The sequence below is a fragment of the Marmota flaviventris genome, chromosome 4, assembly GCF_047511675.1.
Source record: "Marmota flaviventris isolate mMarFla1 chromosome 4, mMarFla1.hap1, whole genome shotgun sequence".
NCBI classification, from domain to species: Eukaryota; Metazoa; Chordata; class Mammalia; order Rodentia; family Sciuridae; genus Marmota; species Marmota flaviventris.
In genome coordinates, this window is record NC_092501.1 from 92,794,355 (window position 1) to 92,866,443 (window position 72,089).

Sequence of the window (72,089 nt, forward strand, 5' to 3'; positions counted from 1 at the left end):
TTAGGGGATCCAAAAACTCCTCCAGAAAACTTCTAGAATGAATTAATGAATTCAGCAAAGTAGCAGGATATAAAATCAATACCCATAAATTTTATTTCTATAAAAGTTTAGAGTAATGCTACTAAAATTGTGCTGGATATTTATAACAGATGTTAAACAAAAATGACATAAGATTAGTAGGTGAAATAGGTATAATGACCTTACACTTTATGATGGAGAAAAATATTCAAATTTTGACTCTGAGTATTTTATAAACAGCATTGTAAAATTTTGTTTTAGAATTTTTTAAATGTTAAATATAGTAGTTAACTGAATGAGTAATTTGGGATGCAAATTCACTTGAAAAAGCAGAATAAGAAGGTGATAATATGAAAACCAAATAAAAGGAATAGAAAACAGCTAGCAATATGGCAGAATGAAAATCATTTTGAATGTGAGCAAGCTCACCACACCATTTAAAATAGAGATCATCAACATTCAAAAACCAGTCACTGTAAGCCATCATTTTAGCATACTAAATAATGAACATTAAGAAAAAATAATTGCACAAAATTCAACATCAAATATATTTTTTTAACATTTAGGGTTTTTTTAGTTGTAGTTGTACACAATATCTTTATTTATTTATTTATTTTTATGTGGTCCTGAGGGTCAAGCCCAGGGCCTTGCATGTGCTAGGGGAGCGCCTTACCGCTGAGCCACAACCCCAGCCCTCAACATCAATTCTTGATTAAAAAAAAAATGAACATAACACTTTTCTTAGTTCTAATAAAAGCTATGTACAGTAAACTTACTCAATGGACTTAAAGCAGTCTCCCTAAGGCAAAGTTTTCATTCCTCATTAGTTTCTTTTCAAAACCACAGAGCAATTACTACATACTGCAACAAAGTGAGAAAAGAACAAAACATTCACCTGAGAGGTGAATTTATGAATTTTTTAAAAGTGTCAATATAACAGAGGACATGAGTTTAGAAATAAAAAACTATATTGCAATATATATATATGGCATATATGTATATATAGTCATTGATATATATGGCAGAAATTGCCTTAGCAAAATTGCTTTCACCTCCACTAATCAATACTGTAAGACCTAATCCTATTTTTTATAATCCTATTTTTATGTGGTGCTAAGGATTGAACCAACTGCCTCATACATGACAGCAGAGTACACTACCACTGAGCCACAACCCCATCCCCCTTAATCCTAATTTTTAAAGATCCATATCTTTAGCCTGGTATTCTCTCTCTCTCTTTTTTTTTTTTTTTTTTTGGTGGGGATTGAACTCAGGATCACTTGGCCATTGTATTTTATTTAGAGACAGGATCTCATTAAGTTGCTTGGCACCTAGCTTTTGCTGTGACTGACTTTGAACTGGTAATCCTCCTGCTTTAATTTCCCAAACTGCTGGGATTACAGGCATGTGCCACCGTGCCCAGCCCTTTAGCCTTGTATTCTAAAGAAAGCCCTTTATAATGCCCATTCTTTTCTTTAGTCTTAGGGTAAATAGCATTTTTGGGTCATCCATTAATTCAAAGCATAAGAATTAACTGACAGAAAAGTAATGTGTCTGTCTGAAAAGAAACGTAGGTGCCAGTCTCAGGAGGTAGCAGTCCTTTCCAATGTTCTGGGGAGGACGGATAAAAGACTGCCATAGAGATGTAGACACTGTTCAGGACTTTAATCTCCTGCATTGTCTCACTGTATCCCATTTTTTAACCTATAAAAGTCTTTCATCCACCTGAGTCTCATCAAGATGGAGATATGAGATGAAAAGTCCCCTCTATCTTCTACAGGACCAGCTTTGAATAAAATGATTGCTTCTACTAACTTCTGTGAACTGAATATTTGGTCAAGCAGTGGGAAGCACAAACATTTGATTCCAGGAACATGAACACATAGACTAACTGAAGTAAAATATAGAAGAATCCAGAAATAGAACCACACAGAGTTAACTGACATTTGAAAAAAATGCAAAGTTAATTCAATATAGAAGAATCCAGAAATAGAACCACACAAACAGAGTTAACTGACATTTGAAAAAATGCAAAGTTAATTCAACAGGAAAGAGATTTTCTTTTTTAAAAATGGTGCTAGAAAATAATAAATGAACCTCAATACATACTTCACAGTTTATAAAATATAAAATTTATGACAATTTATATAAAACTATTAAAACATAATTCAAATATAACCAATATAAATTCAAAGCTACAAAATTATTTCAAGAAAATATAAAATAAAATAACATGCATCATGGTTTATAACAAATTTTTAGATTCAAAACCAAGGACATGAGTTTAGAAAGTGTCAGGGTTTTTAGCGCCCCCACCCCATCCCTCCTGACCTGCAGGAGAGATTGGGGAAGCATGCCCTGACCAGGATGAGCCGAGAAAAGTAAAGTTCGACTGGCCACCAGCACCCAGCCCTCCCTTGCGGGGAAGACAATCAGACTGCCAAGGAGAACAGTCAAAGCAGGATCTCCTTTATTGAGAAAACACACACATCTAATATAATGTACAGGAGCCTATCAGGGTAAAGGTCAGCAGGGTGGGGAGAATTTACATCTACACCCATCCTACAGGCAGTAATGGGAGACATGAGCTGTCCCTGAGGGCAGAAGGGTTCTGAGCCTCCTAGAGGTGGTCCAATTCTTCATCACAACCCAGGGCAATGCCTTCTGGCTAATTGCTAGGTGCTCTCTTAGCCACATGTGGCCCCAGGACTGGGAAGCAGATAGCAGCCAGCAAGTTAAGCTTCCTCTTTTCCGATGCAACATGCCCCACTTTACATCATGCCCTACAAGAAAGAAAAAACTATATTGCCATATATATATGGCATACATATTTATGTATATATAGTAATTAATATATATATATATATATATATATATATATATATATATATATATATGGCTATATATGACTATGTATTTTTTATATATATATATATATATATTGATCAAGTACTTTCATTAACTTTGCCAAGAAATCTATCTGATAAAGTGGAGGGTCATGTCCATAATTGAACCTCCCACACATAACTCAATCAATGGCTCTGTAGAGCTTACCCAATTTCATTTTCAATCTTTACTTGAGGCAGAGAAAATGATCTGTTTGACAAACAGGACAAGAAGGGCTAACTTCCCTGAAGAAAAATCTCCATGAAAGAACTAGACTGTGAATCATAAGGTCTGTAATCAGCTAGTATGTCAGTTGAAAGCTTTTCAGACTTTTGACTCTGTCCAATGTTGATCTCCTTGAGACCATCACACATTGCAATCTCTTTCTTTCCTAAAATATCATTTATATCTTTAGGTTTGTAATACTTTTCTGGAATCCACGATGTAACTATTCTTCTTCCTCCAAACAGGATGATGTACACTGAAGGAGTGACCACAGGAGACAGGAAAATTGTTCTTAAAAAATTCCATCTCACCCTGGAAGACCCAACTTGCTGACCACCTCACTGGGTGATACCAGTGCCCCATTATTCCTGTTGTAGGTCAAGATGAGGTCCATTTAATCGCCAATACATAACGCTGGGGAAAAGTAGCTACTTACACTTAAAGAAAAGCTACCTAACTTTCTAAGGTTTGCATTTATTTTTTTATGGATTGGTTTTCCTCTGGGAAATAATCAACAATAGAAAAGACATAAGAAAATAAAAAAAAAAACCTTTACATTCATGTCTACATAGTAATATTCCATTTGAAAACTCATAGTAATTAACTAAATGTTATAAATTTTCTTAATATCTTTTTTAGGTTATAATAACAATTGAAAGGGTGGGGTTGTAGCTCAGCAGTAGAGCACTCGCCTAGCACATGTGAGGCCCTGGATTTGATCTTTAGCAACACCTAAAAATAAGTAGATAAATAAAATGAAGGTTTTGTGTCCAACTACAACTAAAAACTAAAAATTAAAAAAAGACAATTGAAAAATATTTTTAAACACGCTAAAAACCAGTAGCACATTCATTTTCCTCTAGGGAAAATCATTTATTTAAATCTGATGTGCACATGAAGCTATTGCTAAATACAAAACTTTATGTTGCTTAACCACTGAACCACATCCCCCACCCCCTGTTTTTGTAATTTTTTAATTTTATTTTGAGACAGGGTCTCACTAAGTTGCTTAGGGCATAAAACAATTCTTTTTGCATTTTAATCACTATGAATGCAGTTTCATGTGTTATTTTCTTCAATGTACTGATGATCTTGGGTGATTTAACTTCTTCTCTCTTGTATTGGTGTCCAACAGTGCCGGATTGCCTCTGTAACACTAAAAAAGATCTTCTAACCATGTAATGTACTAATAGCCCAACCAGTTTAAGATGTAGAGAGGCACTGAATATCAACAAACATACTTTCTTTTAAATTTATAACTGTCTGAGGCTATTTTTTCATTGTTAATAGGATAGATCTTTTTATCTCCAGAGTTATTCATCCTATATGAGCAGAGCTTTCAAGGTGAATTGATTTCAGCCTGTGAAAACAAATACATAGCTCCAAGACATGCTTTATTAAGCCTGCCTAGTGTGCTGCCACAGTCTTAAGAGTCTGGTCATAAATAAAATAACACATGATGAGTGAAAACACTTCTAAACCATTAAGTGGCCCCACCAGAAGTCAGATTCAAGAAATCCGAAGGCATGCAAACTTCCAAATGTGTTAGAAATGATTAAGGTTGAAATCTAATTGTGTAACCTAATGATTTACTTTCAAGCTAAATGGTGTTCCATATAACAAATAAAATGTTGCTATATGCATGCTGTTAAACAGCCAGAAGAAAAAATTAAATGATAGTACATATTTCTAAAGCAATTAAAATCAGTAAAAGAGTAGCACAAGCACAATGATTTATCAAGTGGCATACTTAGGTATAAACATTAAAATTAATGTAAATCAATGTTTTATTAACATTTAAAATTAAATATATCATCTGGTGGCATAAGAACAGCATTTATCTATCCAATGTTAACCAACAAGAATGTTTGGAGATAGAATTAAAGGGAAAGGAATTTTGAACTTATTATACCTTAGAGGGAACATAAAACTGACAATTTCAAAAATATTATCTGTGCATCTATGTTAAATTGTTCAATGCATGTGTTTTGATTCTCATTTAAAATCATTTTTCATGTGAGGTCAGGGTTGTAGCTCAATGGCAGAGCATTTGCCTAGCATATGAGGCACTGGGCTCGATTCTCAGCACCAATAAATAAATACATAAATAAATAAATATCCATTAATAACTAAAAAAATATTTTATAAAACTATTTCTCACGGATAAACATCAAATATTAAGAATGAAAAGGGGTGAAATTATTGCTTAAATCTATTAGAGATATGATAAACCTAAGACATCTGAACATTTAGATAAATGAACATTTGCTTAGAAAAATATAACTATATAAACACAAAAAGGGAATAGTTTCTGTCCTTTTGAAACTCTCCTGTATCCTTGACCTTGTCATGTAATGAAGACATATTTTGTTCTTCATAATCCGTATTTCTCTCAATTTGGAAAAATCTAGGGAATAATCAAAGTTTCCTAATTTTAGCTTTTTCCTGGTATCAAACACCAGTTCCATCTGTCTGAAACCCATATACTTTTCTGGGTTTTTTCCCCTTAAATTCATAGTTCTTGACACACAGGTGTAATGTACTAGTTAAACTTTCTGCTTTATAACCCTTAGACAATTATTTCTGAAGAAATTCTTTCATGACTTCTTCACGTTCAAGAATTTCATTGTCCTCATGTGGATTTTAAGCTAATGTTTAAGTGGCAGAATTGTATACTATTCAGAAAATGCTTATTTCTAGTTGTACACACTTCCACATTGTTAGAGTCTGTAAACAAGTCAGGATGGTGCCTGGCATTTTGCCAGAGGGAGTGGTTTGTGAAATAACACCAGCGAGCCATTAAGTGTGGAGATTCCTATTGGTTGACTGCTGTATCTAGTTTATGTTAATTAAGATAAGCTGTGTGGAATGTATATATACCCCTCCTGTCCTACAATAAACGGCTCCCACTCCTGCTGTATCAATGTGCTCCTCACCCCCCCCCCCCCCCCCGTTATTGTGCTGCAGCCGGACTGCGGCACCACCTCACTACATCTCTTTGAGATGAGTTGGCCACACAATCAACTGTACAAAAATATTCAGCCAAATGCACTGTGTATGATCTTGTAGATGTATTCTGGTGATTGAGAAACAATAGCAAGCCTTCTCAATTGTCATAAAGTCTATAAAATAATGATTTTATATATGGGAGAATTGCATGATTTTAGCGCTTTTATTAGCCTGGATACTCAGCTAATTTGAACTCAAAGATTGAACTATGTAGTAACATATGATATGAGAAAAAATAAATCTTATTGTGATAAAAACTGAAGGTTTCTTCCATAATTCTCTACTATGCGGTATCAATAATTCTCCATGATGTAGTGTCATTGACAGGATGCTTTTTAAAGAAATACTTAAAATGTGTTGTAGTGGTGCAATAGATGATGGCTAGGGGAAACATGAGTACCTTAATCTAGGAATTATTTTTTTTTTAATTTTATGCACTGGCGAAGCAGTTGGTGAAACCATCATCTACAATAATTTTGGAAGCAAATGACACACATTCTGAGCAGTTCTAGGAGAACAGATTTTTTTATCAGCTATTAGTTGGTAATGAGTGTATTTGACAAAATGTTATACATACACACACACACACACATATAAACTTTTGTCAAAAATTTGTGCTCAAAATAGAAGTATTTATAAAATTATTCTGCATACAAAAAATCTGATGTTCAATGAGCATTATAGTAGACTACTATGATTTCAAAAGTGTTTATTTACCAGTATATAATATTTCTTAGTGTAATAAATGTTTTTATAATTTTTTTAACATACCACTGTTCTTTCAAACCTTGATATAATTAAAATTTTAATAGGCTTAATCTGCATTTGGATTTACCTTGAAGTCTGGAAGTAAACTTTGAAGATTTCTTTCTTTTCTCCATACGAATTTTGTCTTTTTCTTCCAGTACAGATAGCTGTGAAGTAGTGTCATACATATAAATTAGCAGTTATTTTGCTTCTCATTTGGTGATTAATTTTAACTCAAAATTAAATTTTGAGATAAAATTAATTTTAACTTTTTTATCTGTTCTTGGAATCTAGACACTTTCGCTACAAGCTTTATTCAGGTAGTTTTGTACTCTGAAATATGCCTGTTTTAGTTTTTGTTTTGTTTTGTTTTGTTTTTGCTCTAACTGAAAGACCTGAGAAGAACAATTTTAGAGGAGGAAAGATTTATTTTGAGACTCATTTCAGAGATGTCAGGCCATAGATGGCAAACTCCATTGCTTTGGGCCCAAGGTGAGGCAGGACATCATGGCAGAAGGGTGTGGTGGAGGAAAGCAGTTCAAGACATGGAAATCAGGTAGCAGAGAGACATCCTTCAGACCAGGGACAAAATATACACTCTAAATGCACACTTCCCATCACACATCTCCTCCAGCCACATCCTTCCTGTCTACAATTACAATCTAGTTAATCCCTACCAGGGGATTAATGTACTGATTAGGTTTAGACTCTCATAGCTTAATCATTTCACCTTTAAACTTTTTGGTATTTTCTCACACATGACCTTCTAAGACACAGCTCACATCTAAATCATAACAATACTTGTACCTACCAAGACTAAATGCGTACTGTTCACATTCCTCATTATAATTATCTTTCTTTTTTTCTATGACTTTTATGTATATCCCTAGAGAGTCATCTTTTTTAAGAGGTCTCTTTTATTAAGAAATATATTTGTCTCTGTCCTGACACAAATATCTGTTAAATGGAAAAATGGGACAAATGTTAATGTAGTTTACAGTAGATACCACGTGTGTGTATAAGTCATAGATCTGGCACTGGAAACTATCTGCCTTCACTGAGTACCTAGAAAATCCATGAAAGAAGAGAATGTGTTTTTATACAATGTTTCATCTTCCATGTTTTTAATTGGAATATTCTGATCAAGTCCTTTACCTTCCTTTTAAGTAGAAGTTATGATCTCTTTTAAATTTTTATAAAAATATACTTTTTAGGTAGTCAATTCTTGCTCTGACACATTTATGCTAATATGCTCACTTAATTGCTTTTTATTTTATTACTTTCAGAGGAGGAGTTTTTCATACTGGGGATTAAACCCAGGAAAACCTTGCCACTGAGCTACATCCACAGCTCTTAAATTTTAGACAGATTCTCACTAAGATGCTAGGTCCTTGTTAAATTGCAGAGGCTGGCCTTGAAATCACCAGCCTCCTGCAAGTAGCTGAGATTACAGATATGTACCACCATGCTCATTGGCAATGTTTAGTTTCTATGAATTCAATTCTAAAGCTCCATTTCACTGTGATCAAGTTATATATTGTAAGCTAAACAAGATTTTCTCTTTCTGAATAACAATAAGATCAGCATTTATTTTCTTTAAAAATGTTTTTAATTTTGAATATTTTATGTTTTTAAAGTCAATTTTGTACTTAGAACTGTGAAATTATCTAATATCTAGTATCCTGAAGAAAAAAAAAAATCTTAGAAAAAGACACCAAAAATTCTAAGAACGCAACTTCTGACTTAAGAGAGAGAATTCAAGTAACCAACTCACTCACAGTGCTCCTGGTCAAAACTATTTAAAAAACAAACAAAAACAAACAAACAAACAAACAAAAAACCCAGTCTTTAAAAGTTCTGGAAATGTCCTCAAGGGGAGAAGAATAACCAAACCAACAATAACAAACAAAATCCTCTACACAAAAAAATCTAAAAATCCCATAAATGTGAGGTTTGTGGTATTCGTTTGCCAAGTAAAGTCTTTGTAATTGCCTAAGATGGGCTCTAAAATATTGCACAGAAGATTTCTGGAACTGGACTTCTCAGTTGGCAGAAAGTTTTAACAAAAACAGGTGTTGAACATTATTAAACATTTTTTTCTTCTTTTATAAAATCATGGTTGAATGCATTTATTTGCTTAATGTAAAATCAACCTTGAATTCATAAAAGAATCCTCATTTTTTAAATGTTTTACTTTGACTTTTTTGCACCTATATCCTTGAAAAATATAGGCCTTTTAACTGTCTAGTCAAGTTTCAATACCATTCAAATTGTGATAACATTAAATAAGGTGTGTCTACATTCTATTCTTTAGAAAACATTCATAATATAGGAATTACACTTTTCAATTGTATAGGATGACACAAGAGTTAAAAAAAAAAAACCAGGAATATAATTTTTTATTTAAAAAGGTTTTGAATTTCTCTCTCTCTCTCTCTCTCTCTCTCTCTCTCTCTCCCCTCTCTCTTTAATAAAAAAAAAGGTTTTGAATTATGTATTCAAGCAATTAAATAAGTGCATAACCATGTAGATTTTTATACCAGAGATTGAACACAGAGGCACTTAACTATTGAGCCACATCCCTAGACCAATAATGTTTTTAATTTAAATTATTTATTTTATTATATTTACTTTATTTTTTAAAATTTTGAGACAGGGTCTCACTAGGTTGCTTAGGGCCTCGCTAAATTTCCGAGATTGGCTTTCAACTTGTGATCCTCCTGCCTTAGCTTCCTAAGCTGCAAGATCTACAGGTGTTTTTTCTCTATCTTATTTTTCATATATGGATTGTTTTTCTTCAAGGAGTTTAACAATTTTGCCTAAATTTAAAAAAAGTAAGTTTTATAAAGTTGTTCAAAATACCATGCTTTTCATTTAATGATTATAGGATCTGTCATTCACTTTCCAATTTTGGTATTTTTAACTTGAGTCTTTTCTCTCCTTTTTTTAAAATTAATCTTGTTCACTAAAGGTTTATCAATTTTATTAACCTTTTCCAACAAAAGTGATGTTGGCTTTATGGAGTTTTCCTACTTTGTACAAGTCTGAATTTTATTGATGTATATTCTTGCTTTTACTCTCCTACCATTTTTTGGTTATTTTTTCCTTTACATTTTCTGGCTTCATGATTTGGAAACAGAGAGAAATTATTTTATTTTTTGTTTAACATATACACGTAAAACTGTAAATTATCCTTTCAAATAATGCACTAGCTGATTCCATGCTTGTACATATTGAGTTATTATTAAATCTAAAGACTCTTTCTCTATTTCCATCTCTGCTTTCTGACTGTGTGATAAGCTGAGCAGCTTCCCTCTGCCATTCCCTTCCACCATGGTGTTTCTTCCTTAGAGCTATCCTCCTATGGACCGAATCTTCTAAAACCATATACCAAAATAAATTTTCACTCCTCTAAATTTTACTTGTCAGGTATTTTGATCACGGCCATAAAAAGCTAATGCAGTGGTGAACATAATTTGAGACATTTGAAATTGGAGACTTGTTTTATGGACCACAGTATAATCGATATCACAAAACCTTTGAAAATGGATTAAAGACCTCAATGTAAAGCAAAATAATAAAGGGAAAATATTCTAGACATTGATCTAGTTGAGAAAATAACATAAAAGATAGATATATACAAAAAAGTAGACAAATGGGATTACACCAAATTAAATAACAACTATACAGCTGAAGAAATATTTGAGTGAAGAAGCAACCTACACAATAAGAGAACATATTTGCAAATAATTTATATAACAAGTAATTAATATTCAGAATATATAAGGAACTAAAAAATCGATAGCAAGACAAAAAAATAATCAATTAAAAATGGGCAAATGATCTGAATACGTATTTCTTAAAAGAAGATATACAGATGAACAGCAAGAATTAAAAAATGCTCGACATTACTAATCATCAGGGAAATAAAAATCAAAACCACAATGAGATTTCTTGTCAACCTGCTTAGAACAGCTGTAATCAAAAACACAAAAAGTACCAAACACTGGTAAATATGCAGAGAAAGGGGAACTTTTAAACACTGTGACAGTGGGAATTAAAATTAGTACAGCCACTCACTACAGGAAACAAAATGGAGCTGCCTCGAGAATTTAAAAATAGGGCTACCTATGTTTTCACTATCCCACTCCTAGATATATAAGTAAAATAAGTAAAATCAGATTGTCAAAGAGATACCTGCACTCATATGTCTATTGCAACACTATTCACAACAGCCAACGTATGGTATCAACCATGCACAATATGGAGTACTGTACTTCCATAAACAGAAGAGAATCCTACCATTTGTAGCAACATGGGTAGACTTGTCCAGTAAATTTTAAAATTAAAAAACTGTGTAGTCTATAATTTATAAGTATTATTTTATTTGTGAAATAGTTTACAATGGTGAGTTACATCAGATCTCTCATGTACAGTGTGATATTTTATATGCTAACATTTTATAATGTTTCTGAAATTATGTTCACTATTGATTTGTATAATTTGGAAACATGCTATTGAAGGGAAATAAAATTTAATTATTGATACTTCTCATATCATTATTAAATATTCCATATTTATCCATAGCTTTCAAATTTCCTGTCCATAAAATTTGTTCATTTACACAAATTTGCATTTCTAAAGTTATAGCATTATGAATGAATTTTTCTATAATCCACTTCAAATAAGTAATCTTTGCCCAAAACTCTAAAGTAAATTTAAATCTGTACATATATTTTGAGTAAACTATATCCTCATTCCCAATAAAATGATAATTAAAGTAGTTCCACCTCTTAGATTGTCTTTGAAAGTTACTTCAAATGTTTAAAGAAAATTAAACTTCATTTTCAAAGTACAGAAGATAATGTTTGTAGTCAACATGTTTTTATTTTCCTAACATTTACAGTGTATGGTTTTTATTTCATACTTGTCCTTGATTTGTGGCTTTCATTGTCAAAATCATTGTGAAGATAACAAACAATATTAAACATATGAATTTCTAAAGTATTTAGTTCCAAATTATTTTCTTGCATTTTGCTTTTCTTTCCTCAAAACATTTCCTATTAATTTCCTACTGATCTGGTCCTTCAGGCCTTACCTAGCTTTGAGCTGTTCTCACTTGTGTTACATCTTTAACTCTGAGAATGACTCCTTGTTGGATTTTTATAGTTTCTCTCTAATAAAATGAATGCTCTGCATTTTCTATTTACCCATTCAACTTTTGATCAAATCTCACAGATAGCATCTCAAAATATTCTTTCTTTTTTTTCTTTGTGACAAGTCTTGTTTTATCACCCAGGCTAAATGCTAACTCAAAATCCTCTAGGCTTCAGCCTGAGCCTCCCTCATAATTTGGCCAAAATACACTTCTGAGGCACATTTAGAATTGGTTATTTTGAGAAACTGTAAATCCAGATGTAGCTCTGAAAAGCTGCCCATAGGTAAAGAAAACCTACATTAGTAAACATAACTGTATCAGGAAGAAGTTTACTTATTCCCAGACAACTCTCATTACCTGATTGGTAGGATTTTTATCTACCTAAGAGGACAACATTTATTAACCATACATGTCTACCCCTCAAATGCCTATAAGTTTCCTTTACCCCTTTTTCTCACTGAAGTCCCTAGTTCACATTTCTTTCTTAAGATTTGGACGTATTTTTTAATGTACACAAAGCAACAGTGTGGAGTCTGTCTGTCTATCTATCCATCTATCTATACACACACACACATATATATATAGATACAAAAATCTATCTAATGAATAACTTGAAGAATAAATGAGGTCAATAAAAATTATATATATATATAATATATATTATATATATATATAATATATAATATATATTATATATATAATATATATTATATATAATACATTATATACATATATATATAAATACATTTTATATATATATATGTGTGTGTGTGTGTGTGTGTATATATATATATATATATATATATATTTTTTTTTTTTTTTTGGTCCTGGGGATTGAACTTAGGAGTACTTTACCATCAATATTAAGTGGCATCTCTAACCCTTTTCTTTTTTTAAATTTCAAGACAGGGTCTCACTAATTTGTTTAGAGCCTCATTAAATTGCTAAAGGTGCCCTCAAACTTGCAAATTTCCTATCACAGCTTCCTGCTACACCAGGATTACAGTCATATGCCACTATGCCTATCTCTTTATATATATATATACATATACATATACATATATATATATGTATATAGATAGATAGATAGATATAGATATTGATATAAAATCTATATATCTAATAAATCACTTGAAGAGTAAATTAATAGTGAATAAAATAGGATTACTCTGAGAGTAGGTTTGGAAAATTGGGTAGAGATACAGAACTAGAAAAAAGACAATCTATGTGTATAACTTTTTGTGTGAATTTGAATTGAAATCCTGTAAGTTGTTTTCATATTTGACTACAAAAATTAAGTAGAAAATAAGCAATCATTGAAATTTAAGCTGAGGCAAATGATACTAACTCTATTTCAAATGGTTTTATAACATTGAATTTTGACTACAAATCGAAGGTGATACACATTTAAAACTTTCTGAGATCTTCAGGAAGTGACTTGACAGATTTTCGGTGGAAAACATATACTTGAACTTGAAACATCCTGTGTAAAGAGTCAAAACTGTAAATGAAAATAAATAAATAATTAATGCTAATTTTATATTAAATCTAATGGTTTGAAATATAACATAATAAAGATTTATGAATCTGCATAGATGCTACAAAAGAAGAAAGAAAAGTGTCAAACCTAATTTTTTTTTCAATATTACAATAGTTTCTACACAGACTTTTTAACCTAGGATGACCTGAGAAGAATTCTACTAGATTGTAATCAAACAGTCCAGACAATAAGAGAAAGGTATTTCAGTTAATAAATGTAGAAAAATTGATATTATTTAAATTTAGCTTCACTAACTTTTATTTAAAACTAAAGGAAAATTAAAAACAAAACAAAAATTATATTGTGACATTATGTATGAAAACTCTGCACTTTCAAATTACTTTTTCACTTACATCAACTTTGTAATGCAGAAATTATTGATAAATATGCTTATTGTCTAGTTTTTTAATCATTTATCTATGGCAAAAAAATGGATTTAGTCTGGTATAAAGATGTAAGTCAAAACAAAGAAAAAGCACCACTTGACTCACAGGGTTAAGCAAATGTTATTAGAACCTACATGTTGTTTAATAAACTCACAGAGAATGAAGGATTAAAATTAGTGGGATTGTGTATACCATAATAGTATGGCTGAACATTAGAGTAGATATTTGCCAGATTGCCACATCAAAATTGAAAGGATACATGTTGATTAGTAATCACTATATTTAACTAGTTAGCTGTGCTAGCTAGAAGGCACACTCCACATTCAAATTAATGGGTGCTCATTCATAATTTCATTTAAACTTCAGCTAATTAGAAGATTAGAAATATATAACCTGAATATATGTATAACATTTTGTAAAAGTTAAGCAAAGCCAAAAATAATTTTTTATGATACTTTGAAAAATCCTCTATCTAAGAGGGCAACAAGATAAAAGTTTAAATCTTCCTAAAAGTGCTCAGATTAGGATGAATGCCATAAAAGATAAATGGGGTGTTTATGCCTTTTCTTAGATAAGAAAATATGTCTAGAGAGAGTAGAAATTGCTTTATAATGAGAGAATATTGGTTTAATGCAATTATATTTGGGATGTTTTTATGATGGAATTTATGTTCAAGATGATCATAAATAAATTTCTTAATGCATAAAATGACCCAATTTTAATTTTTACATTACTATTAACTAATTATGACTGTAATTCATAATAAAATATCCTTTTGTTTACATCGAATCCTTATGTAACATCAATTCTACCTGTTTATAAATTACTATTACTTAAAAATCTTATTATGCTGATAACAAAAGTATGGTTGAAATTTCCTATAAAGTTTTATGTAGACTTCTGTGTCAAAAATTAAGCAATATCTAAAAGATATATACTCCCCAAATACATAGAAATGGAATTCAACTAAAAGGCATGGTAAAGTAATACCATGTAATAATGGATTTTTAAAATAAAATGATAGAAACTATTTAATTTTATATACTTCCATTTAGTTATAGTAGTTATACACTGATTCAGAATGAATTTAGTGAAAAATTATTTTCTTTAGTAAATATTTTAAAATAAGATAAACTATCAGCTTTATTTACAAAAATAAATGACAAAGCCTTGTATGAAATTTCATAATGAAACCAAATCTTCAAAAGCATTTGCTGCAAAATTTCTCTCATGACTTCACCAGCTGCCTCATAAGGGATTTCTAATCATTTTAGGCATTCAGTCTATCTGCTTTTCATGTTAGAGCCATTGAAGGTAGCAATACAAAGCCCAAACATGCATTTCATAGGATTTGTATAAAGACAAAAGGAAATAAATAAAAGGACTTATGTTCATATTCTTGCTTATTTAGGAGAACCAAGTCTTCTCTGAAAATAGCAAATCATTTTTACAATTATATTACCTTCTATGTTGACTTTTTTTTTTTTTTTTTTTGTGGTTGTTTTCGTTGATTTGGTAGCCAAGAATTTTTTTTTTTAATTTTTGTTGTTGGTTGTTCAAAACATTACATAGTTCTTGATATATCATATTTCACACTTTGATTCAAGTGGGTTATGAACTCCAATTTCTACCCCGTATACAGATTGCAGAATCACATCAGTTACACATCCATTGATTTACATATTGCCATACTAGTGTCTGTTGTATTCTGCTGCCTTTCCTATCCTCTACTATCGCCCCTCCTCTCCCCTTCCCTTCCCTCTTCTCTCTCTACCCCCTCTACTGTCATTCATTTCTCCCCCTTGTATTTTTTTTCCCTTTTCCCTCACTTCCTCTTGTATGTAATTTTGTATAACCCTGAGGGTCTCCTTGCATTTCCATGCAATTTCCCTTCTCTCTCCCTTTCCCTCACACCTCTCATCCCTGTTTAATGTTAATCTTCTTCTCATGCTCTTCGTCCCTACTCTGTTCTTAGTTACTCTCCTTATATCAAAGAAGACATTTGGCATTTGTTTTTTAGGGATTGGCTAGCTTCACTTAGCATAATCTGCTCTAATGCCATCCATTTCCCTGCAAATTCTATGATTTTGTCATTTTTTAATGCAGAGTAATACTCCATTGTGTATAAATGTCATATTTTTTTATCCATTCGTCTATTGAAGGGCATCTAGGTTGGTTCCACAGTATTGCTATTGTGAATTGTGCTGCTATGAACATCTATGTAGCAGTGTCCCTGTAGCATGCTCTTCTTAGGTCTCTAGGGAATAGACCGAGAAGGGGAATAGCTGGGTCAAATGGTGGTTCCATTCCCAGCTTTCCAAGAAATCTCCATACTGCTTACCAAATTGGTTGCACCAATTTGCAGTCCCCCCAGCAATGTACAAGTGTACACTTTTCCCCACATCCTCGCCAGCACTTGTTGTTGTTTGACTTCATAATGGCTGCCAATCTTACTGGAGTGAGATGGTAACTTCGGGTGGTTTTGATTTGCATTTCTCTGACTGCTACAGATGGTTAGCATTTTTTCATGTACTTGTTGATTGATTGTATGTCCTCCTCTGAGAAGTGTCTGTTCAGGTCCTTGGCCCGTTTGTTGATTGGGTTATTTGTTATCTTATTGTCTAATTTTTTGAGTTCTTTGTATACTCTGGATATTAGGGCTCTATCTGAAGTGTGAGGAGTAAAGATTTGTTCCCAGGATGTAGGCTCCCTATTTACCTCTCTTATTGTTTCTTTTGCTGAGAAAAAACTTTTTAGTTTGAGTAAGTCCCATTTGTTGATTCTAGTTATTAACTCTTGTGCTATGGGTGTCCTATTGAGGAATTTGGAGCCCGACCCCACAGTATGTACGTCGTAGCCAACTTTTTCTTCTATCAGACGCCGTGTCTCTGATTTGATATCAAGCTCCTTGATCCATTTTGAGTTAACTTTTGTGCATGGCAAGAGAAAGGGATTCAGTTTCATTTTGTTGCATATGGATTTCCAGTTTTCCCAGCACCATTTGTTGAAGATGCTATCCTTCCTCCATTGCATGCTTTTAGCCCCTTTATCAAATATAAGATAGCTGTAGTTTTGTGGATTGGTTTCTGTGTCCTCTATTCTGTATCATTTGTCCACCCACCTGTTGTGGCACCAGTACCACACTGTTTTTGTTACTATTGCTCTGTAGTATAGTTTGAAATCTGGTATTGCTATACCGCCTGATTCACACTTCCTGCTTAGCATTGTTTTTGCTATTTCACGATTGCTTTCTCTATTTCTACAAGAAATGCTGTTGGGATTTTGATTGGCATTGCATTAAACCTATAGAGAACTTTTGGTAATATCACCATTTTGATGATGTTAGTTCTGCCTATCCATGAACAGGGTATATTTTTCCATCTTCTAAGATGTTCTTCTATTTCTCTCTTTAGGGTTCTGTAGTTTTCATTGTATAAGCCTTTCACCTCTTTTGTTAGGTTGATTCCCAAGTATTTTATTTTTTTTGAAGATATTGTGAATGGAGTGGTTGTCCTCATTTCCATTTCAGAGGATTTGTCGCTGATATACAGGAATGCCTTTGATTTATGCGTGTTGATTTTATATCCTGCCACTTTGCTGAATTCATTTATTAGCTCTAATAGTTTCTTTGTAGACCCTTTTGGGTCTGCTAGGTATAGAATCATGTCATGTGCAAATAGTGATAATTTAAGTTCTTCTTTTCCTATTTTTGTGCCTTTAATTTCTTTCATCAGTCTAATTGCTCTGGCCAGTGTTTCGAGAACTATGTTGAACAGAAGTGGTGAGAGGGCATCCCTGTCTTCTTCCAGATTTTAGAGGGAATGCCTTCAATTTTTCTCCATTCAGAATGATGCTAGCCTGAGGCTTAGCATAGATTGCTTTTACAATATTGAGGTATGTTCCTGTTATCCCTAGTTTTTCTAGAGTTTTGAACATAAAGGGATGCTTTACTTTGTCGAATGCTTTTTCTGCATCTATCGAGATGATCATATGGTTCTTATTTTTAAGTCTATTGATGTGGTGAATAAAATTTATTGATTCTGTATATTGAACCAGCCTTGCATCCCAGGGATGAATCCTACTTGATCATGGTGCACAATATTTTTGATATGTTTTTGTATCTGATTCGCCAAAATTTTATTGAGGATTTTTGCATCTAGGTTCATTAGGGATATTGGTCTGTAGTTTTCTTTCTTTGAAGTGTCTTTGTCTGGTTTAGGAGTCAGGGTAATTTTGGCCTTGTAGAATGAATTTGGAAGTTCTCCCTCTTTTTCTATTTCCTGAACTAGCTTGAAAAGTATTGGTCTTATTTCCTCTTTAAAGGTTTTGTTAAACTCTCCTGTATACCCATCCGGTCCTGGGTTTTTCTTAGTTGGTAGTCTTTTGATGGTTTCTTCTGTTTCCTCAATTGACATTGGTCTGTTTAGGTTGTCTATATCCTCCTGACTCAATCTGGGCATATCATATAACTTAAGAAATTTATCGATGCCTTCACTATCTTCTATTTTATTGGAGTATAAGGATTCAAAATAATTCCTGATTATCTTCTGTATTTCTGAATTGTCTGTTGTGATATTGCCTTTTTCATCCCGTATGCTAGTAATTTGAGTTCTCTCTCTTCTTCTCTTCATTAGCATGGCTAAGGGTCTGTCAATTTTATTTATTTTTTCAAAGAACCAACTTTTAGTTTTGTCAATTTTTTCAATTGTTTCTTTTGTTTCGATTTCATTAATTTCAGCTCTGATTTTAATTATTTCTTGCCTTCTACTTCTTTTGCTATTGTTTTGCTCTTCTTTTTCTAGGATTTTGAGATGAAGTATGAGATCATTTATTTGTTGGTTTTTCTTTTTTTAAGGAATGAACTCCAAGCAATGAATTTTCCTCTTAGAACTGCTTTCAATGTGTCCCATAGATTCCAATATGTTTTGTCTGTGTTTTCATTTATCTCTAAGAATTTTTTAATTTCCTCCTTGATGTCTTCTATAACCCATTGATCATTCAGTAAGCTATGGTTCATTCTCCAAGTGATGCATGATTTTTCCTTCTTTCTTTTATCGTTGATTTTCAGTTTCATTCCATTATGATCAGATAAGATGCATGGTATTATCTCTACTCCTTTATATTGTCTAAGAGTTGCCCTGTGACATAATACATGATCTATTTTTGATAAGGATCCATATGCTGCTGAGAAAAAAGTGTAACTGCTTGATGTTGGGTGGTATACTCTATATATGTTAATTAAGTCTAGGATATTAATTGTGTTATTGAGTTCTATAGTTTCCTTATTCAACTTTTGTTTGGAAGATCTGTCTAGTGGTGAGAGAGGTGTGTTGAAGTCTCCCATGATTATTGTATGGTGGTCTATTAGACTCTTGAACTTGAGAAGAGTTTGTTTCATGAACATAGCTGCACCATTGTTTGGGGCATATATATGTATGATTGTTATGTCTTGTTGGTGTATGGTTCACTTGAGAAGTATGTAGTGTCCCTCTTTATCCCTTTTGATTAACTTTGGCTTGAAATCTATTTTATTTGATATGAGTATGGACACTCCTGCTTGTTTCCGAAGTCCATATGAGTGATATGATTTTTCCCAACCTTTCACCTTCAGTCTATGTATGTCTTTTCCTATCAAATGCATCTCCTGTAGGCAGCATATTGTTGGGTCTTGTTTTGTGATCCATTCTACTAGCCTGTGTCTCTTAATTGGTGAGTTTAAGCCATTAGCATTTAGGGTTATTATTGAGATATGGGTTGTTCTTCCAGCCATATTTGTTTATTTATGTTACTAAACATGGTTTGTTTTCCTCTTTGATTATTTTCCCCCCTTTACTGTCTTACCTCCCACTGTTGGTTTTCATTGATATTTTCCATTTCCTCTTCCTGTAATGTTTTGCAGAGGATGTTTTGAAGAGATGGTTTTCTAGCTGCAAATTCTTTTAACTTTTGTTTATCGTGGAAGGTTTTAATTTTATCTTCCATCCTGAAGTTTAATTTCGCTGGATACACAATTCTTGGTTGGAACCCATTTTCTTTCAGTGTTTGAAATATGTTATTCCAGGATCTTCTAGCTTTCAGAGTCTGTGTTGAAAGATCAGCTGTTATCCTGATTGGTTTACCCCAAATGTAATCTGCTTCCTTTCTCTTGTAGCTTTTAAAATTCTCTCCTTATTCTGTATGTTGGGCATCTTCATTATAATGTGTCTAGGTGTGGATTTCTTATGATTTTGCACATTCGACATCCTGTAGGCTTCTAGGATTTGGGATTCTGTCTCATTCTTCAAGTCTGGGAAGTTTTCTCATATTATTTCATTGAATAGTTGCTCACTCCTTTGGTTTGGACCTCTATACCTTCCTGTATCCCAATGACTCTTAAGTTTGGTCTCTTGATGTTATCCCATATTTCTTGGATGTTCTGCTCATGGTTTCTTAACAGTCTTGCTGAGCTGTCTATGTTCTTTTCAAGTTGAAATATTTTGTATTCATTGTCTGATGTTCTATCTTCTAAGTGTTCTACTCTGCTGATAGTATTCTCCATTGAGTTTTTAAGTTGTTTTATTGCTTCCTGCATTTCTAGGATTTCTGTTTGTTTGTTTTTTATAACCTCTATCTCGCTGTATAGTTGATCTTTTGCTTCTTGGATTTGTTTATGTAATTCATTGTCGAAGTGATCTTTCATTGTCTGATTTTGCTGTCTAATGTCTTCCTTGAGACTCCAGATCATCTGAAGCATGTATATCCTGAATTCTTTATCTGACATTCCATCTGCTGCAGCTATTACCTCTTCTAAAGTTGAGTTGACCTGCATTGCTTGTAGTCCTTTCTTTCCTTGTCTTTTCATACTGCTCGTGTTTCTTTCTGCTTGGTGAAACTGTTGTGTTATTGAAATTTTCCCCCTATATATTTATATTGCTCTTGTATAGTTGAAAAGTCTCCCTTGCAGGGGCGGGCGGCGGCTGTGCTCCTTCTCCAGTTGGGGTGATCTGTCTACCACGCTAACGGGCCGCTGGGCCTGTTCTCCCGATCAGTCGCAGGTCTGCCTACCTTGCAGGCGCGGGCGGCGGCTCTGCTCTGCCCTTACTCCAATTGGGGTGACGTGTCTACCACGCCGGCGGGTCACTGGGCCTGTTCTGGGTGCGGGAGGCGGCTCTGCTCTGCCCCTACTCCAATTGGGGTGACGTGACTACCACGCCATTGGGTCGGTGGACCTGTTCCGGGTGCGGGTGGCGGCTCTACTCGGCCCCTACTCCAATTGGGGTGACGTGTCTGCCATGCCGGCAGGCCGCTGGGCTTGTTCCTCCGGTCGGTCGCAGGTCTGCCTACCTTGCGGGCGCGGGTGGCAGCTCTGCTCTGCCCCTACTGCAATTGGGGTGACGTGACTACCACGCCAGTGGGCCGCTGGGCCTGTTCCGGGTGTGGGCGAAGGCTCTGCTCTGCCCCTACTGCAATTGGGGTGACATGACTACCACGCCAGCGGGTCGCTGGGACTGTTCCGGGCACGGGTGGCGGTTCTGCTCTGCCCCTACTCCAATTGGGGTGATGTGACTACCACGCCAGCGGGTCGCTGGGCCTGTTCCGGGCGCGGGTGGCGGCTCTGCTCTGCCCCTACTCCAATTGGGGTGACGTGACTACCACACCTGCGGGTCTCTGATAGCCAAGAATTGTTTCACAACATCACATAATCCTTTTTAACCAAGTATTCAAAATTCTAGTTTTGACATTTTGCCTTCCCAAAATACTTGTTGGTATTGTCCAAAAGAAAAATAAACTTTTTAAAATCTTCATGACTGGAAACATTTCACAATGGAGAAAGATTCCTACCTCAGGTAGGCTCCTGCCCTACTACAGAGCCTGGGATATAGAATCTCTATCTTCCTTGATGATTATATTCAAAAGGACTTTAAAAAAACAGTCCTGGGTTGTAAACTGTAAAAAGACTTTAAGTAAGGTTTTTTTTTTTTTTTTTTTTTTTTCCTCAAGGGTGGGTATAGTGCTCAATAGTAGAGTATTTGCCTAGCAAGTTCCAAGCCCTGTGTTTGAATCCTATGACTATGAGGGGAAAATATACATGTTTTTAAAAGTATACACTTTTTTGTGTATATACACACACACACACTCACACATATATACACATACACATACACACATGCATGTATATATAGGCATGGAAGAGAAGTACATCTATAGTTAGGCCATTTGGATTTAGGAGTAAAGACAAGACATACCAGAGGCCTAGAAGCAAGATAAAGCCTAACATTGAATCAAGCATAGGGAATTAACAAAGCTCTATTCTGGGTGGAATCTCAAAGACTCTTATGTAATGCACTGTTATCTTAAGGTATTAGAAGCTATTAATTATACCTGCACTCACCATTAATAGTTTTGGTTTGTTTAACCTCTAGCATTAGAGATTTAATTTTCTGGTAGTGACATCTCTAGAAAAATCATCTTGAAACCCTTTTAATGGCCCTATTCTCATCCCCTGGATTAGTACTTAACACTGCTGCCAGACTCCAGGAGCAGAATCCTGGATTTATGTCTCTCAGCATTAAAAGTATGAAAGCTACTCTAAGTAAGAATACACTCCAATTACACACCTTAAGCTGAAGATCACTCGTGGTCTACCAAGCAAATTGTTCCATGATATGGACAAGTTTATCAAGAGGTTCAGATCTGTTCAGCTGTGTATTTCTTCTCTGTCCCCACAATATTATCTTTGCTATCTACATAACTCTCCTCAATAACACAGAAGCTATCCATAATGAGACTGACTTGTTGCACCTTTTATTATTTATCCTACAAATCTTATATATTCTGTTCTGTATATTTTCATTGTTTTTTTCCTTTGCATTTCAGTTTTGAAAGTTTCTATTTACATTTATTCAAGCTTCTTGATTTTTTTCCTCAGAAGTTGTGTCCAGTGGATTGCTAATCCTACTAAAGACATTCTTCATTTTTGTTTTGATGTTTGATTTCTACAAGTTATTTGCTTTTCTTAGAGTTTCTGGTTCCCTGAAAATATTGACTATTTAGTCTTCTATGTCAATGACTTTTTCCATTACATATTCTAACTTATTAATCAATTTTTTTGAGCTTGATGGTATGTGAATTTAGATGATATATGAAATTAGATATGAGGCTTGCTCTGCTTTTTTAAAGTTTTAAAATTTTTTCAAATTTCTTTTTTTCATTTATTCTTATTAGTTATACTTGATAGTAGAAGTTTTTGACATATTGTACATATATGGAGAATAACTTCTCATTCTTCTGGTTGTACATGATATAGAATTACATTGTTTATGTAATCAAACATGCACATAAGATAGTAATATCCAAATCATTCTCCTATATTTGCTATTTCCATTCCCCACAATTCTCTTGGTTCCCCTTTGTCTACTCCAAAGTACTTCTCTTCTTCCCTAACCTACCCTCTTATTGTGAATTAATATCCTCATATAAGACAAAACATTCTGTCTTCAGGTTGGGAGGATTGTCTTATTTTGCTTAGCATAATATTGCCCAGTTCCATCCATTTACTGGCAAACACCATCATTTCATTCTTTTTTTATGGGTGAGTAATATTACATTTGGTGTATAAACCACATTTTCTTTATCCATTCATCTGTCAAAGGGCACCTAGGTTGGTTCCATAGTTTAGCTATGGTGAATTGTAAACACTGATATGGCTATGTCATTGTAGTATGCTGCTTTTAAGTCCATTCGGTATAAATCAAGGAATGGGATAACTGGATCAAATGGTGGTTCCATTCCAAGTTTTCTGAGAAATCTCCATACTTCTTTCCATAGTGGTTGTATAAATTTGAAGTCTAATCAGTAATCTATGAATGTGTATTTTTCCCCACATCCTTGCCAACATATTTATTGTTGCTTTCATTCTTGATAAATGTAATTCTGGCTTAGGGTGAGATGAAATATCTGCGTAGTTTTAATAAGTATTTCTCTAATTGCTAGAGATGTTGGACATTTTCTCACATATTTATTGACTGACCATATTTCTTCTTCTGTGAAATGTATGTACAGTTCCTTAGCTTATTAATTAGTTGGGTTTAAAGAAAACACTGTGCTGATAAGTACCAAATCTTAAAATTGTAGAAATAAATTATCTAGTTGAATTATCTTTTAAATATTCTGTTTTATTGATGAATATCCATCATAGTTTTGTTTTGTTAACACATTTTTTTTCCTCTCAGTTTAATAAACTTTCACTGAGCATTTATACATTCAGATCAATGTTCAGGTGCCTGATGTTACAGTTTATGTTCTTATATTTTATTTTTAAAACTTATTTTTATTTTTTTCCAAGCATAAAATTAACACATACTAATTTCAAATAATTGTCATTATTAAAATATGGAACAGAAATAACACAGATAACTTATAGTGATAGTTTGGAGTATATAGCTCTAAATTTTCCCCATACACGCCAGTACAATTAAGCAATACAGGTAAAGTTGGATGGGAGGAATAACTTCTAAAGTTGTATGGTACAATAGGATAACTGTGAATGGCAACAATTAATTATACATTTCAAAATAGCTAATTGAAAGGATTTTGAATGTTCCCAACATGAAGAAATGATAAATATCTGAGGTGATAGGAATGCTGATTATCCTGATCTGATTGTATACATGTGTCAAAATGTCACAATGCAACTCATAACTATATACAATTATTAGGTGTTGATTAAAATTAAAAAAAAAAATAAAAGACAAGCAAATGTGGAAAAAATATTTGGGTTATTTATTTTTTTGGTGTTAAGTTTTTTGAGTTCTTTTTTATGTCCTGGAAATTAACGCTGTATCTGAGGTCCAGGTGGCAAAGATGTTCTCCTGTTCTATAAACACTTTCTTCATGTTCTTGATTATTTTCTTTGCTGTGAAGAAGCTTTTTAGTTTGATGCCATCTCTTTTATTGATTCTTGATTTTACTTCTCGCATGTTAGGAGTCTTGTTAAGGAAGTGAGTTCCTCAGTCAATACAATGTAGGGTCTACATTTTCTTCTATTAGGCACAGGATCTCTGTTCTAATGCCTAAGTTCTTGATTCACTTTGAGTTCAGTTTTATGCACAGTGAAAGACAGGGGTCAAATTTCATTTTATTATATATGGATTTCCAGTTTTCCCAGCACCATTTGTTGAATAGGCTATCTTTTCTCCAATGTGAGTTTTTGGCACCTTTGTCTAGTATGGGATAACTCTATTTATGTGGGTTCATCTCTGCATCTTTTATTCTGTACCCTTGGTCTACATGTCTGCCTATTGCCATACCAGGTCTTTTTTGTTACTATAGCTCTGTAGTGTAATTGAACATCTGACATTGTGATACTTCCTGCTTCACTTTTTTTTGCTAAGGATTGCTTTGGCTATTATGGGCCTCTTCTTTTTCCAAATGTATTTTATGACTGCTCTTTTTATTTCTGTGAAGAATGTCATTGGAATTTTAATAGAAATTGAATTAAATTTGTACAGTGCTTTTGGTATGGTCATTTTTGACAATGTTAACTCTTTCTATCCAAGAAGATGGGAGATCTTTCCACATTCTGAGATCTTCTTCAATTTCTTTATTTAGTGTTCTGTAGTTCTCATTGTAGAGGTCTTTCACCTCTTTTGTTAGAGTGATTTCCAAATGTTTTATTGTTTTAGAGTCTATTGTAACTGGCGTAGTTTTCCTAATTTCTCTTTCAGTAGATTCATCATTGAAAGGAATGCATTTGATTTATGGTTGTTAATTTTATGTGCTGATACTTTCCTAAACTCATTTATGAGTTCTAGAAGTTTTCTGATGGAACTTTTTTTGGGTATTCTAAATATAGAATTATGTTATCAGCAAATAGGGATAGTTTGAGTTCTTCTTTTTTTCATTTGTATCCCTTTAATTTCTTTCTTCTGACCAATTGCTCTGGCTAGAGGATCAAGAACCATGTTGAATAAAAGTGTCAAAAGAAGGCATTGTGTTTTGCTCCTGTTTTTAGAGGGAATGCTTTCAAAATCTCTCAATTTAGAATGATTTTGGCCTTGGGTTTAGCATAGATTGCTTTTACAATGATGAAGTATGTTCCTATTATCCCTAGTTTTTCTACTGAACATTAAGGGATGCAGTATTTTGTCAAATGTTTTTTTTTTCTATGTCCATTGAGATGATCTTATGATTCTTGTCTTTAAGTCTATTGGTGTAATAAATTACATTTATTGATTTCCATATGTTGAAACAAACTTGCATCCCTGGGATGAACCCCACTTGATTGTGGTTCATTATCTTTTGAATATGTTTTTGTATGTGATTTACCAGAATTTAATTGAGAGGTATTGCTTTTATGTTCATGAGGATTATATGGGCTCTCCTTGATGTGTCTTTGTCTGGTTTTGCTATCAGGGAGTTAGTAGCTTCATAGCTAATTATTCTATTTCATAGAATAATTTGAGAAGTATTGGTGTTGATTCTTCTTTGAAGGTCTTGTAGAACTCAGCTAAGAATCTGGTTCTGTGATTTTCTTAGTTGATAGACTTTTGATGCCCTCTTCTATTTCATTGCATGAAATTGATCTGTTTAAATTGTGTATGTCCTCCTGATTTAGTTTGGGTAGGTCATATGTCTCCATAAATTGGTCAACATCCTCAAGGTTGTCTCTTTTATTAGATTATAAATTTTCCAAATAGTTCTGGATCACCATCTGTATTTCGGTAGTGTGCATCTTATTATTTCCTTTTTCTTCACATTTATTTTTTGTAATTTGAGTTTTCTCTTTCTCTTTGTTAGTGTGCCTAAGTTTTTATTAATTTTATTTATTTTTTCAAAGAGCCAAATTTTTGTTTTGTCAATTTTTTGAATTGTTTCTTTTGTTTCAATTTCAGTGATTTTACCTCTGATTTTAATTATTTCTTGTCTTCTGCTTTTGGTATTGATTTGTTCTTCTTTTGTGATGTAATGTTAGGGTATTTACTTGGCTATTTTCTATTCTTTTAATAAATTAGGGTCAATGCAATACATTTTCCTCTTAGAACTGCCTTCATAGTGTCCCATAGATTTTGATATAACGTGTCACAATTCTCATTTACTTCTAAGATTTTTTTTTTTAATTTCATCCCTGATTTCTTCTGCTATCCATTGGTTGTTCAATACAGTATAATTTAGTCTCCAGTATTATAGTAGCTTTTATTTTATTATTTTATTGTGAAATTTATAATTTCATTCCATTATGATCTAATAGAATGCAAGGTGTTGGCTGTATTTTGTGTGTGTTTGTGTGTGTGTGCGTGTGTGTGTGCGTGTGTGTTTGCTAAGAGTTGCTTTATGGCATAAGATATGGTCTATTTTAGAGAGGGATCCATGTGTTTTTAAGGAGAAATTTACTTCCTTTTGGTGGATGAAATATTTTATATGTCTCTTAAGTCTAAATTATTGATTGTATTATTTAGTTCTATAGTTTATCTGCTTAGTTTTTGTTTGGAGGACCTATCCATTAGTGAGAGAGTTGTGTTAAAGTCACCCAGTATTATTGTGTTGTGGTCTTTTTGATTCTTGAAATTGAGAAGGGTTTGCTTGTTGTACATAAATGCTCCATTGTCTGTGGCATAAATATTTTTGATTGTTATGTCTTGTTGATGTGTAATTCCTTTAAGCAGTATGAGATGTTCTTTGTTGTCACTTCTGATTAACTTTGTATTGAAGTCCACTTATCTGATATGAGGATGGAAACCCCTGCTTGTTGCTTGTTTGCATGATCTATGTGAGTGAGATACATACATGTGTATATGTATCTATGTGTGTGTGTGTATATATATATTCCCCCCATTCTTTCACCTTCAGTCTGTGGATGTCTTCACCTATGGGGTAAGTTCCTTGGAGACAGAATTTTGTTCTGTCTTGTTTTTAAATGCAATCTGCCAGTCTTATGTTTAAGGTTATTATTGAGGTATGATTTTTATTTCCAGTCATTTGGTTTATTTTTTTCTTTTTAATTTGTGTTAGTTTCTTTTTTTGTTTGACAGTTCCTTTTGTAGTAGTTCTTCTCTTTGCTGATTTTCACTCTTTTAATTTTTTCCATTTGATCTTCATGGAATATTTTGCCAAGAATGTTCTGTAATGCAGGCTTTCTAGTTGTGAATTCTTTTAAAGATTTTGGAAGTCATTCTGTAAATACAATCTAAAAGAGCTCAATGAACTGAAAAATGACCAACTGTTCTTGGATCCACTAGAGGACTGAGGTTACTTGTCAAACTGCCCACCCCCAAATCAAAGAGAAGATAGAATGATAATATGAGAATAACTCCCTCTGAAAAATACTTGGAGACAACCTCACAATGGTTCTTATTCCAACCTTAGTAGTGTTTAAGACCAGATTTTATTTATCTTTCACAAGAGGGATAATTGACCAGATTCTAAAAATTACCTCTTTATTATCCTATGCTTTTTCTTGACTGAACTTAAGTCAGGTTTCTTTTTCTAATATTCTGCCTGCCTCCAAATCTGAGTGAACACTAAACAGTGGAGCATGTCTCTTTTATCAAATGATCCTGAGAATTGACTGATCACAGAAAGACACTTCCTATTATATTTAACTATTTATTTCAACTTGCTTGTTCAGGTTTCTCTTAAAGGTTTAGCTGAAATATTTGCTTACCTTCCCACACTAAAAAAAGAAAGTTCTGTCTAATTATAAGATTCTCTCAGATTTCTGAGATCAATCTATGCTGCAATAGTCTTTGTAATTAAGAAATATTTGTACTTGGTTATTTTTTTGTATTTTGGACATAGTTGCAGTCTAATTTTGTTTTTTAAAACTGATCATTAATAAAAAATGTTTTGAGGAATAAAAGATTTTTTCATATCTATTCTGCTAAAAGATAGTCTTTATGAAGTTGACAAATCTTTGAAAAACAGACAAAATGATCTGAAGACATTTTAGCAACATCAAACACACCTTTTTATTTTTCCCTAGTAATTTAAAGATACTCTGTTAGACATAAATGTATTTCATTATGTGTTCTACCTCTCCACCCTAAAACCTGGACCTCATTTTGCCTCGGCACCAAGGCATAGGGATATATATGACTAACCTTCCACAATAGACCTCAGACAAATGATACCTCTATCATGAATATATAACACTGAGAAATAGATGTTATTTCTCTTTAAAGTATAAGCAGTGTAGAGGCCCAAGAATAACCAGATCTTGTAGTCCTTTTGTGCTACATCATGGGCTCTGAATAGTGGTGATAGAGGCACTTTGGCTGGAGAAATGTTTTCCTTGGTTTGCTAAGAGAACATTCTTGACTGTTAAGCTTAAAACCATTTGTCCTGGGAAGTTCATGAAGTAACATATTTTAATAAAATTATTTTCTGTTAAAACCAGGAAAAAGATAGCTTTATAGTGGCAATTTGGCATGCTAAGCAGATAGAGTTAAAGGTCTATTGCACATTGATGGGGAGAAAAAATGACATGATGGTTAAAAAACAAAACAAAAAACAATTTCATGAGGAAGTTTTTTTTTTCCTTAAAATGTCATCATACTAAGGGTATATTTCTTGTGACAATATAGGACATTACATTAATGAGATTATTGATGGCTTAAGTAAACACACTATTTCACAATGAAAAAGTACTGACACAAAAGAATAATACATATAGAGTAATAGAAAATGAATATCAATATGTCCACTCCCAATGACTCTGTAGCCTCTTTAAGCTCTTTTCCCACTACCTTGTCTACCATCCATGCACACAGGTATCTAATATAAATATTATAGTTTTTCCCATATTTTCTTTTTAATTTTCCCACAAACCTATTCCCTATTCTTAAACCATTGATTTTTCTGTTTTTAATTTTTTGTAACTTGATATGAGTCAAACTGTGTGTGTGTGTGTGTGTGTGTGTGTGTGTGTGTGTATATATATATATATATATATATTCCTGTAATTTGCTTCTTAAAATTATTCTGGCCTGTGAGATTTATATATATTATAGATATTGTAATTCAGTTGCATAATGTATGATAACTTTTATTTATATTTTTTAAAATTTATTTGTTTTGTTGTTTTTAGATATACATGACAGTAGGGTATATTTTGACAAATTATATATACATGGGGTGCAACCCATTACAGTTTTGATGCCATTCTTGTATTTGTACATGATATGAAGTTACACTGGTTGTGTATTTGTATATGAGCATAGGAAAGTCATGTCTAATTCATTCTACAGTCTTTCCCGTTTCTATCTCCCCTCCCTTCCCTTCTATCCCCTTTGTCTGATCCAATGAACTTTCCTCCACCTCCACCATCCCTCCCTTGTTATGGGTTAGCATCTACATGTAAGAGAGAGCATATTTGACCTTTGATTTTTTGGAACTGGCTTATTTCACTTTTCATGATATTCTCCAGTTATTTGTCTTTCTAAATGTTGATAGACTTTAAAGTTAAAGAAGTTGAGTGTTAATAATTGAGGCAGAATTAAAGTTTCAAAGTAGAAAACTTGAAAAGAAGAAAAATCAAAGATATATTCCTATGTCAGAGGATTAAGGAGGTGGTCATCAATCAGCACAATGGGCAAATTAAGTGCTATAAATTGAAAAAAAAAAAAAAGAACAATGGAAAATATTCCTTTTTAGAAAAGAGTGCACAAAGGAATGAAGGGAATGAGTAGGAAAGTTTTGTGGTGGTGGTACTGTTGAAGCCAGATTTACAGATAGGTAGTTAGTGTAGTTAAGTAAATTGGGTCTAATAATGAGTAAGATAAAGCAAATGGAGGCCATTTTTGAGAATGGAGTCCAGGAAACCAGAGCAGTACTTGGGAAAATTGAAATGTTAATGTCTCCAAGGCCTGAACCCATCCTAAGGAAATGTTAATGAAACAGCTCCCAGAAAACAGGGAGGTGCTAATCAAAAACTGCCCCAGGCTCTTCAGGCCCAGATTATCCCTTCAGCCCACCTATCTCCCACATTTTGGCCTTCCCACCTGCATTCTATCACTGCAAGATAAAGGGAAACAAAGGACATGAATGTGGGAAAAATAAAAGAAAAATTTAGCTATAAAAAAGGGAAGAACTCCCCCTTCCAAGGATTCTGACTTTTGGGTCCCCTTCTTCCTCTGGGGAGAAGGCTTTTCTGCTGTCCTTTAATAAAGCCTTCCACTTTCCTCTCTACACTTGCCTCACTGTGCTTCTCTGATGTTATACTTCAGCATTCTGGGAAGCAAGGACTCCTCTCTGGTAAATGGTGGTAACACAGTCTCAGATTGGCCAGTATGTTACTGCTTTCTGCTTTCTGATCCCATTTAAGTCTCCTTTGCTTATGGCATTAACAGTGTTATGTAGATAATTAAAAATATTGAAAATGATGTGATCACTTTTCTTTGAAAAATAACTCAAAGTGGTTCAGAAGCTGTGGTATAAATGAATGTAACCTCATTTAAATGTATTAGTACATTATGTGGAGTAAGGACAAGCTGTGTCAGAAGAAAAGAAAAATAGAAAAATAGAAAATTATTCTACTACTATGTATGAGCCTAATGGCATTATTCCACTGCCTTTCCCTTTATCCTTCTTTCTTGACTTATTTTATGTACAAACACTCCCTTAGGCTATTTATGCTAATCTTAAGAGCACTATTTATTCAGAATTCTTATCTGACAAATGCACATTCACATAACATTTGTCTTTAAGCTTAGAAACATTTTAATGGTGATAAATAGAAATACTTCCAAGAGTAATTGACTGCCATTTTCTAATTATGTTTTATTCTATTACTTTGCTGAAAAGATTTTACTGATGCATGAAAAATATTCCAAAGGCAAGAGTCAAGTTTTAATTATTTTATTGTCTTCTGTTAAAGGTTTGGTTTTTACTTCAAGTCAGTACACTTGAATATTTTGGAGCCAGTTTCTTCCTAGTTGTAGAGGTGTTAAATATGTATTTTTAAAATATACACAGAGAATGATGGTATTATGAAACATATTTAAAATGGTTACTAAATTTCTATACTATTATCTACACAGATGTTTTATGATGCTAATTTTTCATGAAAAAAGTGACTTTTAAAAAAATTTAAATAATGCAAATTTAATATCAGGTATTTGAAAACATGACTTCCTTAAAATATTCACTAAAGTAAGTTGAAAGATGACATATTTTTTTCATATAGTGGTATTTGTGGACTTTGAAATACAATGAAATTTTACTTTGTATATATTATATATTTTTATGATAATAAGTTGAATTTATCTGGAAAAATTCCCCCACTGATATTCACTTTGAGTTTGAATCAAATTTAAAGTTAGTGAATAGGTTACACAGATATTTGCTTACTGAATGCACACACACACAAAAATAATTTACCTTCAATAACATTGTTTATTCTAAGTTAAGATAGTATCACTGAAATTGCAGATAATTTATGACATAAATAAGAAGCATATCTACTTACAAAATAAAAAAAAATTGTTCATTTTATATTAAGCACTTATAACTAATATAAATCTTTTAGAAACCTTGAGTATTATTTATACTGAAATTCCCAGTTGAATATAAAACATCACCCTTTAATTTTCTTCCTTGTGTTAGAGATTGAACTCAGGGGTGTTCTACCACTAAGCTATATCCCTATCCCTTTTTAATTTTTTGTGACAAGGACTTGCTAAATTGTTGGGGCTGGCTTCAAACTTGTAATCCCCCTACCTCAGCCTCTTTGAGTAGCCAGGAACACAGATGAGTATCACCACACCTGGCTCACCTTTCTTTTATACATTATGTCAATATATAAAAATGCTTGTTTAGTACCAGATGTGTTTCAGGCAATAAGAATATTATGGAGAACAAGAAAGTCCAAGGTTCTACTTTCAAGTAGTTTATTTTATAATGAAGAGAAATACACCTATATGTAAATAAATAAGACAAAGTATTACCTCAGTTAATGATACATTCTACAAAGAGAACAGAAGTGGAATACACCAATAGGAAATATACATTATGCCTCAAAAATCTTGATAAGTTATTTGAGCTAATACTGAATGAAGTCATATTTGGATTAAGTAAAAGGGCTGCAAATGCATGAAATATTAAATGTAAATGACCTTAGGAAAAATCTCAAGATACCACAGAAAATGTAAAGACAATAAGGTGACCCAAATGTTGATGATTTTTCACTCAGAATTCTTTATAAGCACTTCATTACTAAGCCAGCATAAAGATCAGAGGTCAGGTAATATAACACATCCTAAAAAGCATGACAGTCTCATTGACTATGGGAAGGTTAGAATTTGGATCCCAAATTTACAAAATTGATTGACTTGAGAGTATAAAATCCTAGAGAAAAGAGCTACAAGAATCTGAGCCAAATATTATACCCACAAGTTTTCCTTAAAGTATGCATCCCTTTCTATACTATGTTTTATATGAAGAAATTCAGCAGTAAGCAACTTCTAAGAAGTTTGAAGCTACATGAGAGATTCCAGAAGGTACACAAGGCAAGCATACAAATGTGAGAATTTATAGTTCTGTGAGAAATCTGGATTCTAGGGAATAACTCAGATTATAGTTGAGAGCTCTGAATGGGTGCACACTAAAAGGAAGATGAGAATTAAAGACTCAAGTCCAATCCAGTTTGATCATGGAATATTTTGAAAATGAATCTAGACTGGTCAAATTATCTTCCTATATTTAGCTCAGAAAATTAAATCTTGTTTTAATAAAAAATTTAATCAGATTAGCCATTGTTTCTCAAATATAATGTTTAATATCAAGAAAATGTCCCAAGATACTCAGATACAGGATGAAATGTTAAAACATTCAGAAAAAAAATTAACCAATATGAAACCAGAGATATGAAAAAAAAAAACTTTATGGTAACTAGGTAATATTTGAAATAAAAATTTTCTTTTACAAATGAACTAGTTTGAAATTTAAATAAAAACCACAGAAAGAAAAATGTTAATTAAATATTAATAATGTGTTTCATAGATGGGTCAAGAGAACCACAAACTTGAATATAAGAAAAAATGTGATACTAAATACTATATATATTAGTATATTATTTAAAATACTACAGTTAAATTAGCATTTACTGACATAAAATGAGTACACATATAAACAAATGAAAGCAAATAGGAAGATCAGAAATAACCCACTAGTTCAAACTGCTCTTCTATTGCAAACCTGAGTTTGAAATATAATGCTGTACATTCATTCAATTGAATATCTAATGTGGAAAACAAACCTAAAGCTCTGCCTCACATCATGTTCAGAAATCTCCTTGCAATTATACAACTTAGACAAAACTATGAAGAGTGTACTACATCATTTCTAAAATATACAAGAATATCCTTAAGATACTGTAATGGAATACGTCATTTTAAGCAATATACAAAATATCTTCAACAGTGAACAACACTTCAGTAAATCATACATTTCTGTTCACAACCAAAATAATACCCAAAAATACAATTAAAAGAATGAAAAGAAAAACCTCTGTGTTACAGGTTTGATACCAAGAAGTATATCTGAAAAGCATCTGCTTTCAAAGTATATGGAGCACTGTTACTATTATAATCAATCAATAAATAAAGATAATCTAAATAAAAAAATACAAACTAACTTGGACAGGAAATTTTTTAAAAATCAAATAAAGATGCAAAATTAGTATTCCATTGAGAAGTACAAATATTATCCACAATGAGAGAGACTTTCTTTCACAATTTGGAGACATTTTGACCTACACAAAATGTTCTCCCTCGTTTACAATCACCTTGAAATCTTAAGTAGCTTTTCTTGAATCCCTCAGAAAACTGAAGTAACAGGTCATACATTTATTTTTCTTTACTAATTGCAGTCTGACACTGGTACAGTTTTTGTCACAAAAAGAAATTAATACTAGTCACATTATCAGAGAAATGTTTGGAATTTCTATATACCATCCACAGTATTCTGTTATGTTTTATCTGTTGGAAAGCTTTACTAAAAAGTTAGCAAAAATAATTTGTGATTTTTTTTCAATTTTTTATTGAGTCATTATAATTACACATACTTGTATGATTCATTATAATATATTCATGCATGCACAAACCTAATTTGTCAATTTAGTTCCTCCATATCTCCCCTTTCCCATAAGACTTGCTTTCCCTGATTTCATTCCTCTATTCTATTAGTCTCCTTCTATTTCTATGAGATAGTCCACTTTTTCCCCTTACCTTTTACATGAGAGAAAAACATACAATCCCTGACTGAGTCTGGCTTATTTTGCTTAAAATAATGTTCTCCAGTTTCATCCATTTTATGGCAAATTAAATGTTTCCATCTGCTTTTTGTCATTGTGACCAAAAGACCTGACAAGAACAACATTAAAGGAAGAAAAAATTATTCTGACTCCCAGTTTCAGAGGTTCAGCCCATGGTTGTTATGGATTAGATATTAGGTGTCCTCCAAAAATGCATATGCAAGAAAATGTAAGAAAGTTTGGAGGTAAAATGATTTATGAGATTCTTAACCTGGTCTGTACATTAATACCCTGATTTGGATTAAATTGGTGTTAATGTAGGCAGGTAAGGTGTGGCTGAATGATGTGGGTGTTTGGGGGTGTGCCTTTATAGTATATATTTTGTTCCTAAATAGAGAATATTTCTCTGCGTCTTGGTGCCATGTTTCTTGTTGTTTTATTCTATTGTACATTCTGTCATGATGTTCTGCCTCACTTTATTACCTGAAGAATGGAGTTGGCTCTCTTTAGGTAAGACATCTAAAACCATGAGCCCCAAATAAACTTTTTCTCCTAAAATTTTTCTCATCAGGTCTTTGATCTAAAACAATGGTTGACCAACTCTATAGCTCTGGGTACAAGGTGAGACAGAATATAATGGAAGAAGGGTGTGTTGGAGGAAATCATCTCAGAACATGGCAACAAGAAAGCAAAAAAAAGCTCTGCTTACTGGAACAAAATATAAACCTCAAATTTATACTCCCCAGTGACCTACTTCCTCCTGCCATACCTGACTACAGTTAATCCATCAGTGTATTAACCCAGTGATTAGTTCATACCTCTCACAATGTGAAAATCTCACATTGTTTCACACATTAACTTTTAAGCAACATTTCATATCTAAACAGAAACATTCTGAGCCCAGTCCCCTAAAGCTTACACCTACGTCAAAAGGCAAAATACTGATTGACCATTTTCAAGAACCCCCAAAGTTTGAACAGTTTCATCATTGCCCCAAAGTCCAAAACTGAAATGTTATTTAAGACTCAAGACAAACTCTTAACTTTGAGAATAAAGATCAAAAACAAATCATATATTACCAATATATAATACACAGAGAAACTTTTCTACTTTATAAGGAAGAAATAAGGGCACAGAAAGAAGGGATGGAACCAAAGCAAGACTAAAACATAGTTGGGAAAACAGTCTTGTATCTCAATGTCTACTATCTGGGACACATGGCATTGTACTCTCCAAAGTGCTTGTCTAGCTCTGGGCCCTATGGCTTTGTTGGTTGTAGCCCACATGGCTCCTCTATTGCTTGTTTCTGCTTGATTCCTGCAGATAAGGAGATAGTCCAAGTCACTAGTTCTCTATTTAGCTCTATGATCTCTACATCATCTTTGTCTTCCTTTTCACATCTTTGTACATCACCGTCTCAATGGCATTCTCAGGGACTCTGACTGTGCTACACTTCTTCTGGCCTCCCAGGCCTCCCTTTGAAATTGTAGAGGAAGTTTTGAACATAAAGGGATGCTGTACTTTGTCAAATGCTTTTTCCGCATCTATCGAGATGATCATATGGTTCTTATTTTTAAGTCTATTGATGTGGTGAATAACATTTATTGATTTACGTATATTGAACCAGCCTTGCATCCCAGGGATGAATCCTACTTGATCATGGTGCACAATTTTTTTGATATGATTTCAGGAACATACCTCAATATTGTAAAAGCAATCTATGCTAAGCCTCAGGCTAGCATCATTCTGAATGGAGAAAAATTGAAGGCATTCCCTCTAAAATCTGGAACAAGACAGGGATGCCCTCTCTCATCACTTCTGTTCAACATAGTTCTCGAAACACTGGCCAGAGCAATTAGACAGACGAAAGAAATTAAAGGCATAAAAATAGGAAAAGAAGAACTTAAATTATCACTATTTGCACATGACATGATTCTATACCTAGCAGACCCAAAAGGGTCTACAAAGAAACTATTAGAGCTAACAAATGAATTCAGCAAAGTGGCAGGATATAAAATCAACACGCATAAATCAAAGGCATTCCTGTATATCAGCGACAAATCCTCTGAAATGGAAATGAGGACAACCACTCCATTCACAATATCTTCAAAAAAAATAAAATGCTTGGGAATCAACCTAACAAAAGAGGTGAAAGGCTTATACAATGAAAACTACAGAACCCTAAAGAGAGAAATAGAAGAAGATCTTAGAAGATGGAAAAATATACCCTGTTCATGGATAGGCAGAACTAACATCATCAAAATGGCGATATTACCAAAAGTTCTCTATAGGTTTAATGCAATGCCAATCAAAATCCCAACAGCATTTCTTGTAGAAATAGAGAAAACAATCGTGAAATTCATATGGAAAAATAAAAGACCCAGAATAGCAAAAACAATGCTAAGCAGGAAGTGTGAATCAGGTGGTATAGCGATACCAGACTTCAAACTATACTACAGAGCAATAGTAACAAAAACAGCATGGTACTGGTACCAAAACAGGTGGGTGGACCAATGGTGCAGAATAGAGGACACAGAAACCAATCCACAAAATTACAACTATCTTATATTTGATAAAGGGTCTAAAAGCATGCAATGGAGGAAGGATAGCATCTTCAACAAATGGTGCTGGGAAAACTGGAAATCCATATGCAACAAAATGAAACTGAATCCCTTTCTCTTGCCATGCACAAAAGTTAACTCAAAATGGATCAAGGAGCTTGATATCAGAGACACACCATCTGATAGAAGAAAAAGTTGGCTACGACATACATACTGTGGGGTCGGGCTCCAAATTCCTCAATAGGACACCCATAGCACAAGAGTTAATAACTAGAATCAACAAATGGGACTTACTCAAACTAAAAAGTTTTTTTCTCAGCAAAAGAAACAATAAGAGAAGTAAATAGGGAGCCTACATCCTGGGAACAAATCTTTACTCCTCACACTTCAGATAGAGCCCTAATATCCAGAGTATACAAAGAACTCAAAAAATTAGACAATAAGATAACAAATAACCCAATCAACAAATGGGCCAAGGACCTGAACAGAAACTTCTCAGAGGAGGACATACAATCAATCAACAAGTACATGAAAAAAATGCTCACCATCTCTAGCAGTCAGAGAAATGCAAATCAAAACCACCCTAAGATACCATCTCACTTCAGTAAGATTGGCAGCCAATATGAAGTCAAACAACAACAAGTGCTGGCGAGGATGTGGGGAAAAGGGTACACTTGTACATTGCTGGTGGGACTGCAAATTGGTGCAGCCAATTTGGAAAGCAGTATGGAGATTTCTTGGAAAGCTGGGAATGGGACCACCATTTGACCCAGCTATTCCCCTTCTCGGTCTATTCCCTAAAGACCTAAAAAGAGCATGCTACAGGGACACTGCTACAATCGATGTTCATAGCAGCACAATTCACAATAGCAAGACTGTGGAACCACCCTAGATGCCCTTCAATAGACGAATGGATAAAAAAAATGTGGCATTCATACACAATGGAGTATTACTCTGCATTAAAAAATGACAAAATCATAGAATTTGCAGGGAAATGGATGGCATTAGAGCAGATTATGCTAAGTGAAGCTAGCCAATCCCTAAAAAACAAATGCCAAATGTCTTCTTTGATATAAGGAGAGTAACTAAGAACAGAGTAGGGACGAAGAGCATGAGAAGAAGATTAACATTAAACAGGGATGAGAGGAGTGAGGGAAAGGGAGAGAGAAGGGAAATTGCATGGAAATGCAAGGAGACCCTCAGGGTTATACAAAATTACATACAAGAGGAAGTGAGGGGAAAGGGAAAAATAATACAAGAGGGAGAAATTAATTACAGTAGAGGGGGTAGAGAGAGAAGAGGGGAGGGGAGGGGATGGGAGGGGGGATAGTAGAGGATAGGAAAGGCAGCAGAATACAACAGACACTAGTATGGCAATATGTAAATCAATGGATGTGTAACTGATGTGATTCTGCAATCTGTATACGGGGTAAAAATGGGAGTTCATAACCCACTTGAATCAAAGTGTGAAATATGATATGTCAAGAACTATGTAATGTTTTGAACAACCAACAATAAAAATTAAAAAAAAAAAAAGAAATTGCAGAGGAAGCATCAGCTGATTGATGCCAGTATATATGCCACCATTTCCAGCAGGAGCCACACCTCCTGAGACCCCGACTGCAGCGCAGCTGAGTGCTTAAGTATCTGAGGAGGAAGAAACAACTTCCTAGGGTCCCCCCTGTGCAAGTAGGATGACTCTATGGTTTCTTCTCAATGGAATTTTTGCTTTTATACCCTTGAGCCTAAGATGAGAGTGATCATACGATTTCTGAGATGGCCTCAAGTCATATTTCTTACTGTTTCTGGATAAAGTACATAGCAATTATTTAGTGGCAGTAATCTCTTTAGTGACCACAACTTCCTTAACCTCAGTTTTATTCTCATATTTCTAACCAAGCTTTATTTTTTTTCAAATCTTTACATTCTGCTTTATCCTCTTGATTATCACAGTAAATTTGGCTGAAAGCTACCAACAATATCCATGCCAATGCCTGAATATTGTGCTAACTTGAAAACACTTCTACCAGATTAATTAGAATATTACCTTTAAATTTATATTCACAAGAACTCTCAGGAAATGGGCAAAATGTAGGCTTATATTTTCATAGTTTTCATCCATGGTTGTCTAACTCCATAGCTCTGGGGCTAAGGTGAGGCAGAATGTCATGGCAGAAGGGAATTGCAGCTCAGAAAATTGCAACAAGGTAGCAGAGCAGAATTTCTGATTCTATCTTTCTTACCTTCCTTCTCTGGATATTTTGTAGTGTACAGTAAATATGTATATCTCAAGATAATGAAGATAATGATTATTTTCTCATGGACCTCTTGATAAATGGTAGAAGTGGTATGATTTATAAACTTATTTTGTGACTTCAGGCCTGTATTTACTGTTTAGAGTCATGATGGTTTTAAATTTCTCATGAAATACACCTATCAACACTTTTAGATTTTTTTGACTTTCATTACTTGTTTACCTGTAAGAAATTCACTTTAGTCACAATGAAATATTATTATGGAGAAGAAAATACACTTTGAGTTGCATTTTGTGTGGCAAAAAAAGGTCTGAGAAAGTGTTAATGAATTTTTCTTCACCTGGATTAAAGCATTGGATAAAAGGAAAAACTACTTTAGAAACTTAAGAATAAAATCATAATGTAGTTTATGTTATATCCTCATGGATTATGGAATTTATTTACGTCTGAAATTGTAAAGATATGAATGAGGCAAAAAATGGATATTTGTGTTACCCTGTAGTTGGAGTCTTATTTGTAGTAGCCTTAATTAAAGGCTGCATGAGAAAAATATAATGGAATTGGTCCAGATCAAAATAATCAGTTGTTAATGGAATAATTACTCAAGAAAAATACAGTAAAACTCATATAATGTAGAAATTAAGAGTAAATTTAGTTTAGCAATGAAGTCTTGGTTATTCTATGAAAATCACAGGCAGTAAAAGCAAAACTAGACAAATGGTAGTACATTGAATTAAGGAGCTTCTGTCTAGAAGCAGAAACAATCAACAGAATTAAAAGACAACCAAATGGAAGAAAATACTTACAAACTATAGTTTGCACACAAACATATACATATGGTCAAAATGTTCAACTTCATCACTCATAAGGCAAACACAGTGACTTTTAATCTCACAGCTGTAAAGATAGCTATTACATAATGATTGGTATGTAGGTAGATGATGATGATAGATCAATAGATGATAAACTGATAAAGTGCGACAAGAATTTGGATAAATTTGAATCTTTCTACACTGTTAGTGGAAATGTAAAATGGTGCAAACAATGTGGAAAACAAGATAGTGTCTCCTCAAATTTTTAAAAATATAATTCTCATATGATTCAGTAGTATTGTTTCTGAATATATATTCAAAATCATTGAAATTAAAATGCTGCAGTCTCATGTTTATTGCAACATTATCACAATGGCCAATATTTAGATCAACCTAAATGTCCATTGACAGAAAACTATATAAAGCAAATGTGGCTTAGACTTAAATGAATTATTATTCATGCTCTTAGAATAAACAAATCCTGTCATGTAGAGAGATGAATAAATCTGGAGACTATCATGCAAATGGAAATAATTTGGCCACAGAAAAATAAATATTAAAATATTCCACTTACTATATATATATAGCTACACACACACACACACTCACACACACATAAATTCACAGAAGCAGAGCAGAATGGCAGCCAAGGGTAAGAGAGAGAGGAAAGAGGGAGAGTACAAAGTTTACACAATTCAAGATGAGTAAATCCTAGAGATCTGCGTTCAATATTGTACCTATAATATTGTGCAATTAAAATACTGTTTTGTGCATTGAAATATCTAGAGGTAGATCTTAAAGTTTTATCATAAAAGTTTTAAAAATAAGAATTGAGTATGAACACTCTTGAGAGACTAGTCACTTTACCTCTCACATGTTTCTGTACTCCTATCTGCAGAGACATAGGAAAGATATCTGTGTGTTCTGAGGTATCTTGTCAAGGATAACTGCATAAGAAATAACTTTGGAATATAGATATAGGAATATAGGCTTGCTCACTTAAAAATATTTCTGGGTTCAATGTCATTCATACTTTTTACTATAGATTAATGCAGTATCTGCTTGGATTTTCTTGTGTTGGGGAGTGCTATTTATTGAGTTGTGTCCCACACCTCAACTTCATAATTTGAAGTCCTAATATCTATTTCCTAAAATGTGACTATAATTAAAGGTTTGTCTTTATACTGATCACCAAGTTAAAGTGAGAGCATTAGGGTAGGTCCTACCTAATCCACTATGATTGCTCTCTGTATAATAGAGGAAATTTAGGCCAGAATAGATACTGTGTAAAAAATAAAATAATGTGAATAGACATAATACAAACATGGACATACCCAAGCCAGTGAGAAAGGACTGAGGCAGATCTTTACCTCACAGCACTCAGAAAGAACCAACCCTGCTGATACTTTGATTTAGGATATCTGGTCTCCAGAATTACAAGACAATGAATTTCTTAATTGTTTAAGCCATCTAGACTTGGTACATTGTTAAGTCCTAATAAAAACTCAAATACCTGAAAGGTGACCTGTAATGGGCAACAAAGGTAGTTTCCTTTCTTTCTGTAATTTTTCATTGTCTTCCCCTCAGATATCCTGATACCTTTGTGTCCATGAAACTGTGGCAGACAATTTTATAAGATTTCCAGGAGGTAAAATCTTAGGCCCACAAGTTATTTTTAACACAAGTAGGTAAAACGTGAAATGAATAAAAGCATAGATGACCTAAAAGATGCTAAAGAGCAATTTCACTTAATGGACATTTATAGATTTTCTCATCCAACAACAGAATAATGCACATTATTCTCAAAGGAATATGGATTAATTACCAAGAAATACTATATTCTAAGCCATGAAGCAAGACTTCATGTATTTAAAACAAAAGAATAATACAAAATGTGTTCTGCAACTATATTGGAATAATCGACAAGTTTGCAATAGAAATAAATGTGTTGTATTTAGTTTTATGGGTTATGTGATAAAAATATCATAACCAATAATAATGGCATGAGATATCAATTAAATATTGTTTTCTACAGAAAATATTAGTACTTTCAAATGAAAACATCATTATTGTCAGAAATTTCAAGTACATTTTAAGGATCATATATATATATATATATATATATATATATATATATATATATATATATACTCATTTACAAAAATAAAATATTTCTGGTTAGATTCATGTTTAACAACTTGTATTCATTTTGATAAATTCATTCATGCATTATTATTTTTAAAAATATCAATACATTTAACACATTTTTATATACTAATATTTAATTTATGATATTCAAATCACAAGTCTATTCTTTATCATGCCCTACGTCACCTATTTATAAAATAAAATAACTAATCAAAATGGATAAAATAATAAAGAACTATGATTAAATTAATCTTTTAAAACCTTGTATATTGTTTTAGAGACTTTTTCAAAGTATTTGGTCATCTTAAAAGTTGGAACATCTATTAGAAATGGTGTAATTTAGCTATTAAAATAATTTTTACAAATTTATCAATACACTACCCTCTGTCACTTTCAAAATTGCCTGTGAGCCTTATAGTTTAAAGAAAGCATTGGGCACTTTGAGTTATTAAATTAAATATAAATACAAAATTGAATAGAAAATAAATTTAACAATCTCAGAATTTTATTAATGGTGATAAATTTAAAATATAAATATAGAGAGGCCAAAATGCTCACATGGCCTCCCATTCTGTTGTGTTAAAACTGGAGTCCTAAGGTGGCCAAAATCTCTCTACCTTCCATGAACATGCTTCCTTTGTCCTTTTTGTTCTCATCTCCAACGAATATATTCCTTCTTCCCTTACCTCATGCTAATTGACCACCTCATGCTTCCCGAATATGGAAGGCACACATGCTTTTGCCTCAGGACTTTCTATTAGACATTTAGTTCCTTCTGATGCCAGTATTCTTCCCCTAGAATATTAGATGGCTGGCCTGCATGCCTTATTCAAGTTTTGTCAACTATTCTTCTAAATGAGGCCTAATCTAAACACACTAACCACTCCTATCCTGTCATACTTCCTGTTTCTTTCTCTGACTGAGGTAGGAAAAATATTAGAGTTTGTTGAGCATACAGAGAACAGAGAACTAGGAAACTCCAACAGAATATGGTAAGAAGCCCCACTCACAGCTGTTACAGCACAGTTTTTAAAGTCATAAAAGAGGAATTTTTTTGTGATTAGCTATTATATATTACCATTCTTTTTAAGGTAAGCAGAGCTTGTTAAACTGATCTGTCTATAGCTAATTAGTTTAATTTCACTGAATCATACTGACAAGGATATAGAATTTGTGGTTATAACTTTATTTACAATTTCAGGGAAACCTGGATGACTTATATTTGGGCCACATGACTATATATAGCTGCTCTTAGGCTATATCTAAATGTGGTCTCCATTTTTATTTTCTCTAACAAATTATGATCTTTTGAAATCAGAAAATTCTGTTCTTTATTCACTGTTGTGCATCCATAAGCAGAAGAAGACTGGGGAACAGAAGTATTCAATAAATATTAGTTAAATAAGTATATTTCTGATTTTAGGTTTTGACAAGGTACACTAAGTTACACTATATGAACTTCTCAGAATGGTTCTCCTTTGGCAACAAATTTAATAAAAGGGGAGGAAATGTTAAAATAGCCTTCAGTTGCAGCTAACAGCCACGAGCATTTAGATTTTCCTCACAGTGTGATTACATTAGGCAGAAGATGATTGGCTTGTGGATATTCTCTTACTTAAGTATAATTCATGGACATGACCCACTTGTGTGCATTCCAAAAAGAAACTGAGCTACTGGACATCGACTTGATGTTTGTCACCAGCCAGTTATCACCAGCTCCTGTGACTGAGGTAGCCAAAATAGCTTCGCAACTAATTGACCACACCAGCGACAGAAAACGTATGCAAGACAAAAGATGAGAAACCCAAGCCAGCCAATTATGCTGGACTTAGTGACTAAGTCTACATTTACCTATATGAACAATTGTTGGAAAGATTATTAAAATAGATTTTCCAAGAGATTACTGACAGACCTAATTAACTCCTTAAATGTGAGAGTTAAGAGAAAAAATGATAAATACCCTGTAGCCTGTAAGAATACAACTTATTGTATCATTAATTATTGCCAGCTAATATTTCAGAACTATAATATGCTGAAGTTAATATTCAGGCTTTAAAAAGGTGTATGTCAATTAACCAGACCTAGGCAAACTGCTGGTCTCATAATCCCTGAAGTGACTACTTTAAATATTATTCCTTGCTTATTCAATTGCAGCCTTTGTGGCTATGTCTTAAAACTTACAATGTATGGATTTTCTTAATGTTTGATTTAAATTATTTCCAAAATCCTTCATGGTCAGATAAGTGCTGATGGAAGGATAAGAACTAAGTAATGATGTTCTAGAAGACAATGTAATAAATAATGTGAGTGAGCCCTTTGCTCTATGGTTTATGGAGAGGCAAATATATGTGAGTGAACCCTTTGCTCTGTGGTTTATGGAGAAGCCTAAATGCCATCCATGGCAATGAAAATGTCTATGTTACTATGAACAAATGCAATGCCTCCCAATAAAATTGGGAAAAGATTAAAAATCTTCTGATGAGTGTTTGGCAAAGTAATAATAATCTGGATTATTGTGTTGATTGTATTATGAAGATGATATGTCTTCTACTTATACTTTTTGTGTTTCAATAGCAGATTGTGATGACCTTGGACCAAGAGTCAAGTGACTGAAAGATAGAATTTCCCAGTTACATTATATATATATATATATATATATATATATATATATATATATATATATATATATTAAGAAAGGGGGAATATGTGGGAGACCAACCTTGCACGTGACTGAGTCACACTCCCTGGCTGGGTGCTGAGGCGCTCAGTCACAGAAATGTGGCAGAGCTTTCCCCACCCTTCTTGGGTTCCAGGGTTGGTGTCTTGTGCAAGGATGTGTCTTGCTACAGCCCCATGGGTGAAGCTATGCTCACCTGTTTCTTTGTAGTATAATCCCTTGCCCTGTTTAGGATAGAATATTCCATGGAAGTGCCTTGTGTGTGTCCCCTTCTCTTTGTGCCCTTGGGTATGGCCTACCCAGGTGTCAGTCAACCTGCTGACAGTGGACATTATAAAGGTAGACTCAGCTCCATGAAACCTGACCCCTTGCCTCATTTGAATAGCTTCTCCTCAATAAAAGAGGTCAGTGCGTGCTCTCCCTCTCTCTCTTCCTGAGGACCCTTAAGGTCAGAGGAGCCGTCACAGTGACCCCAAACAAAAAGGTATTTGTGTCTCTTGTTTGGTTATTTTGCGCAGCTCAGTTAGCCCAGTTCAACTAGAGTGACCCTTGAGCCTTTAAGTCGCGAGAACAGAAACCCGGCATTAATGTATGGAGGAAGGACCAAGATCTTTCTGCACAGATGAAAATATATATTGAATATAACTCAACAATGATTCTTATATAATTCTAACTCTATAGTAAAATAGAAATGGGCTATTATCTCTTACTATGATAGTCAGTTTGTTTTATTTTGTTTCACAAAGTGGAACTTACAATTTTCCAAGTTGAATAAAAAATTAATATGTTGAATGTATATAGTAGTTTATCATAATAAAGAGAGTAGAGATCAAGACTTGAATTCAAAATAGTAACCATTAGAAGAGAATAGGAAACTCAATCAATGTAGTTCAGAGTGATCTCACACCATATTCACATTATTTTTGTAATGAACAATGAGATTCAGCATCTTAAGAAAGATGGGGAGCTCATTTGAGTTCCAGGAATGGGTATCTCACTTGGAAAGAGAAAATTAGAGTATTATGATCATAATTCTTTTCTCAAGTGAAAATCTTGATAGACTAAGAAGATTAAAGCAAAAAAGTCTAAACTAAAAATGTTTTCTATACTCCACTTTAGTTCCTTTCATCATTTGTATGTACAAACATATACATGCACACACCATTTGCTTATTAATTTTGATATTTTCTCCAATATGAGCAAGCTCTCCTATGAAAAGCTCTAAACATATTCACCAATACCAAAAGAAAGACATGCAATAGCATCTCTAACATCAGACAAGCTATAATTCAGTATCATGATGCACAAATTTGGCTCTGAAGACAATTATATTTTTAAGTTTGATATATTGCCACATATAATATAAGTCCTTTAGAAGATCTCTAAGATTCTAAAACTACACCTGGTTTTCCTTGCACATGTTTTCAGAAGTGGCCCTATGTTCCCTTAATTGTCAAGACCAGTTGCCAGAGTAACACAGTGACTTATCATTGTCTGTTCATTCAGTTACAGAAGAAATCATTCCACTTTAAATTCCAGTGGGCAGCTAAACCTTTTAATTAAGCAGAATGCAGAATCATATGGAAGAGAACATACCTTTCTAAATGTTGCCAGTTTATTATGAGAAATAATACTTGAAATATTACATTTTGATCTTCAGATTACTCACTGTAAGAGATTCATAGACAATCCTGTTCAAAAATCCTTGATCTAATTAGATCTAATAAAACTTATGATGAATTTGAACCCAATACTTTAAGATCTATCACTATGTGACAGTTAAATGATAACAAGGAATAGGTTAGTTATTGTATAAGCATTACTGTTCAATAATTTTAATTTAATGAATGTTCCCTTAATGTGTACATATTCTTGTGAGGAAACTATGTCTCATGCTTTATATTAATATACATATATATAAACACACACACATATATATGCAATATACATACATGTTTAAAATTATTTTTATATATATATATATATATATATATATATATATATATATATATATATATATTATATATATATTTAGAAGAGGTTCAAATTTCTATGGGGAGGGAGGGAGGGAGGGAGAGAGAGAGACAGAGAGAGAGAGAGAGAGAGAGAGAGAGAGAGAGAAGAGAATGATTTTAAATATAGAAATGGAGACAGGTCTGAATATTTCTGTGGGATGATACAGACAGTCCCTAATGCGTTAAAGAAGAATAAAAAGATGTTATCTCTCACTGTGATGATTTTGATTGTTAAAGTTACTTTCATATAATCATTAAGAATCATATAAGAAGTAAGGCCCAGATAATAATCATGCATGTCAATTTTGTTTTTGTTTGATTTTGACAGAGAGGCTCAAATCATGAAAAGGATTGAGTAAAGTCTGCTGAGAGTCTTGGTTAGAATATATTGTGCTTGCCAGAATTTTATGCTCCTTGGAGTATATAAAAATGACCTTGAATAGACAAACACCCCCAAAATTTGCAAGACAGTGTCTAATAGTCATAAATTTGCCCTCAACAGTGCATTTCATCTTATCTGAAGAACAACTTCATTTCATAATACAGTATAAAAGTAGATGAGAAAATTTTTAATATTATCCCATTTCTTATGATTTACATTGTGATATGAGGCATTAAAAGCAAGGTTAGAATACTGTGATTATGTATCAGACAGTAATTTTGTGGAGACTAGCACTAGATAAGATCTTATACACAGTGCAAGAAAATGAAAATCCTCATATTTCAGCAAGAATAATTATTGCTTCAATTATTCTGGAATCAAAAACACCATCCTGCCTCCAATTGACTGGTATGTTCATTTGAGAAAAATGAGACATACTGAAGACACATGGTATGTTTGTTTTCATAAATTTATCATCAAATATATATTTTTTTAATTTTTAAAAAACACTTATGAAATTTGGTCTCTAAGATATTCATAGTGGAGACTTTCACATAATCATTATGATCCTTCTCATACCCATTATCTAGCAAGACTTTTTTTCCCCCAAGATAATTAATAATAATTGCCTCAAGTTTGTACTCTACTATTATTTGAATGTTTTCCCCAGAAATTCATGTGCTAGAAATTTAATTTCTTAAATTTATATGTTGATGGTATCATCAATTATTTAAACATTCAGCTGAACTTTGGTGAGGTCAAATCTTCATCATTCATCAGGTAGACCCTACATCTCTACAATAGGGGCTACAGTTTTAGAAGATAAAATTAGAAAATTCTCAGTGGTATATTATTGATTCCTCCTGGGTTGATCACAGTCCTTTGTGATTATTCAGTTTAGCTTTTTAGGTGTTGGCATTATAATGAGTATTCAAAGAATAGGATGTGGGTACTGAATTTTATACCCCTGTTGAAATTTTCTGTTAAAATATAAAATGAATTCTCAGTTAAACTTTAATTTTAGATAAGTAATGAATTTTGGATGAGTTTTTATTTTATTAAAAGTAATTTATTGTTTTTCAACTATTCAGATTTATCTTGTTGTCCTGATTTGTATTTGCTAATTCTAAGAACTGTACCTGCGTTAGTCTGCTTTCTGCTACTAAAGCAAAGTACTCATGATTATTAACTTAAAAAGAAGAAAAGTTTAATTTTGCTCACAATTTTGGAGATTTTATTTTATTTGTCCAACCTCCTAGGGATTCCCTTCTCTCAATAGTGCCATAGGCTAGGAACATGTCTTCAATGTTTGGGCCTTCAGGGGATCCAAACTACACCATTACTCTAGATATTCTGTAGTATAATTAAATTTGTCATCTAAATACATATTTGTTCACCCAATTATCTAATAATGTCTATTTTGTTTCCTTCTAAATAGAAAACATTTTTATCCAATATTTTTATTTTTCTGATTTTAATATAGTTACATTTTTTCTTCATTTTTCTTGACATAGTTTGTTTATCAATTTATATTCAAACTTCCATTCTCATTTTGATTCTATAGAATCATACCATTGGATTTCTTTATTTATCTTGAAAAGTTTAATTTGACCTTTGACTTTGCCTCCTTATTATAACTCTGATTATCTCTGTTGTATTTAATAGAATACACACATGAATAAGCTGGTAACCTTAAGTTCAAAGGAATTCAATACTATTATAGCACCTGGTTCAAAGATTGACATAGATACAATAAAATGGTAAATGATACTTTATTATCCTGAAACTAGTAACAAGAGACTACTGTAACCACCCATGCCTTAAAAGCAAGAAGTAGTATGAGGAGCACCACATGACAGGACAGCAGGACCAAAACTGTCTGAACATGGGAACACTGCAAGAAATTACTCAGAACAATAATTACACCAACCTCATAATTTCCCTGCTAGTAGTTTCCATTAGTCTATACAAGAGACCCTAGGATGTCAATTAAGCATTCTGCCTGGGAACAAGATGAAAGATGGAGAAAGTTAGAGAGCAAACCAACATTTGGAGGAGCAAATTGTATTATTTAAAAAAATATATTTATCCTTATGCTTGGTATTTCCTCTGTTTTTCTACCATTTTGATATTTATCACTCTCCTAGCTGTTTCTGCATTAGTCATAGTGAGTTCCACTTTTTCTTCCTAGAAATTTATTTCAATTTATATTTGTTAAATAGTCATTACTTTTAAATGCTTTTTTTTTTCAAAAAATATCACCCTTAGATTTTAATGAACAATTTTATTCACAATGCCCTTCTAAAATCTCAAGAAACGCTGAAGAGTAGAGAAATTAATGCTCTTGAAATTTAACTCCATGAGTTTTAAATTATACATTTACATAGACCATCTTGAAGTAGACTTTCTTTACAAGACCTTTTACCCTTTTTTTAAAAAAAAAAATATAAGTAATTTGCTCTAGTTGAGGATGAGACAATGAAATAATCTGAAATACTTTGTAGGAAAACAAAACTAAGGGGAAAAAAAGAACACAAACAAACAAAAACTGTGAAGCTAAGAAAACAATGAGAACAATATAGAGAGAAATAAATCACAGATAAAATTTCTATGACCAAAATAAATTGTGCAAATAGATATGTCAAATCATCACATTGAATTTTTATTTGGACTTATTTTTCAGATCCCTTGCACTTTCACTCATTTTTGGAATAACAGTAAGATACTCAATTCAAAACTGCATATAATTTTATAATTTCAAAAATTACTAATTTGATATTTTAACACAGTCCTTACAAATCAGGCTGACATTGTATTCACTTCAAACAAAAAAAAATGTTTTTTGAGATTGTTGTAGTCACCTTGTTTGTTTAAAAATACATAGATGTTAGTCATGGTGGCACACATCTGTAATCCCAGCAGCTCAGGAGACTGAGTTGAGGATCTTGAGTTCAAACCAGCCTCAGAAATGGCAAGGCACTAAGTAACTCAGTGAAACCCTGTCTCTCAATAAAATACACGATAGGGCTGGAAATGTGGCTCAGTGGTTGAGTGCTTCTGAGTTCAGTCCCCTGCCAAAAAATTACATGGATGATTGGGAGTCAGGGGGCCAAAATAGTTGGGGTCTGGGACAGCTTTCTTTTTGGTTAACAGATGGCTGATATCTCATGTTCTCACAAAGGGAAGAGGAAATGAAAAGAGAAAGAAAGAATAAACCCTGATTTGTATTCATATATATATATATATATATATATATATATATATATATATATATATATATATTTGTATTCATATATATATATATATATATATATTTGTATTCATATATATATATATATATATATATATATATATATATATATATATATTGCGACTAATCCCAGACTAGGGTCTCACTTTTATGACTATATCTAGAGTTAATTGGCACTCAAAGCGCTTATCTCCAAATAGTCTTCTTTATGTGTTCAACTTGTCATAAATATATCTGCATATTGCATCCTACTGAGGATCTGCATTTCAACATAAATTTTGGGACAACACAAATATTCAGTCCATAACAGATATTGTGTGTCATTCACATTATAGACTTTGAAGTCTTGCTTGCTGCACTCATGAAAACATAGTTTTGCATTTTGTGGGTTCCAGTTCACTTTTTACAGGATTATTTTTCATGAGGTAATCTTGTTAGCAAGTGGAATACCTAGGAAAATTGTGAAATGATATTCATTAGTAGTATTTGGGTCTACACATGCTCAATAGTAGGATGCCTTGTAACAATGATATTTCAATATTTCTATTTTTAAGCAGAAATTCCTTATTCTTCCTAATATGTCTGTGAGTTTGAGAAAATAACAATTAATTTGGATAAAACTAATTTCTTATGAAATATTCTATTAAACAAATCCACATACCTCATGAGCATTTCTTGTGACCTATCTGATTTCTGGTTCAAAAGAAGGAAAGAAAAAGGAAGGAAGGAAGGAAGGAAGGAAGGAAGGAAGGAAGGAAGGAAGGAAGGAAGGAAGGAAATCAGAGAGAGTGATGGGGAAGCAGGGGGTATTAGATGAATATGATTAAAACTGTAAATAAATATCTTTCATTGATGATGCATTACTTTTAAGCAAAATGTGCTCCAAGAGGGTAAAGTGAAATGGTATTGCCAAGTTTGCTCTGTAGACAGCTAAAATACACAGAGTAAAATTTTATAGAGTTCTAAAGTAATTAAGTAAAGAGGTAAAATATTCATCTAGTGGCAACTTGTCATAAATATATCTTCATGTTGCAATGAAAAATGTACAATTAAATTAAAACCATACATATATACTTTCCTGAAGTATTCTGGTAAAATCTAATAGAATAAAAATGGGAAAGATAATATTAGGAATAGTAATATTATTCCTAATGTCATTATGTTTGATTTATAAAATGTTGTTCTAACTGAAATTATGTATAGCAAAATAAGTTATATCATCTAAGAAACTTCAAGTGTTCTGTGTACAGGCATTACATTGAAAGATGTGTTATATTGAGTGACTCCCACATTCTATTCTGGTATACACTCTAAATGTAAAACAAAAACAAAAAAGATCCAAGTACAATCTTATTTCCACTTAATTGTTTTTTTACACAATGTGTTTTCTTCTATTTCCCAGTAAACATAACTGGGACATATTTTCATAAGAACTTTTAGAATCAAAGCAACCACTGAAATCTAGTTATTGAAGGACAGAAATAATAGGGATATTTCTTTTTAGAAAAAAATTGCACACCAGCAAGAGAGATTTTCAAAGACTCTAGACTTAAAAAGATAAGATATTGCAAAGTTTTCCTTTATAACAAAAAAATCGCTGTACTAAATAGAACCTAATACATACATGAAATAATCAATTCCTCTTAAACAACTAAATTGAACTGAGAGGAGTACAAGTATCATTACACATTACTCATCTTCTTTGTAAAGAGACTCTTAAGGGGGAAAATCAATTTCTATTGTATTCTTGGGAATTTTAAAATTATTAACCTAATAGTAATGACCCACTTAGAGAAGCAAGAAAATAATGTTAATGTTCACATAAAATTAAGCTAATTTTATATCATAGATTATTACACTTTTCTTCCTAGACTTGGGAGGTCTGAAATACTGCCTACTTTTAATAAAACTGAGAGCATTTCACTCTCACTATTGACACTTTCATTTTTTCATCACATTTTCTGGGCAATTCAGTCTTTACAAGTTGCTCAGCATACTGGAGAAAAAAATAAGAAAGGGTCAGGGAACATAAGCAGAAATTATTTCTAAAATTTAGTTATCTAACATTTGGTCCTTAAACTAAAATTGCTAATATTTTTTATATATCACCTTCTTAAATTAAGGAAAAATGAATTAACAAGTTCATTGAAGATATCCATCATATTTTGGCTTGAATCATTTTTACAAGACTGCAATAAATACTGAACACATAGTCTTTAATACAGATGTCTTTGATACAGATGCTCATATTGCACTTAACTAGATAATTTTAAATTCTGTTGCAATAAACTACTTTTTTAACTGGTGTAATCCATTCAGATTAATTTAGTTAGTTTCTTTCACTGCAATTCCTTCACTCTTTAACTTATTTATTTAAGTGTTTAATATTAGTCCATGATGGTGTCGTTTCAATGCATGTTTTGATTTTAAATAGGATAAGTACAGTAGAGGCAATTACAAAAGCCCCAAATCACAGAAATGGTTTTCATGTCTAGGCATGCTGTATTCTGTTTTTCTTTGCAGTACCAGGGATTGAACCTAGGGATTTGAGCATGCTAGGGAAACACACCTCTATGGAACTATATCCCCAGTCTGCATTTTGCATTTAATGTACACTTTAATCTTGATAATAAAATGTGTGACTATTTTGGTACATTTTCGATAAGTGGTATTTTAGTCAGCTTTTTCACCACGGTGACTAAAAGACCCAACCACAACTTTAGAGGAGGAAAAGTATATTCGAGAGCTCACGAGTTTCAGAGGTCTTAATCCATAGACAGCTGGCTTCTTTCCTCTGGCCTCAAATTGAGGCAGAACATCATGGTGGAAGATTGTGGCAGAAAGAAGCAGCTCACATGGTGATCAGAGAGAAGAGAAAGAGATTCCACTCTTCAGATACAAAATATATAGCCCATAGCCACGCCCCCAATAAACACTTCCTCCAGCCTCCCCCCACTTGCCTCTAGTCACCATGCAATTAATCCCATCAGGGATTAATTCAGTGATTATGTTAAGGCTGTAACCCAATCATATCTCCTCCAAACTATGTCTTGTATTATCTCACATGTGAGCTTTTGGGGAACAGCTTACATCAAACCATAACAGACTGCATATGATAATTTAACTGATTTTAAAATAAACAGCTCAATGTCTTTACAAAGAAATTGGAAGTTTTTGATTTATGTGGTACATTGGTATCAATGGCAGTGGTGACCTGGATAGTTTATAGCACTCTGCTCTGTTCTACAAAGCAAATATGCGCTGTAAGAAGTGAAATAACCCCATAGTGAATTTCACCATCATGTCCATCTCTAAAAGATTGAGATCCTAATTAGAATAAGATATATTCTGTTTGTATAATTATATTAAAAAGGATTCTATGATCATGTATAATGAAAAAGAACCAATAAAATTTTTTAAAAAGTAAAATAATCTAACATTCTTTGATATATAATTTTTCTACAAAAATATTTCCAATAAACATTACCTTGTAAAAGCCTATTTCTCTCTTGTTGCATGTATTGAGATGTAAACTATCTGGATTCTCACACAATTTTAACTGTGTTTTCTAATGAAATAAGAACAGAAGCAATTGCTCTGACATCTATGCAATTTCAGATGCTCTTGTGATTGTTTTTTGTTTTTCTTCAAACACACTCTTCTCTCTCCCTTAGTATATTTTAAAATAGAGATTAAAATGATAGCACAAAATGACATTTAAGCATTAAACACAAACTACACACATGTTGCTTTCTCCTCATGATCAGAGAATTTAGCTGGCAAGAAAGAGAAAACAGAAAATATCATTCATGATAAATTTGAAAAACTGTCAATGAATATAATATATGGACAGCAGGTGTTAATGAGAAAATTATTTGTGTTTGCAAGTCAATGAAAAGAATAAGTTAGAAAATAATGATTAACTGATTGCAGTCCACAGTAGGAGTTTTCCCAGCATTTAATAATTATACTTTGGTCTGCATAGTAAGTGCATTTCATTAACTCTGAAATAGCACACTATTTAAAAGTAGTTTTAATGCTCTAAATTCAATGATGATTTCCTTCCAAAATTTTTATGGCCCTTTGAAAGAGAATATTTTGATTCACTCACATTATAAAATTGTGAAAAAGAACCTGGAATATGTTACTATAAAATCTTGATGAATGGTATAATATCTTGATGAGTGTGACAATATCCATTTAAAATTTTAATTAGTTACACTTTTATATATTTGTTTACCAAAGACAAATAAAGATTCTTAACTTAGTGGGCCAATAGAAAATTTGAGATATTTGGACATCATTACCACTTATGTTGTCTTTGTTTATTGCAAGATAGTATGATGGAGTTTCATTTAAAAATCATTTTTATTTTTGTGAATTTGAGGATAAGAAAATATTGGGGTATACTCTCTATATCGTATCACATATTCAATCCTCCATTATAGATCTTCTTTTTAAAATTGTTTTGGTGCTGTGAAGTTTACATGCATTTAAAAATTTTTAAATCAACATGTTAATTTCTGCCAAAAATACACTTTTTATTATTTTTATTGTTGAAAATATACAGGTTAATTTGGGAAAGAATTGACACATTAGCAATATGAAAACTTTTTATAATGAACAATATATATTTGATTTTACTTATGTCTCAGTCTTTTTCAGAAATATTTTATAATTTTCAGAGTAATTATCAGCAAATTTTTATAGTTTTCAGAGTAAAATACTTGCATGTCTTTTGTTATATTTATATCTTTCAGTATTACATTTTTGCTATAATGTCAAATGGATTTTTAAAATTCTAATATTTTATTCTTTGCTGATACTTTGTAGAAATAAATTTGATTTTTACATATTGAATGTTTTCATTAATATGCTGGACTCATTTTTTGAAGATTCCTTGAGATTTTCTGTAAAAATGGTTTTGTCATCTGACAGACTTTCACTTTATCAGTTAGAGTTTCTATGCCTTGATTTATTTATTTATTTTTGACTGATCATACTACTACATAATAACTTGAGTAAAATTATGAATAAAGATGAAGTAAGATGATAGATTCCCTTAACCTTGTTGCTGAAATTAGGAAGAAATAACTGAGGCTTTCATCTTTTGGTGTGGTATTGCTGACAGATTTTTATAGATGCTTATAATTTTGAAGTAGACTCCTTTTATTCCTACTTATTAAAGATTTCATTTATTTATTTATGTATTTTTTGTCTTTGTGTGCATTCATGGTTCTGGGATTGAATAGTGGTCTCACATATGCTAATCTAGTACTCTTACCATTGAGTTACACACAAGCCGTAAAGAATTTTTATAAGGAATTTATAGTTGTTCGCTAGGAGGCACAACAATTGGAATCATCAAATATTACTGGTAGGGCTTTCAAATGGTAAAGCTCTTCTAGAAAATGCTGTGAATTTCTAAGTTAAAAATAGACTTGGCATATGACTAAGAGATTCCATTCCCATGTATGTCTCCAAGAAAAATGAAACATAAAACCACATAAATTGGCATAACAATGTTTATATTCTCATTATTTACAATAGACAAAATGCAAAACAGCTAAATATGCTTATTAACTGGTAGGCAGAGAAACAAAATGTGGCATAGCTGTACAGTGGGATAGCATTTGACAATAGAAATAATGCAGAACTGGAACATGTAACAACATGAAAGAACATCAAAATAATTTTGCTCAGTGAAAGAAACAAGACACACAGCACATAGAGCATTATTCTGTTCATACACAAAAATATCTGCACAAGTCAATTTTGTAGAAACAGAAAATAAATTAATGATTTACTAGGTGGAGATAGAAATGGAGAGTGAGATTCAATAGGGACTCCTAGGATTATGGAAAGTTCCTGGAATTCTACTGTGGTGATGTTTGTATATCTCTATGATTATAGTAAAATTCATTGTGGTATACAAACAGGAGAGGTGTTTTTTCTGTTATGTAAATTGTTTCTAAATAATTGATAAATAATGCAGAACTGCAAATTTCAATCAGGCAATTTGAAAATGAAGAAGACATGAAGACAAGGAAAGTATGAGTTTTTTTCCTTATGGTTCACAATCTATTATACAGTGAAAGACATACAAACAAAAGACAATGTATTTAAATGCTATGTATTCTAATGAGCCAATATAAAATCAACTAGATGATGAAAAAAAGTGGTTGTTTCTATATTTAGTAATGGATATTATGAATTGTACTTGCTCTTTTTTATTAATTATGAATATTTATTTTAATCTGTCTTTCTCAATGATAAATGTACAAGGAAAAAATTTAGAAGGCAAAGATTGGAAGGGAAGATTGCACTTAGATATTGCAAAGTGGATACTTGACAAAATTTTAAAATTTATTTTTCTATTGTTATTTTCTAGATATTTAAGTCCCCACAAAATTCATGTATTAAAACCTAGTCCCCAATTTAATAAAAATAATAAGCATGGCCTTTTGAAGGTGATTATGTCATAAGGTGATTATGTCATCAGGTTAAAATTTAAATAGTAGCTAACATATTATCTTAATAAAACATCCTCATTATTGGGATGAATGCCCTTCTAAAGGGCTAGAGAATCCAGATTTCTACCATTAAATTATGTGATGACAAAGCAGAAAGTTACCATTATGAACCAGAAAGTGATAGCTCTCCACTGAATCTGCTGGTACTTTTATTGTGGACTTTCTACTTTTTCTTAGCTTCAGAACTAGAATAAATTAATTTGTTATTTATAAGCAAACTAGTGTATAGCATTTTTTGTTATGCAGCCCAAATTGAGTAAAATATCCATGTTGCTCAGTCACATTGGGTGAGAACTGAGGACAGTTCAGTCTTGTCACATAAACTGTTTCAAATAGAATATTAGATTTTTTGGGTGCATTGAAATAAGAACTCATAAACAGCCCTTTGTGAAGGAATTGATTACTAATTGTGTGATAGAATTTCTTTAAAGATGTGACTTCATTAGTGTTTTGCAGTCTGAATGAATTATTAATTAACTATGAATGAAAATTCAGCATAGTAGTTGTTTCCTGTGTCTGTATGCTGAATTTTCTGATCATAGGTGGCATCTTTTTCTTTAATAGCACATGATTCAGTGGTACAATTCTGATTTCTTTGGCCTCTAAATCACCTCACAATGTTGTCTTTAAAAATGATCCACTTAATATTAATGTTATGTTACCTCCTATAAAACAGGTTGAAATTTAAATAGTAGCTAACATATTATCTTAATAAAACAACATCATTATTTTAAGTGATTTTATCTAAATTTATATATCAATATATTGAAAAAACAATTTCTAATTAATACTAGGTGAGGGTTTTAATCCCCTCATTTTGATTAGCATGTGATAATACCTAGGTTTTTCTTTTTTATAATATCTATTAATTATGTATTATTTTCATAAAATCTATGTGTAGGCAGGGAAAGAAAAAGAAAAAGAAGAAATTTCTTTCACAAAGAACTTAACAATAGTTCTCTTCCAACGCCTTCTAGTGAAAAAGCTCCCATGAACTCCCACTGAGATCAGAGTAAAGTGTAAAACTACTAGTTATGTGGTGGGGATCATTTTCTACTGTTACTCCCCCTTGCTCTCATATTTACAGACACACTGATCAACTAGATAACTCTCAAAAAATATACATGCTCAGAAATTTTGTAACCATAGATCTCTCTGAGCAAAACCCCATATGGCCTATGATGGACTTTCCTAAAATATTTTCATGTATTAATTAACATAGATTCAACCTTCCTCTTCTTCCTCTTAACCCAATTTGAATGAGTGTTAGTTTGTTTATTTGTTTGTTTGCATCTCAATGCAAAATATAAAATGAATACTTTACAAACTGCATTGGTAAGAGTTTGTAAGACAAAACTTTGTTGTTGAATTATTACAGATGGTTTAGTCAACAGACTTAAGATGTAATCAGTCTTTCAAAGCCTTGTCCCTAGGAAACATTTCAGACAAGAATCAAATTCAAGTGTGTCCATGTCATATATAACACAACAAAGTAAAATGTTATAAGAATTCTCTGACAGATTATTTTTCTAACCAAATGGAACTATTTTCTGGATGATATATTTTCTTGGAAATATTTTTGTTGTTAGTTACCAATCTATGCAAACCATCTTGAATTTGTGTTGTGCAGAGCAATTGTCATATAAAACATAGTTCTATTGTTTAGCCCCAAACAGTTTATAGATAATATCCATTTATAGTTGGTAAGAAAATTCCCCTGCTCCATTTATTTAGTTTGATTCAAAACTATGTGTTTTAACAGGGACTGTTTTATTCATCTGCATAAGCATGAATGATATGCTTTGATAACCAAAAAAAAAAAAAAAAAGGAATAGAAGCTGTGCATGGTGGTGCACTCCTATAATCCTAGTGGCTTGGGAGGCTGAGGCAGGAGGATAATGGGTTCAAAGTCAGCCTCAGCTTTGCAAGGTACTAAGCAACTCAGTGATATCCTGTCTCAAAATAAAATACAAAACAGGACTGAGGATGTGGCTCACCAGTTGAGTGCCTCTGAGTTCAATTCCTAGTACCAAAAAACAAACAAACAAACAAACAAAAAGGAGAATAGAAGCAAATCCCTAAAATCATATTAATTTTTAATAATATTTAGGCAGACTATTTTGTTTTTTGTTTGTTTTGTACATCTAGCTAGCTTATGACTCAAAGACTGAGGCCCCAGTCTGTACAGCCTATTGATGTAACTTTAGAGCAATCTGAAGTTTTATTATAATGGTTTAAAATACTTATCTGGTTTTAAAGTAACAAGGCATTTAGTTGATTAAAACATAGAATCTTGCTTGAGCTGCTAACACAAAGTAAAGGACTATTTGACTTTATGTGGTTATTTTCTATCAGACTTTCAATTTCACTAAAAGGACCTCATAGTGCCTGTAGTGGAATGAAGGCAATTGTTTTATGGTCTTAGAAGTAAATTGGAGTGCTTTGTCCAATTTGTTTGATCAGTATTCTCATGGTCTTTTAAAGCCAAGTTTCTGCTGGCTATGCTCAGTCACTTTTTTTTTTTTGTTTTTATTCTAGAAGAACTTTCTCTATATTATATTATAAATACAACTTGTGTAATTTCATATATTATTTCATGGCTCCTGCTGAGATTTTTTCTAATAAATACATATTTTTTCTCATTTTCAAGATACATTAAAAGTCCTATTGCCATAATATCAATACAATCTGGTCTTTTATACATTGGGAGAGAGAAAAGTTGAAAAATTTTGAGAAAATCTCCTTTCTGGTGTGATTTTACTGGTGCTGCATATTTAAGGAGTGTAGCAACTCCACTAGTGGTACACAGTCACGTGTGTAAAGTAAAATGTAGAAGGACAGTATTTCCAACAAATTTCACACTTCACATGTGCTGAAATATTCTATACTTGCTTTATTCCAGTATTTTCTTCTCCAGAAGTATCTATCTCTGCACATACAAATAGGGCTTCAGCCTGAAGTCTCAATATCCCACTTGTCCATGGGCACTGTTAAGTGAAATTGTTTTATTCAATCTCAGCATGTTTGGGAAACTCAAGTCAGACGAGACCCAAAAGGATGGATTGGACAGTGCATGATGGAAGACATGACTTGACTCAAATGGGATGACCATGAGCTCTCATCCAATAACTGGATTGATTAAGAAACTATCTGTAGACTACATAGTTTTGCAGTGTTGTGCCAGACTATTTTTCTAGAGATGTGAATATAATTAGAGAAACTATGAACTCTTAGATTTCTTTAAATTTAGGCAAGATCAGGCACATTCAGAGTGGTATGGCTGTAGACAATTTCTTTAAATTCAATATGTATTATTTTAATTGGACTTTCATTTTTTTAACTATTTTGAAAATATTAACTGTAAAAAAGGCTTAAACCCAATTTGTTTCAGTTTAGATTCTTCTATTACATTAGAGAAAGTCTGCAGAACTGTGGGGGGAATAATTCTCATTATCATAGGTTTCCATACTGACATATTATATATTGTATTCAAATGGAAAAATAAAGGGCAATATGTATTTGCTATTGAGACATTGACTAGGATGACACTTTGGGCATTGTTCTGTAAATGTGATGACTAAACAGTAATTTCCTATTGAAAAATCTCACTCCACAGTAGCCAATATTGTATTTTACCAAGGCACTGGGATTGTTTGCATGTAAAGCTATTTAACTATAATCTTTTGATAAAGAAATGGATTATTCAAATGTCTTATAATTCAAAGCAAGTGATTAACCAAAGTATGACACTAAGGACAATAAAACAAAGAGAGGTATTTTTAAATTACTTCAGGTCAGAACATTTTTTTTTCAGCCAGACACCAACAATTCCAATAATCACAATTCACACTGAATATCACTACTTATTCAGCAATTAGTTTAGTTAAAGAGTTCTAGTTAATTCCACATGACATGAAAGAATGTGGCTTTCTCATGAACCAAAATGAATTTCCTTATGATCAAATTTTAATTCTTCACTCAGTGGTAAAGGAGTCTTAGAATCCAATGGCCAATTTGGTAGGGGAAAAAATATGCAGTTGATTTAGGAATAGGTAAGGACAAAGGATTTCTTTCAAGTTGGGTATTCTTAAGAGGAGATAGCATTATCCTCTACATGAGGCAATTTTGAGGATCCTTCTAGAAATACTCAACACATATATTTGGGTTACAGCATTATAATATCTACTTGACACCCTAAATTAACAGTTCTATTTCTAGAGTGAAGTTTTCCTTTTTACTGAAATTTCCAAATTTGATCTTTAAGAACCACATGTAATCACACAGAGGGTAGACTATAAAGTTTGAGAGGGCTATTTGGGGGATTTATAAGTCAAGATGGCTCTGTGTTTTTGAGTTATTGTTGATTATTTTCAATCTTTTCCTGTCCTCTAAGGTTAGACTTCTGTAAATAAATCTGAAAATATTTTTATTTTCTGGGGTAAGAAAATTAATAGATGTTATAAAGCTTATTTAAAAATAATTTTAAAAATAAAATAGATCCATATATTTGTATTTGACATGCTTTATTACTAATAAACTTATTTTATATTTAAACTAACAAATATCAAAAAATAACAGTTAAACCTAGATAAATTAATAAATCAGGTTATTATAGTTTAATTACACCTTTTAAAAATCACATTTTTGCTTATTATTTTTAATATAAAAGGACTAATTCATTTCTATTATAATTCACACCCAATGGAAAACAGAAAAATAAACTTTAGTTCTTTCCATTAAAAAATTTTATTTAACTATGATTAACTTTACAATAAAATGTCAGTGGAATACCTGCTGTGTTTATGTGCATACTCACTGTTTTAATAAACCAAAACTAAGATGTTAGTATGAACAGAAATGCTTAGGTGATTAACAAGATTTTATTGTTAAACCATCTTTTCAAAAATACTATGAACCCAACAGAATTTGTCACATTAAAGCCAGAATATATCTGTTAGATCTGACAGAAGGAATTGGGAGTAGTATATGCATAAATCTTTTAGTACAAAAACCTATATATAATTTTACTGACAAACTCTTTTTTTATAGGTTGTTCAAAACATTACAAAGCTCTTCACATATCATATTTCATACATTAGATTCAAGTGGGTTATGAACTCCCATTTTTACTCCAGATACAGATTGCAGAATCACATCGGTTACACATCCACATTTTTACATAATGCCATATTAGTAACTGTTGTATTCTGCTATCTTTCCTATCCTCTACTATCCCTGCTCCCCTCCCCTCCCATCTTCTCTCTCTACCCCATCTACTGTAATTCATTTCTCTCCTTGTTTTTTCCCATTCCCCTCACAATCTCTTATATGTAATTTTGTGTAACAATGATGGTCTCCTTCCATTTCCATGCAATTTCCCTTTTCTCTCCCTTTCCCTCCCACCTCATGTCTCTGTTTAATGTTAATCTTTTCTTCCTGCTCTTCCTCCCTGCTCTGTTCTTAGTTGCTCTCATTATATCAAAGAAGACATTTGGCATTTGATTTTTAGGGATTGGCTAGCTTCACTTAGCATAATCTGCTCTAATGCCATCCATTTTCCTGCAAATTCCATGATTTTGTCATTTTTTAGTGCTGCGTAATACTCCATTGTGTATAAATGCCACATTTTTTTATCCATGCATCTATTGAAGGGCATCTGGGTTGGTTCCACAGTCTAGTTATTGTGAATTGTGCTGCTATGAACATCGATGTGGCAGTATCCCTGTAGTACGCTCTTTTAAGGTCTTTAGGGAATAGTCCAAGAAGGGCAATAGCTGGGTCAAATGGTGGTTCCATTCCCAGCTTTCCCAGGAATCTCATTACTGCTTTCCAAATTGGCCGCACCAATTTGCAGTCCCACCAGCAATGTACAAGTGTACCCTTTTCCCCACATCCTCTCCAGCACTTGTTGTTGTTTGACTTCATAATGGCTGCCAATCTTACTGGAGTGAGATGGTATCTTAGGGTGGTTTTGATTTGTATTTCTCTGACTGCTAGAGATGGTGAGCATTTTTTCATGTACTTGTTGATTGATTGTATGTCCTCCTCTGAGAAGTGTCTGTTCAGGTCGTTGGTCCATTTGTTGATTGGGTTATTTGTTATCTTATTGTTTAATTTTTTGAGTTCTTTGTATACTCTGGATATTAGGGCTCTATCTGAAGTGTGAGGAGTAAAGATTTGTTCCCATGATGTAGGCTCCCTATTTACCTCTCTTATTGTTTCTCTTGCTGAGAAAAAAAAAAAAAAAAAAAAACTTTTAAGTTTAAGTAAGTCCCATTTGTTGATTCTTGTTATTAACTCTTGTGCTATGGGTGTCCTATTAAGGAATTTGGAGCCTGACCCCACAATATGTAAATCGGAGCCAACTTTTTCTTCTATCACAAGCAGAGTCTCTTATTTGATATCAAGCTCCTTGATCCATTTTGAGTTAACTTTTGTGCATGGTGAGAGAAGGGGATTCAGTTTCATTTTGTTGCATATGGATTTCCAGTTTTCCCAGCACCATTTGTTGAAGATGCTATCCTTCCTCCATTGCAAGCTTTTAGCCCCTTTATCAAATATAAGATAGTTGTAACTTTGTGGATTAGTCTCTGTGTCCTCTATTCTGTACCATTCGTCTACCCACCTGTTTTGGTACCAGTACCATGCTGTTTTTGTTACTATTGCTCTGTAGTATAGTTTGAAATCTGGTTTTGCTATGCCGCCTGATTCACACTTCCTGCTTAGAGTTGCTTTTGTTATTCTGGATCTTTTATTTTTCCATATGAATTTCATGATTGCTTTCTCTATTTCTACAAGAAATGCCTTTGGGATTTTAATTGGCATTGCATTAAACCTATAAAGAACTTTTGATAATATCGCCATTTTGATGACTGATAATCTCATGACATCAGTTATTTGCTGGGTAGATTTAGTGTAGAAACACTTTTTGATGAAAGAGATTTGTGAGAATAAGATTTCTTAATTTACTAAGAAAGCAGACAAATTTCAGACAAATTTCTAGTACCTATAATACTCTAGGTGAATGTTTTATTATAAGATACACAATAAATAAGATACCAAGAATTATATTTAACTCTACTTATACATATTTGAAAAAATTACTTGAATTTTTTTTCTAAAAACTTTAATAACAAATTGATTAAATTTGGGGAGATTAGTGACTCAACACTTTGTGTTTTATCATGTGTAGATGATGGATATTATTTGAACTTTACTCTTCAGCATTTGTTTATGCTATTGATCTAATTACCAATGGTATTGTTTTACCATTTATTAATGTCATACTGTGTTTAATAAAGGCTGGGCTAACAGAACAAGGAAGTATGTATATGTATGCTATCAATCATAAATGCATTTAGAAATATATTCATGTGTTGCCATCTATATCTATATTGAGATAAGAATGAGTTCATACAGACAAAATTATTATGTGTGACTATGAAGCATACAGCATCCAATATAAAAATTTGAAATAAATTGAACATATATTATCTGAACATTTGGAACCATACTGGAATGTGAAATTATGAAGCTATCCAGAAAGTCTTCAAATGTTTGAAAATTGAGCTGAATAAATCTATATATCTCATGGATTAAATAAAGAAATTGAAAATGAATTAGAAAATGTTTTCAGTGTAATGCATTTGAAAGCTAACACATTACATGTTGAGGCTTGTATAGAAGTTCCTGGAAGATTTTTTAATGTGAAAAAGATTGCAATGAACTCAAGTTTTGTTTATTTATAAAACAGGTAAACTGATCTATTCATGCAATGGGATATCACAGTATTAAAAATAAATGAACCATTTTAAGAGCAGTATTATGGATGAATATCATAGACACAATATCTAGAAAAAACTCTGACCCTCTTGAATACTAATGGGATTACTTCCCATGTGAATTATTGTAAAACTATAATGATCACATTTTGATGATAGAGGTCAGCATGGTGGTTTAGCCTTAGTGGTTACTGCTTAAAGAGAAGTGAGGCAGAGTATTATAGGTGATAGAAAAGCTTCATATTATGACAGTAGCAGTGTTCGCAAGGTAAATGTGCAAATTCAACAAACTGTGTACATTAGGTACTTTATCAAATAAAAATTCAACCCTAATAAAGAATAAAGTACTTTGTCACAAAAGACTTCACACATTCTCATTACAGCACCCAATACTATTTCTTTGAGAGGAAAGAAATAGTAAGTCTGATCTATTACTGCTGAAAGTGTACATTGGAACAAGCATCTCAGAGAGAAAATTGATGATATATATATATATATATATATATATATATATATATATATATATATATATATATATATCACAAATATATATAGTTTCTTCAAAAAATGTCATGTCTATGAAGTTATTTTACAGATATTCTACTACATGTGAAATGATATATGTACAATTTAATTCATTTTAGTTTTGTTTGAAATAGCAGAATATCATCAGCAACACAGAACTCTAGAAACAAAAAAATGATCCAATAAATCATGGTATATCAACAAACGTAGTAATAAGTGCTTTGAAAGTACAAGAATGAAAAAAAAATTATGAAAGAAATTGAATTTTCTCCAAGACATATTTTTTCAAAAAAACTATGTGTTGGAAATAAAACATACTTTCATGAAAACAATAAGGAGAGATAAAAAAATATTTCTATAATTACTTCTACAAAAATCAGTTAGCATTGATAGGTGACTTAAGAATATGTTTTCAATGAAGAAAGATATTTATTTTCAAATAATATTTTAAGTCATGAGAATATAGTCCTTTTTAATGCATTTTAATGTAAATCACAGGAAACTATTAAGGACAGAGACACTAAATTAAAACACAGAGAAAGTATCATTAAAAAAAAAAAAAAACACCTGGTAATAGTATAGAGAAGCTATAATGTATCAAGGGAAGACATTGCCACTTCACCTGGTTGAAACTGTAGCATTGTAACCTTTTGAATCTCAAAACACTGCTTCATAATTCCTATCATTATAAAAATGTGAACACATAGTGAAATTAATATTAAATTGAAAATATTTTACATTATCAAGAAAGCTAAAAGAATTTATGAGCTATACTTAGTGACTACCTAACAAGAGTATTGAAAGGAAAATGATCAACTTTACAGTATTGATTCCTAGAAAAGATTGATATAACCAAATGATTAATTTAGCATTATCAGTCCTAAGCCATACTGAGATCATGGTACAAGTGATGTATGCTGGTTAGAAGAGCAACAGATTCATAGCTCCATCTGACATACAAATACAATTTAAGAACTATTGTATGCAGTATATGATTAGTATGCTTAAAAATTGTTAAGGTTGGGGAAAAAAAGAAAGAATAAAAAACTGTCACTAATCACAGACTAAGGAGACATAATTAATGAAGGAATGTTTTATATTGTATTGTATTTGGAATAAAAGTGTAAATTTTTAGTGGATAAACTTATAAACTCCAATTAAATTCTATATGTAAGGGTAAAATGTAATAAAACCATTACCTCATCTCATTTAGAAAAAAAGTACAATTTTCCATCCATGTTGTTTTACTCATCTTAATTATTTGAAAAAAAAATAAAAAGAATTCTCTCAGTTTCCATGTCATAATGAGAAACAAGTAGGTATACTGATATTTGTATAAGTCTACTAAAAACATGAAGGTGTGCAATTTTATATTTTAATAGCTTGCAACTAATAATTATCTGTCATAATGTTTAACAGGAAAAAAGTGGTTTGTGGTTAAATTCCTTTGCCTTAATAAGAAAAATGCATTAAGGAAGAAAATCCAGAAGAGAAAAATGAGTATATCTTATTATCACTATTTGTTGAAAGATATTCTTTTTTTTCAAAGAAATAAATTATTTATATATGTGGCTTATTCTCTGGAATACATTCAGAAAAGAAATAGTAGCTTTAAAAGCATTCCGTAAATTTTCTTGTCCTATTTTCTCTTCATATAATTCACAATAATATATGATGCTTAATGATTTTCTTACTGCTTATAACATATTCATTTCTTACTGATTATAACACATTCATATAACATATATTTATGTGATTTTAGTGTATTGATTTTATTAACACCAATGTATAGTTAAATTGAGTCTATTGTTTACTATTTGTGTCTGTTGTACTGGGTGAATATAGATGAATTTATTTGCATAGATGTTATATATGTGAGTGTGTATGCACATAAAATTTTTACAAGAAAAGGAAGTATCAAATAGAAATTGGTATTTCAGGAAATATTTATCTATTCAGTATTTATATAAAATGTAAATTCAGCTGTAACATAATATTTATGGTATAACTTTCTTTTCCTTTTTTTTAGTTTTAATTTGTTATGTATGACAACAGATGCATTACAATTCATACTACACATATAGGTCACAATTTTTCATATCTCTGGTAGTATACAAATTAGAGTCACATCCTTTGTGTCTTCATACATGTTCTTAGGGTAATGATGACCATTATATTACACTATCTTTCCTACCCCTATTCACTCTCCCTTCCCCTCCCTCCCCCTTTTCCCTTTGCCCTATTTGGAGTTCATTTAATCCTCCCATACCCCCTTCCCCCAGACAACATATTATGAATCAGCATCCTTAAATCAGAAAAATCATTCAGCATTTGGTTTTGGGGGATTTTTCATTATATTCTCCAGCTCCATCCATTTAGCTGCAAATGTCATGATTTTATTCTCTTTTAATGCTGAATAATATTTCATGGTGTATATATACCACATTTTCTGTATCCATTCATCTACTGAAGGACATGTAGGTTGGTTCCACAGTTTAGCTATTGTGAATTGGGTTGCTATAAATATTGATGTTGCTGTGTACCTGTAGTATGCTGTTTTTAAATCCTTTGAGTATAAGCTGAGGAGAGGGATAGCTGGGTCAAACGGTGGTTCCAATACCAGTTTTCCAAAGATTCTCCATACTGCTTTTCATATTGGCTGCACCAATTTGCAGTTCCACCAGCAATGTATGAGTGTGTTTTTTTTTTTTTTCCCACATCCTGGCCAACACTTATTATTGATTGTATTCTTAGTAGCTGCCATTCTGACTGGAATGAGATGAAATCTTAGAGTAGTTTTGATTTGCATTTCTCTAATTGCTAGAGATATTGAAAATTTTTTCATATATTTGTTGATTGTATATCTTCTTCTGAAAAAGTTTCTGTTCAGTTCCTTGATCTATTTATTGATTGGGTTATGTTTTATAATGTTAAGATTTTTGAGTTCTTTATATATTCTAGAGATTAATACTCTATCTGATGTGTATTGAGTAAGAATTTGTTCTACATCAGTGGGCTTTCTATTTACCTCACTGTTTTTTTTTTTTTTTTTTTTTCCTAAGAAGAAGTTTTTAGTGATGCCACCTGCTTCACTCTTCTTATTAAGGATGACTTTAGCTATTCTGGGTCTCTTATTTTTTAAGATGAATTTTGTGACTGCTTTTTTCTATTTCTATGAAGAATGTCATTGTGATTTTGATTGGAATTACATTACATCTGTATAGTGCTTTTGGTAGTATGGTCATTTTGACAATATGAAAGTATTCCTTCTAAAAACTGGAATCAGACAGGGATCCCCTCTTATACCACTTCTATTTAGCATAGTTCTTGAAACACTGGCCTGAGCTATTAGACAGATGAAAGAAATTTAAGGGATACAGATAGGTAAAGAAGAACTCAAATTAGCATTATTTGCCTATGATAAAATTCTTTACTTCGAAGACCCCAAAAATTCCACCAGAAAGCTTCTAGAACTTGTAGATAAATTCAGCAAAATAGCAGGACACAAAATCTACACCCATAAATCAAAGGCATTTCTGTATATCAGTGGCAAATCTTCTGAAAGGGAAATTAGAAAGACTTCCCCATTTACAATAGCATCACAAAAAATAAAATACTTGGGAATCAACTTAACAAAAGTGGTGAAGGACCTCTAAAATGAAAACTACAGAACACTAAAGAGAGAAATTTAAAAAGGCCTTAGAAGATGATACGACTTTCTTAAGAATAATTTTCTTGTATATATGTGTCACCCTTGAGGGTTGTTGAAGAGAACCAAACTTTTCTAACTTCGAAACAAGAGTTTGTTAGAGGAAATTGAAACCCCAAATACAGGACTAAATGTCTTTAATTTTTAAGTTAGTGTTCTGTTGTAATACTTCAACTTTTACATAGATGAATCTCCTTCTTTAATAATTTCAGATTGAACTGAATCTTACATTTAGCATATAGTTATGGTAATTTCCATGCTTACATATAGAATGACCCCTTTGTTTTCTAAGATTTTTGGAAAAATACAAAAATAATATATTCAGCAAGTTGAATATATTTCAACACTTAATTCATTCCTCTATGGAATATCTTCTGAAATAATCAGATCTTATAAGATTATAATTATGCTAAATTCAGACTGGACATATATTTGGTAGTAATAATTTTCCCTCATATATACTTGACTCTATTTTATTGAACTCAGGGAAATAATAATGTCTGGACAATCTAACATTATGGGTATGACTGTGTAAAAACTAGTTCACAGAAAAGGCAGAATAAGTATCTCAATGTAAAGAATAATTTTAAACTATTAATGATATTACTACTGGCATAGGTTTAAATTACTATGTTGGGGTTTCAGCTGCAGTTTGTTTTTCATTTTCCAAATGTTTCATTATAATTTATAGACATTTTAGAGAACCTAGGCCCTGTTAAAAGAACAAGAGTAGCTTTCACATTTCAGCAATATGTAACATCTTAAAATCTGCAATTATTCTTTTGTCAATTGCAAAAGTTCATATGGGCACATGTGCACAACCCCCATATTGAAGAAGAATGAGACTGATTTTGTTGCTATAAAGAGGGAGGTGGCAAAAACAGCTTCATAAACAATGAATAACATACAGTGTAGGAGAGAAGAAAGAAAGAAAATAATATGTAGTATAGAAGAGATTTAAATAAAAAGAGCTAATTATGTATTCCTAAATGTATACAAGCTTCAGCATCTACTCACAGGTATGTTAATTCTATGAAGCTCAATAAAGTCTGAAATCATTTCTAAAATGATTTTTAAAACAAAGGTTTTACATTTTCAAATACAGCTATAAATATTTTTATTATAACTTGCTAAAATATTATTTCTCAAGGAACACCATTAAACATAAACAAAAATAACTGATTTTTTACTGTAGATTCTAATGTCTCTTCTTCATTGGATATTCTGGTGTTCAGAAACCAGAATTTTTCCTCACTGTGGAAATATAGTGAAACACTCTACTTTTAATTTTTTAATCAACATTAAAAGAAATGTTAAATTGAGTAATTTATATTAGCTAAAACAGAATTATTTTTGTTTACTTAAAAGTATAAAATATAGATCTAAGCATTCAATAGACAGTTAAATTGTAGCAAAAATAAATATCTAAAACCAAATATAGTGACCAAAATGATTAATACAATGTTGGGAAAATATTTTATTACCTTTTTTTAGTATTCCTAGTAAAATAATGGTTATTTTAGCTCATTTTAATACTTGTTCCTAGAATTTCTTATTTTGAGTAAAAATCATTAACATCAATTATTTACCTATTTTTAAAAAAATACTTTATCCATGCACTGCATAAAAAACTAATAAGAATCTTTTTTTTTGCCAAGAGTTAGTTATTAGAAAAATTTAACTTCAGAAATTTGAAAGATACCTATAATCTGTTCCATTAACAGCTTAATGGAAATTTTTTACAAGGAGCACATTGAAATTTAATGTTTTATAGTCTGTATGACTATGTTATTATGATTGCAGCTAACTCATTGGTGATAACACTCATAATATATGCAATAATATTTTCTAACCTGACCCTACAACAAAAGTTGTAAGTTTCATCTAATTCAGTTTCAAAAATTTTCTAAAATATGACTGAATTTTTTTGGATTAATGTAGTAAATAATGGTAAAAATGCAAATTTAAATGTGATTTTTTTGTAGATTGTTTTTCCTCCAGAAGAAAAAAATGGGAATATTTTCTGTTTTTTATATTAACTTAAAATTTGACTACTATTTTCTACATTTTTAACCATTAAAATATATTTGTTTTTTGCAAGGCATGGTGGAGCATGCCTGTAATGTCAGGAGCTTTGGAGGCTAAGACAGGAATATCACAAGTTTGAGTCCAGCCTCAGTAACTTGGCAAGACCCTAAGCAGAATAGTGAGACCCTGTCTCAAAATGAAAATATTAAAAAAAATGG